Here is a 72,089-nt window from a genome sequence, read left to right as displayed (position 1 = left end):
GACCTCAGAGCTGCACGCCTGCCTCGGTCTGCGCTGCAAAAGCTGGTTATTCGGCCTTTCGATAGGCGGTCACATAAATGTGAGTGGACTGCGTAGATATCTTAACGACATGATACTTTTTTAATAATTACTTTGTTTGCGAAATATATGTGGCTCTATCATCTGTCATAAATTCGTGAGTGCTGTATCCGGCGACGCACATCACTACGTCAACATCGGGCTGGAGACACGCTGAACGCTGCAGTGGTTCGTTACCTGACGTAATCGCGTGTTGTCTGGATCGAAATAAATCTGCTCATTCAGCGAGCAGAGGCAAATGTCGTACCAAATTCTTCCAGTGGTTGAAGGGATCACGACCGCCTTCAGCTATAGAGAACACTGTGCTGTCCTCTTTTTGGATGTGAAGCGAGCATTTGACGGCGTTTGGCACTGTGGCCTACGGTACAAACTTTTCGCCTTTGGATTTAGTGGCCACTACTTGCAGCTGATGGAAAGTTATCTCCAAGTGAGGACGTTTGTAGTCCAAGCAGACGAGGCCGCCTCTACCATCCGACGCATAGAGGCAGGTGTCCCACAAGGATCCGTCCTTGAGTGGGTCCTCATTCTACACCTCGGACCTACCCAGAATGCTTCAAGTTACTCGAGCAGTTTATGCGGACGACACCATTCTACTTACAATATATCTATGGCCACTGGTTGTACACCGACGCTTGCATAGTGTTCAGACCTAGAGGATTGGTCTGCCAAGTGGAGGATAGGTTTCAGTGTTTCTTTACTCTTTGCCAGTAATACGGCAACTGTAGCTCTCTGGCGAGCCTATACAATGGACCGATGACACAAAGTATCTTAACGTCACCCTTGACCCTACACTCACTTGGCAAAGGCACTTGCGCGATGTTAAACGGAAGATGCAGCAACGATTTGGCGCACTACCCATTCCGGTCTCTGAGAGTGGGCTGCCAAGGAGTTAGTGACTGAGTAAAGAGCTGAATAACCAACTAAGACTTGCGGCGTCAATGGTTCAAATGGCTCCAAGCACTATGGGACTTAATCTCTAAGGTCATCAGTCCCCTAGAACTTAGAACTACTTAAACCTAACTAACCTAGGGACATCACACACATCCATGCCCGAGGCAGGATTCGAACCTGCGGCTGGAGCAGCAACGTGGTACCAGACTGAGCGCCTAGAATCGCTCGGCCACGGCGGCCACCGCGCCATTCGAGAATGGAACGGCAAAAGGCAGGTGTCCCACAAGGATCCGTCCTTGAGTGGGTCCTCATTCTACACCTCGGACCTACACAGAATGCTTCAAGTTACTCGAGCAGATCAGAGAGTGGTACGAGAAGTGCAATCCGCCTCCGAGGTGGGTTGCAGATTGTGTATATAGATGTAGATGTATGTTTATTTTCAGATTGAAAATAAAATTTCTGTTTTGTATAGTTACTGAATGCCGGAGATATGACAGTGTGCTATGGAAATTTGAAAACCGGCCGGCCAGGGTGATCGAGCGGTTCTAGGCGCTACAGTCTGGAACCGCGCGACCGCTACGGTCGCAGGTTCGAATCCTACCTCGGGCATGGATGTGTGTGATGATCTTTGTTAGGTTTAAGTAGGGGACTGATGACCTCAGAAGTTAAGTCCCATAGTGCTCAGAGCCATTTTTATTTAGAAAACCGAAGTACCACACGGTATTTCATTGTCGTTCCGTCTCTTGCTTAAATTTCCTTACAAATAGTTAAACTCTTACAATGTTACTCTAAATACGAGACCTTAAGAAAACTATTAATGTCGTTTTGCGCACTGTAGTTTGCAACATTTAGCGTGATCAGTGAAACTGCCTCGCCGACCTCCCTCTTAAACCCTCAGCACCAGCGTATTCCAATCCGAGTGCGTTGCTCGTCCATTTTTACCCTTCCTTTGCTTCTAACAGGATCCGGACGACACCCGGATGCTACGAAGCATTGTCAGATTTCTTCTACGACCACACTACACACGCTCCTTGCGCTCAAAACAATTATGTTTCATTCACTCTCTAGTTTCGCATCATTAACACTGTCGGATTAGGATGATCTATTTCTCCACCAGAAAACTGATTGAACTACGGTTGTCTGTGACCTAGTTCCTACACAATATGCTGGACACGTAACTGAGTACTTTCAACGGACCATACCAGAAAGAAAACTCGGTCGGAATTAGGTAAAAAAAGAAGTAATTGCACGACAAAGTAAAAACGTCCAGAAAAATCTTTTCTATCACTCGTCTATCTACAAAACTATGTAGGCTTCATGTGATTACGTAGGCTTTCCCGGCGGGATAAGTCTTGAAGTCTTGAAAGTCTCTTTGGGTTTGCTGCCGGATCCTAAAATCAACTTGACTCGATATTTCGGCGATCCAACTGGCCGCCATCCGGAGGTGTACGAAGAGGAACATAGATCTGTGGCCTTTCTTCCTTATGTTGGAGGCTTATCGTTTAAGATTGGACGAACTTTAAGGAATTTTAACATTAAGAGTGTGTTCCGTCCACCTTCTAAGATTAGGGCTCTGTGAAGGATGATTTGGGGCTAAGGAAACCCGGGGTGTACAAAATTCCGCGTCGATGTGGGAAAGCTTACGTTGGCCGTTCTATTCGCACAGTGCATGACAGGTGTGTGGAACATCGCCGTCATACGAGGCTACAACAGCCGGAAAAATCGGCGGTAGCAGAACACTGCCTAAATGAGGGACATAAAATGAAATTTGAGGAAACTGTTGTGGTTCCCAACATTTCCGGCTTTTGGAACAGTGTCTATAAAGAGGCGATTGAAATTAGGTTGGCTGATAATTTAATCAACAGAGACAATGGGTTTCCTCTTAGCAAAACGTGGAATCCTGTATTATCTCGCATCAAAACTGAACGTTCTTCGGTGCGGCCTTGATTGCGATATATCGTTGCCAGCAGTGTTTCACTAAGGGCGGCGCCACCTCCCTTTCTTGGAAGGCAGAAACAGTGATGGGCGGCGCATGCACCGTGTACTGAAGGGTGGCCTATATAGGACGTCGATTTGCAACCTGGCGTCAGTTCTCAGCGGGACTCATCAGCAGAAGCAGCATTTTCCTGAAGATGGCGACCAGTTGGACCGCCGAAATATCGAGTCAAGTTGATTTTAGGATCCGGCAGCAAACCCGAAGAGACTTTCAATATGTAGGCTTCGCTTCAAGGGGGTGGGGGACAGGAGACAAAGTCTTCAACAGTTATTATAGTTTGAAGTCCCACTCCTCTTATCTCAGTCTGTGTATTATGGCTAATTTCAGGAACTACTATAAGGATTTTGACACGGTTTTCACGAATAGATCGAATAATTCACTGATAAAGGTTTGTGCACACTGATGAGCAACTGCTTAATATCTCATTTGTCCGTCTTTGGAACAAAATACACCACTGATTCTGCTTATCAGGAATCCGATAGATTGATGATAGGTTTGTGGAGGTCATATGGCATTACGTATCTACGCAGAGGTCATGTAATTCGCGTAAATAAGGGGCCGCTGATTTGGGTAAGCGGTGATGGCGCTCGATGGCGACTCAGACGGATTCCATTAGGCGAATTTCGCCGCCGAGGCGTCAACGTGAGCTCAGTATCATGCTCCTCAAACCACTGGAGAACGGTTCTGGCTCCATGACACGAGCAATTATACCGCTGAAAGATGATTGCCGTCGGGGAAGACATCAGGCATGAAGGAGGGTAGGTGGTTAGCAACTGTGGGTGGTGGTGAGTGGGTGGTTTTGGGGGTGGAGACCAGACGGCGAGATCATCGGTCTCATCGGATCAGGGAAGGAAGGCAGCCGTGCCCTTTGAAAGGAACCATCCTGGAATTTGCCTGGAGCGATTTAGGGAAATCAGGGAAAACTTAAATCAGGATGGCCGGAGGCGGGATTGAACCGTCGTCCTCCAGAATGCGAGTGCAGTGTGCTAACCACTCCTTCGGTGGTTAGCATCTGTCAGCATGTCTTCGACTACTACCACAAGTCCCATGGAAGTGCAGGAGAATTTCACCCATAGCACACTACTGTTCCCAACAGCCTGCGTTCTTGGGGCGCTACAAGTTTCGAACCACTGTTCGCCACGAAGACGGCGTCTGTGTGTAGCAAAACGATCATTCATCCGAAGAGCCGACGCGTTTCCATTGATCGACAGTCGAATCACGATGGTCCCGTGTCCACTGCAATCGTAACTGACGATGCAGTTGGATCAACATGCGAACACTTAGGGGTAGTCTGCTGCGGAGCTCCAAGATGAAGAATGTACAATGAACGGTGTGCTCAGAAACACTTGAGCGTGCTTCAGTACTGTGCTCATTCGGCAGATCACCATCTATCCTACTTCACGGAATAGACAAGCCTCCGAACCCCACTTTCTGTGAAGAGTCGTGGACGTCCAACCATCTAGAGCCTAGTGGTAGTTTCACTGTCCTATCTCTTCCAGTAGATGCTGACGTCAGTAGCACGTGAACATTCGACCGGATTCGTCGCTTTCAAAACTCGTTCACCTTTGCATAATAATAATCTGCCGTTTGTCAAAGTCGCTTACGTAAATGGTTTTCCCCATGTAGCCCATATCTTGACTAGGGTGATCCCCCATACGTATCTGCTCCGCTTACATACTTCTGTTACCGCGTCACGTGCTTACGTCACCAGGCGGCAACCAACATCGCAATGGCCAGTGGTCAAAGTGTTTTGGCTGAGCAGTGTATGTAATTTGCAGTTCGACCGGCTGTAGCCAGGCAGGTTGCTTGTATGAAGAAAAAGAAACTTTATTGTGAAATAACAAGCAAAACAAAGGGACGTAGTCGTGTGATCCGGCGTAATCAGCAACTGAGAGAGTTTGAAATGGGGCTCCGTTGTGTATCTCTACATGGCTCGGCGGTTGCATAGTGCAATATCGAGATCTGTGGCCCGGTGGGGTTCGGTTGTTTGGGGGCAGAGCCCAAGCTGCGAGGTCATCGGTCTCATCGGATTAGGGAAGGACGGAGAAGGAAGTCGGCCGTGCGGGATTGAACCGTCGTCATCCCGAGTGCGAGTCCAGTGTGCTAACCACTGCGCCTCCTCGCTCGGTAATGGTCCGGTGTTGGAATGCATTAGAACATGGGATCGGCTGACCACGTCTGACCATGCGTGGAAGTTTCAAATAAGCGCACGATCCACTGCAGAGTGTAAAATCTTTCCTGAAAGTAAAGGCAATCTGACAATTAAAAAACAGTCTTGATCACTAATTTCTTTTAATCGGAGTAACCGGCTTCAATCTTTAAGGATCATCTTAAGACTCCAGAACGGCAAACGGCAGGTGAACTTCCATGGAGCAAGCTGCGCCGACCGATGACGCAGTCCAGTAAATAAATTAAATTTCTTTTACGCAATTGGTTACTGATTATTTCAGTACACATAACTAATGTGACAGTCGGTAAATAACGGCCAACGCGAAGTCTATTTCTCCCCCTCTCTCTTAGCCTAGGCCATAGCATCATTACACATTATTTCCCCTGGCGACGGAGTACAGTTTGCTCTACAGCCAGTGTATACAACAAACAGGCGGAGTTGAATTACTGTTTACAAACCAACTGTGGGATGGCCCCCAGTGGTCTAGAGTGTTTGCTGTAAACACTGTCCCGCAATAAATAAACAAACACGAGTCTAATAGATTCTGAGAGCAAGTTACTGGAAACATTCCATTGCTTTGAAAATGTAGCTTAAAAGAGTAATCACGTTTTGTTCATCTTCGTCTGGTGCAAGTAAGAAGGTACTGAGCAAAACGCGTTCACAACTAATTTAAGAAAGCCGACTACAAGCAGTCGTAATAGAACTACAAAGTTCCGTAGTTATTGCAGTAGAGAACATAAATATTGCCATTTTCATAGCAGGAGGAGTTAGAGTAATTAAGACTATTTGCACTCCATTTACTGGCAAGGCAGCTAATGAGACATGCAAAAACGTCATCAGATGATTCGCGGTGAGTGGACTGTCAGTGAATTTTGTCAAGATTCTGGACATGCAGTTCAGTATTACTCATAGATCACGCCGACTTGCAAAAAACGGGTTTCTGAAACAGTGAAATTCAAGAAGTAATTATGAATTTTGACTGGAACTAATGAAGTGCGTTAGTACATCTGTTATCGCTATAGGTGATTAAAAACGAGTAGACTGTGTGTTTGGCATATTTTCATTCACTACTGAATTATAGACTCTTTTGTTGGGAAAACTCCAGATATCAACGTTTTGAAAATACAGAAGCGTATTGTAAGAATTAGATTTAGTGTTATTTCTAGAACATCCTGCAAATGTACATTTCTTACAATACGCGTTTTCTTCATTTTTAGTCACCTACAGTAGTAATCGACATATATATTCATAATATCTTTCGTCATTACCAGTATCTGGAAATGTAACTTTCTTGGCGAATTTCATTAATGAAATCTTCTCAGGGTTTCAGTAGAGTGGCAGAGTCGTGTAGCAACGTTTGAACGAGACTGGAGTCTGGTACCCTTCTTCATGAGAAGTATGAATTTCATTTGTGGGAAACACGTTGAAACATTGCTAAAAGACGACGCTGTAAATTGGCTGAAATCATAAGAATATTTAATAAATTGCGAGTATTTATCTTTTCGCCAAGAGTTGCAAAAGCCATAAATATAAAACTAGGGAAAAAATAACCCATGAAAATACTTCATGTTGTTAACATTAGTACAGAAAAGAGTCAGATACGTGGTTGCACATATTCAGCGAACTATATAAGAGGATTTTTTGTCTTTTTTGGTCATAAGTCGTCTGACCACAGTCGCCCTCTTGTACTAACTATACGATGTTGACTTCATTACCAATACATGAACTGAGTATTTTAATGTCTTGAGATATTTCGTAGGTAATCAATGATTACGTTCGTAAATGATGACTAAATGCCCTGCTTCTGTCGGATCTATATTATTCCTAGCCAATACACGATTTAATTACGAATGTACATGCAATATTATGCAGTTTCGCATCTGGCTGAAGTATGCATAGTATGACATAAAGGTATCGCTGAAAGATTGCGCGTGCTTTTGTAATTTGTAAAATAAAGTCTTGAAATTCATTCTATGCAAGCTCAAGTATTAAAAACCAATAAATCTTTTTTTATACGTATGGTAACACCTATAACGTAATTAATAATTAATAACGTGTTAATACTTAAATAAAACTATCGAGTAAAATCAGTATTCATACAAGACAATGCTGAGAAGTTAATATACCTTAATGTTTTTAAGGTAACCAAAGAAGAGAGAAATGAAAGTGAGGCAAAGAAAAACGTGGAGTGGTAATTGAAGTTCAGGGAGAGGAAACAAAACTTCGATGTTTGCCGATCACACTACAACTCTGAGACAGCAAACGAATTGGAAGAGCGGCTGAACGGAATGGACAGCGTCTTGAATTGAAGATATAAAATGAAAGTCAACAAAAAATGGTTCAAATGGCTCTGAGCAATATGGGACTTAACTTCTGAGGTCATCAGTCCCCTAGAACTTAGAACTACTTAAACCTAACTAACCTAAGGACGTCACACACATCCATGCTCCGAGGCAGGATTCGAACCTGCCACGGTAGCGGTCGCGCGGTTCCAGACTGTAACACCTAGAACCGCTCGGCCACACCGACCGGATGAGAGTCAACAAAAGTAAAACAATGATAATGGAATGTTGTCGAATTAAATCAGATGGTGCTATGGGAATTACATGAGGACAAGAGGCGCTAAAATTAGAAGACGAATTTTGCTACTTTGGCAGCAGAATAACTGATGATGGCTGAAGTTGAGAGGATATAAAATCTAGACTGGTACTGACGAGAAAAGCGTTTCTGAAGAAGATACATTTATCATCGAATAGAGACATATGTGTGAGGGAATCTTATCTAATGGTATTTGGCTGGAATGTACTCATGTATGGAAGTGAAACATGGCCGATAATCAGTTACAACAAAAAGAAGATCGAAACTTTTGAAATGTGCTGCTACAGAAGAACGCTGAAAGTTAGATGTGTCTGATGAGGAGCTAACGAAGAGAATTGAGTAGAAAAGAAGTTTCTGGCGTAAGTTGACTAAAAAAAGGAGACTGGTTGAGGAGACAGATTCAGAGGCTTCAAGGAATCATCAGTTTAGTATTGGAGGGAAGTGCATATGTTTGTGTGTGTGTGTGTGTGTGTGTGTGTGTGTGTGTGTGTATGGTGAGAAAATACAGTAAGCAGATTCAGGAAGATGTAGGTTGCAATAGATACGCAGGGATGAAGAACCCTGCACGGGACAGCTACAACGCTACAACAACGATAAATATCTGACATGATTAGCTAGCAATATTATTATTTATTAAATCATGATTCACGTCTACAGATGCTTATCTGTATTAAAATTTTGTGGAAGTGTCGAACCTTTCATGTATTCCTGTTATAACATACGAAATGAAACATAATTGATGTATGCTTCCTTAAAGCGCAATTGAACGTCTGTTACCTCTGACATGTACGGATAACACAGTTAAGTTTCTTCACTACTCAGGAAAGATTCAATATCCAGCTTATTTATGATTACAATTCTATTCTAAACATTTGAGCAAATCTTGCTATAACGAATATTCCTTTATTTACAATTTTCATGACTGCTTTCTTTTGTTGTATAAATTTTGCTTACGCAAACCAAGATCAAACTAACAGCCAAGACGGAGATACCATATTAGCCTTTTCTTATTATTTTGCAGTTATATTTAATTCTTATTTTTCTTTAGTTACTTTTCTGTTATGAAAAGTATTATTAAATATTTCTTTATATACCTCGCGTCAACTAATTATTAACTCTCGTTATTTTTTTACCTCAGATAATACACAAATGATCATTGTCATCTAGATAGGCGTATAGCATGTGAACTGTATCTTTGGACTGTTACTCTATAATGCTGCTAACAGACAATTAGTAATATCTCTGTACTCTCTTTACGTCTCTTTTGAATTACTATTTCGTTTTTCTTTCTTTCTTTGGGGCTCAAGATTATTTAAGGTAAAATTGTATTTACTTCTAATGAGGGGTTGGGATATGAATTTAATTTTTTCGGTAATGAAATATTTATTTGGCCCTGTTTTTTCTTTACAGCAGTTTATCGTCGACTGTGAAAGGAAAAGGCAAATCCTCAGATCAACAGGGACAGAAAATAACAAAAAGATCTACACAGTAAACCTGGGCGTGACCACCACTTTAGACCTTGAAGTTAAAAAATTCCAGTCAACATTATACTTCTTCGGGTACAGGCAAACCCATCCCACTAAGTGTATGATAATTCTGCACACAGTATGCGTTAATGCTTCCTTCGGGGTACAATTCCTTAACAGTTCGGGGAACGATCTTTGAGAACTTTAGGTCAACAAGCACGCAGTAAGACCAAACCGAAGTTCCGTTTTAAAATCTCTACCTCCAGTTAAACAAAATATCCTGTGATTGGGTCACTGTCAAATATACAAATAAGGAACTTGTCAGTTACCTTACAGAGTGTCAAAGAAACCTATCACCAACATAAATAAGGCAAATGTGAAATTACTTTACAATTAGAGGGTGCCGAACAGGACCACTGGTCACAAGGTAAGGAAGAAGTTGGATCCGATCACAATAAATCTTCGTAAAAAACTACAAAAAATAATTGCTTGGCGAAAGTACAGCTCTATCAGCCCAGCGTTACAATAATCTTACAAACCATCTCTCACTATTAGCAGCGCTATTGTCCATTTAAAACCAGTTCAGTCAAATGAGAATCGGAACCTGCTCTGCCGCGTTTTGTCGATAGACAACTCGAGATATTACAGAATTTCCTGGGAGTAACCCTATAATTGACTAACCGAACTTGCAAGCTAGCTGCCAACTACGCCGGGACTCCCAGACATATACTGTATGGCCATACCTACACTGAACCCGCGAGTACCCATAGCTCTACTGGAACTGCTTATAAGACGCAAACAAATATAGTGCGCTACCATCACTTTTGGCTTTATATTATTAAGGGTCACCGCCAGTTCATCTTCCAATGGCCAGCTGCCGCATGGAGCAACGTCTTTGCCGCTCGAGATGTTGTCGGCCTGGAGACAATTGATACACGATTTTGCAGCGGCGCTTGTTTAATTTTATGTGCAGCACAGACAACATACACTGAAGCACCAAAGAAACTGGTGCAGGCATGCGTATTCAAATACAGAGATATGTACACTAGTGGCCATTAAAATTGCTACACCAAGAAGAAATGCAGATGATAAACGAGTATTCATTCGACAAATATATTATATTAGAACTGACATGTGATTACATTTTCACACAATTTGGGTGCATAGATCCCGAGAAATCAGAACCCAGAACAACCACCTGTGGCCGTAATAACGATCTTGATACGCCTGGGCATTGACTCAAACAGAGCTTGGATGGCGTGTACAGGTACAGCTGCCCATGCAGGTTCAACACAATACTACAGTTCATCAAGAGTAGTGACTGGCGTTTTGTGACGAGCCAGTTCAAAATGGTTCAAATGGCTCTGAGCACTATGGCACTTAACTTCTGATGTCATCAGTCCCCTAGAACTTAGAACTACTTAAACCTAACTAACCTAAGGACAACACAAACATCCATGGCCGAGGCATTATTCGAACGTGCGACCATAGCGGTCACGCGGTTCCTGACTGTAGCGCCCAGAACCGTTCGGCCTCTCGGGCCGGCACGAGCCAGTTGCTCGTCCACCATTACCAGACGTTTTCAATTGGTGAGAGATCTGGAGAATGTCCTGGCCTGGGCAGCAGTCGAACATTTCCTACATCCAGAAAGGCCCGTACAGGACCTGCAACATGCGGTCGTGCATTATCCTGCTGAAATGTAGGGTTTCGCTGGGATCGAATGAAGAGTAGAGCCACGGATCGTAACACATCTGAAATGTAACGTCCACTGTTCAAAGTGCCGTCAATGCGAAGAAGAGGTGACCGAGACGTGTAACCAATGGCACCCCATACCATCACGCCAGGTGGTGCGCCAGTATGGGGAAGACGCTTCCAATGTGCGTTCACCGCTATGTCGCCAAACACGGATGCGACCATCATGATGCTGTAAACAGAAGCTGCATTCATCCGAAAAAATGATGTTTTGCCATTCGTGCACGCAGGTTTGTCCTTGAGTACACCATCGCAGGTGCTCCTGTCTGTGATGCAGCGTCAAGGGTAACCGCGGCCATGGTCTGCGGGCTGATACTCCATGCTGCTGCAAACGTCGTCGAAATGTTCGTGCAGATGGTTGTTGTCTTGCAAACGTCCCCATCTGTTGACTCAGGGATCGAGACGTGGCTGTACGATCCGTAAAAGCCATCTGGATAAGATGCCTGTCATCTCGACTGCTAGTGATACGAGGCCGTTGGAATCCAGCACGGCGTTCCGTATTACCCTCCTGAACCCAGCGATTCCATATTCTGCTAACAGTCATTGGATCTCGACCAACGCGAGCAGCAATGTCGCGATACGATAAACCGCAATCGCGATAGGCTACAATCCGACCTTTATCAAAGTCGGAAACGTGATGGTACGCATTTCTCCTCCTTACACGAGGCATCACAACAACATTTGACCAGGCAACGCCGGTCAACTGATGTTTGTATATGAAAAATCGGTTGGATACTTTCCTCATGTTAGCACGTTGTAGGTGTCGCCACCGGCGCCAACCTTGTGTGAATGCTCTGAAAAGCTAATCATTTGCATATCTCAGCATCTTCTTGCTGTCGGTTAAATTTCGCGTCTGTAGCACCTCATCTTCGTGGCATAGCCATTTTAATGGCCAGTAGTGTATTTTATTTTTTATTTCTTTACACGTCAAGTTTCATAGGACCAAATTGAGGAGCAAATCTCCAAGGTCATGGAACGCGTCAGTACATGAAATTACAACATAAAAGTAATAACAGTTAAAAATAAATGTTATTGAATCTGATAAACGTCAGTCCATAAGTTTAAGTAAACGCTATCAGCAATACAACAAGAATCAACTTAATTTTTCAAGGAACTCCACGACAGAATAGAAGGAGTGATACATAAGGAAACTCTTCAGTTTCTATTTGAAAGCGCGTGGATTACTGCCAAGATACTTTAATTCGAGCGGCAGTTTATTGAAAATGGATGCAGCAGTATACTGCACACCTTTATGCACAAGAGTTAAGGAATTCCGATCCAAATACAGGTTTGATTTCTGCAGAGTATTAACCGAGTGAAACGTGCTTATTCTTGGGAATAAACTAATACTGGTAACAAGAAACGACATTAAGGAATATACATATTGAGAGGCCAATGTCAAAATACCCAGACCCGTGAACAGAGGTCGACTAGAGGTTCATGAAATCACACCATTTATTGCCCGAACCGCCCGTTTCTGAGCCAAAAACATCCTTTTGGAGTGGGAAGAGTTACCCCAAAATATAATACCAAACAACATAAGCGAATGAAAATAAGCAAAGTAGATTAACTTTCGGGTCGAACGATCACTCACTTCTGATACCATTCGAAAAGTAAAAACGGCAGTATTAAGTCTTTGAACAAGATCCTGAATGTGGGCTTTCCACGACAGCCTACTATCTATCAGAACACCTAGAAATTTGAACTGTTCAGTTTCAGTAATCATATGCCCGCTCTGTGAAACTAAAACGTCAGGTTTTGTTGAATTGTGTGTTAGAAACTGTAAAAACTGAGTCTTAATGTGATTTAGCGTTAGTTTATTTTCTACAAGCCATGAACTTAGGTCATATACTGCACTATTTGAAACCGGACCAATGTTGCACACAACATCCTTTACTACCAACCTAGTGTCATCAGCAAACAGAAATATTTTTGAGTTACCTGTAATACTAGAGGGCACATCATTTATATAAATAAGGGAGTGGCCCCAACACTGATCCCTGGGGCACCCCCGCTTGACAGTACCCCACTCAGACCCCACATTACAGCCGTTATCAGCATTGTGAATAATGACATTTTGCTGCCTGTTGCTAAAGTAGGAGGTGAACCAATTGTGAGCTACTCCCCATATTCCGTAATGGTTCAACTTCTGGAGCAATATTTTGTGCTCAACACAATCAAATGCCTTAGTTAAATCAAAAAATGTGCCAAGCGTTCGAAACCTTTTGTTTAACCCATCCAGTACCTCACAGAGAAATGAGAATATAGCATTTTCAGTTGCTAAACGACTTCTAAAGCCGAACTGTACATTTGATAGCAAATCGTGTGATATAAAATGATCAATTATCCTTACATACACAGCCTTTTCAATAACTTCTGTAAACACTGATGGCATAGAAATAGGTCTAAAATTATCTACATTATCCCTTTCTCCCTTTTTATAAAGCGGCATTACTACTGAGTACTTTAATCGCTCAGGAAAATGACCATTCCTAAAGGAAAAATTACAAATATGGCTAAATACAGGACTAACATGTGCAGCACAGTACTTTAATATTCTGCTAGACACTCCATCATAGCCATGAGAGTCCTAAGTCTTCAGCTATTTAATTATTGACTGAATCTCTTTCTCTTGTCTGTATCACAGAGAAGTATTTCAGACATCAATCTCGGAAAGGCATTTGCCAAAAAAGTTATATGATTTCCTGTAGAAACTAAATTTTTATTTAATTCACCAGCAATGCTCAGAAAATGATTGTTAAATACTGTACATATATCTGATTTATCAGTAACAGAAATATTTTTACTGTGAACTGACTTTATATCATCTACCATGTGTTGCTGACCAGACACTTCCTTCACAACTGGCCATATAGTTTTAATTTTATCCTGTAAATTAGTTATTCTATTTGCATACTACATACTCTTTGCCTTCCTAGTAATATTTTTAAGCACCTTACAATACTGTTTGTAATGGGCTACTGTAGCTTGATTGTGACTACTTCAAACATTTTGATATAATTCCCGCTTTGTTCTACGTGATATCCTTATCCTACTAGTCAGCCACGCAGGCTGTCCATTACTGCTAGTACCCCGTTTAGAATGTTCTAATGGAAAGCAACTCTCAAAGCGCATAAGATAGGGAAATCATTGTATTTATCATCTATGTTATCGGCGCTATAAACATCCTGCCACTCATGTTCCTTGACTAGGTTTAAAACTGTCTATTGCTGTTGGATTAACTTTCCGACATAGTTTGTAATTAAATATGACATTGGTTTGAGTACAAAAGCCTTTTAGTGTTAAAATCTGTGCACCATGGTCTGAAAGGCCATTTACACGTTTACTTACAGAATGCCCATTTAGTAATGAAGAATGAATAAAAATATTGTCTATGGCTGTGCTACTGTACCCCTGCACCCTAGTTGGAAAAAACAAAGTCTGCATGAGATCATATGAATTAAGGCGATCTACCAACATCCTTTTTCTTGCACCATCATATACAAAATTTATATTGAAGTCACCACACATAACTAGTTTCTGGTACTTCCTACAAAGTGAATTAAGAACCCTCTCTAGCTGTAGCAGAAATGCTCTGAAGTCAGAGTTAGGGGACCTATAAACAACAATAATTAGAAGTATAGTTTCACTAAATTCAACTACCACTGCACAACATTCAAATATCTGTTCAGTGCAGTGTCGTGATACGTCTATGGACTCAAATGAAATACTGTTTTTTACATACATAGCCACTTCCCAATCCTGCAAGGAACTCCTATGAGAAACAGCCAGCTAATCTTTAGCCTGGTAAAGGAAGCCTCTGAATTGTCAAAATATTTAAGTGGTACTCTGATATACCAATAATTTCAGTGTCATCAACAAAGGCAGTTCACTAACTTTATCTCTAATACCTCTTATATTTTGATGAAATATGCTCATTCCTTCTCTACTTGGAAACATTACATCCTCGGAAGGTGAGCCCTTAGTTCCTTTGAGCAGGTATACCTATCAGCTGACTTCAATCTAAAAAAGGTGCAGCTCTAACACCAACTACTACAGGAATATTTCCATGAGTGACCCCACCACCATCACCCACTACACTGTCACGTATAAGCTTAGCTAGCCTCCCCTTCCCATACCTACTGAGGTGCAGGCCATGCCTAGTGAAACTTGTTCTACTGATAGACCCAACTTGCACGACTGAGATGTGACCCATGCCCTCTCCCCAGCCCAATGTTGACGCGCCTAACGGCTGCATTAAGGTGAGGCCGATGATGACGCTGGAACAGTTGCACAGAATGCACATTAGTGCCACCAGTTTGAGTAGCCATCTTAACCAGGTCAGCACCCACATCATATTCCTCTTCCCTATCAAGACTGGTTCCTGCTCCACTCACTATCTCTACCTGAACCTCCTTCGTAAAATTCTTACATAATTCCCCTCTGCTGTCAGTCACCTGAGCCAATCCTGCCCTAGGCTTCACAATGCTCGTGACTTGGTACTCATTCCCCAGCAGTTCCTGCAACTGCTGGCCCACACCTCTACCATGGGAACTATCTAGCAGCAGAACCTTCTTCTTTCTGTCAGACTTTGCGACTAACCTAGGGCTCCTAATTGCTGAGGACTGCTTCATGTTCCCTACATCTACAGTTACACGAGGTTGCTCTCCACTCAACTCTGACATTTGGTCATATCTATTGCATGTACGCAAAGTAAAACAGTCTGAATACCTCCTCTTCCCTAGCTGCCTTCTTGCCAACTGCCACCCTTCACCCTCCTTAACCTATCTAGTTCCTCCTTTGCGCATTGTAACTGCACCGAATGGAACAGATCTTAAGCTCCTGGTCCTCTGTCAACTTATTTCTACTATAGATTCTACATTCCAAGGAGAGGATCCCACTAAAATGACTACTGGCTTCCCCACTGCAATTCCCCCCCCCCCCCCCCCAATGAAAATAGTTTGAACAAATCTTACAACGTAACCCACTACTCACAAACCTACGACAGAGCCCACACTTCTCACTCAAGGTGAAATTTTACAGTTACTGAAAAAAACTACACATCTACGTTATCAAAGTTCAGTTAACACCAGCAGAACTATTTAAGAACTAACAATAATGGTCTCGAAATTCTGTGCCTACTAAGAAAGCAACTATTCGTATTAATACTACTACACCACAGCTAATACCAATACCAACAAAACTTCACAAAATTATTAGCTAAAACCAAGAAATTCAAACGGGCACTGGAACACTAAGCGAAGTTAAAACACTGAATGAAAATTTTACTGAAATATTTTACTAGAAATAATAAGAAACGTCAGTTGAAAACCAAAGCACGAAATTTACTAAACAACTTCAACGCACAGAAAACTCTAAAAAACCACAGCGAGCGAACGATTACAAAAGTTTATTAAGTCGTTATTTCGCCACAAACGGCACGCAACACCGCTGAAAACTATTAAATTTAATAACTGTATTACAGGGCACATATAAGTTTGTCAGTACTTAGCTTTTATAACCGCTACAGCTGCAGTGCACCCTGCAAAATGTAAACAGACAGAATACGGCGCTGCGATCGGCAACGCCTACGTAAGACAACAAGTGTCTGGCGCAGTTGTTAGACCCGGTACTGCTGCTACTGTGGCAGGTTATCAAGATTTATATGAGTCTGAACGTGGTGTTATAGTCGGTGCACGAGAGATGGGACACAGCATCTCAGAAGTAGCGATGAAGTGGGGATTTTCCCGCACGAGCATTTCACGAGTTTACACTGAATATCAGGAATCCGGGAAAACATCGAATCGCCGACATCGCAGCCGCTGGAAGAACGAGACTAACGCCGACTGAAGAGAATCGTTCAAAGTGACAAAAGAGCAACCCTTTCGCAAACTGCTGCAAATTTCAGTTCTGGGTCGTGAGCAAGTGTCAGCGTGAGAACCATTCATCGAAACATCATCGATATGGGGTTTCGGAATCGAAGGCCCAGTTGTATACTCTTGATTAGTGCACGACACAAAGCTTTAGGCCTGGCCTGGGTCCGTCAGTACCGACATTGGACTGTTGATGACTGGAAACTTGTTGCCTCGTCGGACGAGTCTAAATTAAAATTGTATTGAGCGGATGGACGTGTACGGATGTGGAGACAACGTCATAATTCTATGGACCCTGCATATCAGCAGGGGCCTGTTTAAGCTGGTGAAGTCTCTACAATGCTGTGGGGCAGTTGGAGTCATCTGGGACTCCTGACACGTTGTAAGTAGGCTGTTTATGTTTTCTCTATGTAAGTAGGCTGTTTAGGTTTTTTTATTGGTAACGCCACCTCTGTACGAAAATCACTGGCTGTGCTGTGTGCAGTCTGTGGCTGCTTTGCATTGTTGTAATACTCGCCATTGTAGTGTTAGGCAGCTGGCTGTGAACAGCGCGTAGCGTTGCGCAGTTGGAGGTGAGCCGCCAGCAGTGGTGGATGTGGGGAGAGAGATGGCGGAGTTTTGAAATTTGTCATGAACTGCTATATTTGTATATGATGATATCAAGGTAAATACATTGCTTGTTCTGTATTAATATCTTTCATTTGCTAACTATCCCTATCAGTAGTTAGTGCCTTCCATAGTTTGAATCTTTTATTTAGCTGGCAGTAGTGGCGCTCGCTGTATTGCAGTAGCTTGAGCAGCGAAGATTTTTGTGAGGTAAGTGATTTGTGAAAGGTATAGTTTAATGTTAGTCAGGGCCATTCTTTTGTAGGGAATTTTGAAAGTCAGATTGCGTTGCGCTAACAAAATATTGTGTGTCAGTTTAAGCACAGTCATGTATAATTGTTCAAAGGGGACGTTTCATATGTCGACCCTTAGCCGAGGATACCTCATTGGAATCTTCTGATTTTTTTTTCTTGTAGTTTGTGTATTTAGTGTAGCTTTTGTTTATTGCTAGCGCGTAATTGTAGAGAAAATCTCCTTTGTAGTTGCAGTCTTTCATTGTTGTACTGTAAAACAGTTGTGGCATGCATGTAGATTTGCACCAAGTATTTCGCAGCTGCGCTGGTAATTAATTAGATATTATTTTCAGTGCTATGTTAATATGTTCTCTTATTTTTTATCTTCAAATTGTGTTTTTCTGTGTTGTCGTGTGAAATACTGTGACAATAATGGCGTGTGAAAAACGTAATACTAGGCTCCAAAGTAAACTGAGAAATGACAGTGAAGACGAAAGCAGTGTGTTAACGCCACCATGTAATGAATTAACAAATATTCAAAGTAGTAATTTGGTAACTGTGCATAGGGAAATGGAGCGGGCGTCAAATAATGGTGTAGACATTGAAACATGTAGAGAACAGGGAAGCATTATCGATCGATCGGTCGGCAACAGCTCGCCTCAGGAATCCGAAATGACAGGAAACAATCTCGCAAATACTGTAGATTCAGGTTTTGGATCCTCACCGTTTTCTCAAATAAGGCAAGACACATTTTCTGCTTGTCAAAATGTGAATGTTTCCGGTGCAAATTCATTGCCGAAAAGCACTGAGGAACATGTTCCAGACACCAGTGCATTGTTATTACAATTAATACAGCAAATGGGACAAACACAGCAAAAGCTTCAAAAGTTAGACACAATGGAACAAAATCTTCGAAAGTTAGATACAGTGGAACAAAATCTGAAGAAGTTAGACACAATGGAACAAAATCTTCAAAAGTTAGACACCACACTTGAACAAACACGTGAAGATTTAACTACTGAGTTACATAACATTGAATCGAAATGTCAAAAAGTCTGTAATGACGTAAAAACACAAATTTGTGAGCATTTTCAACCTATTTTTTCGCGGCATGAAAATGCATTACAGAATCACGAAGCAGCCATAAAAGAGCTGCAAACCATTGTTCATGAAAATCATGAGACCTTGTGGGCTAAAATTGACTCAGTTGCATCTACCGATTCGGTTACGCAACTTGCAAAAACTCAGGAAAACTTAAAGGACACAGTAGATTCGATTTCAGCACAAATGGACACTCTGAAACTTGGTTCAGAAAAACACACTGAGGAAATGTGTTCACTATCGGAGAAAGTAGCCGAACTTTCGGATCAGGTCACTAACTTATCTACAAAGGTAGATGATGATCTGAATGACACAAGACCCGTAGTCTTCACTGACACAGAAGAGTATGAACAAATAAGAAAATTCAAACAAAATCAGAATCAAATTAATACACAACACCAAAGAGAAATCCGGGAAGTACAAGATCAGCTGACACAGGTAATACAAGAATTACGTATTTCAGAGGACACTCGCGCTCCAACACGGGAAGAGGGACTTAGAAACACGGAAATGCCGCAAAATAATAACACAGGGCATTTCGGAAATTATGAAAGAAATTGGCAATGTGCACCGAATTTTGAGATGGAACGGCCGACACGACTTAACAATGACCGATATGCGACTCGCCGACATGACGATTTTGACTATAAGCTGTTCATTACTACACGTAAATTCAAAACATTTAAGAATTCTGGCAACGACATTCATCCACAAGCATGGCTCCATCAATTTTCTCATTGTTTTCCTCCCAACTGGTCATTGGAGCACAGATTAGAATTTATGTGGGGCTACTTAGAGAATGAACCAGCTGTAAGAATGCGATCGGTCATTCACAATTGCCACAGTGAAGGAGAATTTTACCATGCCTTCCTCTCAGCATATTGGTCTCAAGCTACACAAGACCGTGTAAAACATGGCATCATAATGATGAAACATTTCGAACAATCTGAATTCTCCAGTCTTGTGAAATATTTTGAAGACATGTTGCACAAGAATCAGTACCTGTCAAACCCATACAGCCCCTCAGAACTCATCCGCATTTGCTTAATCAAATTACCTGAACATTTACGACATATTATTTTGGCAGGACGTTGCAAAGACGACATTGAAGCTTTTCAGGGACTGTTACAAGAACTGGAAAGTGACACTGACAATCGCGGAACGCAGGAGCACAACAATTACAGATCACATCAGTCGCAATTCCGCGATGAAAGAAATAATAACTTGACACGATAAGTCTATTCTTACAACGCAAATCGTGACCAAAACAGACACCACCCATATGACAACCATTGGCAGAGTAATAGTTACAGAGAAAGATCGCGCTTCCGTAGTAATGAATATGACAGAGATAACCATAGAAACAGACAATATGGTAATCAGAACTATTATTATCAAGGGAGACAGAATAATTTCAGACGCAACAGTTCAGCGCGCAGTTACGATTCAGGGAGAAATTCTCCACCACATGACCGACACGAAAGAAACTGTGTAAACTACCGACAAAACGACAGACCTGAATTCCATCAGAACTGGCGAGCTTTAAACAGAGCTGGGCCCTCTCGGCAAGGCGAATTTGTGGAAGTTAGGCCTTCTAATCCCAGTAACGACGCGCGGCAACAAAGAGACAGACAATGACTCGCACCGCAGGCATACACGTGCGCCGGCTGGCTCCGAGAAAAATAACATTATACTGGTACTGCTAATGAGATTTTAATGCAACATTTTGGTTTACTTGAAAATACATTCGGAATTAAAGTACTTTCTGTGAGATACCAGATGACACAGTGGTTAGTTTATGTGACAGCTACACGATTTTTATCACGACGCTACTAATGAGTGACAATTTACAATGTTGCTTTTGCGGTGTATCTGTTTTATATCTGCACAGTTTTCTGAATTCTTCTGGAAAGAAAAACATGTTTTAGTAGTAACTTTTGTGGTATAGCAACAATGAGAAAGCCTTTTTCGTGGCACAACAATACGTTACTGTACAGTACTTTCTTCATCACGCCAATAAGCATAATAACTGCGATATCTATACGCAAAGCATTTCACTTTTGTTTATCATGAGGTAAGTACATTGACTTCTGCAGAACTTAGCTTTCGGAGGACGATAACTACGACACTTCCACAGAATTATCTTACAGCAAGACGCACATTTAGCGCTACAGGACACGCATTTGAGTGATTAATTTTGTACTTAAAACATTTATTTTTAAAGATATTTGAAGTACAATGATACAAAGGTTTTCAGTGATACATTTCATTTCATTGCTGTAATCTGTAACACCTGAGGGTATAATTACATTAATCCTCAGGGGGGTACATGCTTACTTTGTGTACCATGTGTTTGGCAAGCACAAGGAGCCCTAGCTAATATGGTATTTGCTTATACAACTTTACAAGTTGGTACCATATTTCTCTAACACAGAATTACACAGCTATCTGATCATTTAACAGAGAAAGAAACTTTTTTTACTACATCAGTGACAAGTGTTTACATAATTACACAGTTGGATAACTTCACACTTACGAAACTGTATTTTGTCTGTACTTTGTGAACTGTTCATATTTTTTCAGAACCATTGTGATACTATGAGAGCTTTGAATGATGTATTTGGTAAAGGGATTATGATTTTTAAAGTACGTTTGAGGCAGATGACACTTTTGACATGAGCAGAGAATTTTTTTAATTATTGGAGGAAGCTACGACGATTTTGAGATTTGACTGAGGTGTTATGATGTTATTTTTACGACGACGATGTGTATTATGCTGCTGAGATATGTTTATGATCAATAAGATGATGCTACCGTATATGAGGAATAAGAAGTATGTTGGAAACCAAGAATCGTACTTTAAGAGTTATGAAATGTGCGTAAATTCGTGACTGTATCACAATGCTGACGAATATTTTATTTGGACCCTTATATTTATAGGATTTTCTTTCTACAGATTTGCAACGCTAATTCTTGACCTGTGAAATATTTTTATGTGAGACTGTCACTGTAGCGGAAACTGTTGTCGTAAATATTTCCGTACGAAAGTTAAGTGACCACCTGCACGTAATGCGTTGTGGCGCCCAGCTGGGCCAGCCGCCCAGAGAAAAAGCCATTAGGTGGAGAAAAAAAAAAAAGAGGCCATTAACCTCGATTCTGACATTCCTTTGTAGAAAACATCGCAAATACGACACGCTAATAATAACTTGGAAACATTCTTACATCTGCAAACCTGATAATGACAAGTGTCTTTCTCTGAGAGTTGAGTGCTACTGACTTACGAAATGCCAGATGACTATTGAATGATATTTTTATGCTTTGCTTTTCATAGTTGCTTATTTCATTTGATGTCTGGTTTCCAGCTGTGTTGCAGCATTGCTTTTATAAAATGAAATGCATTTGCTAATGTGAACACTTTCTGTCAACAGATCTATTAAATAATTATTTTGTAATCCACATTCTTTAAAAAAAAGGAGCACTTGGAAAGGAAAGAACAATAAGAAGGCACTAGTAACAGTAACTGGACACATAATTTTCTTTTCAAGTTCATGGTAATATTTTTTTTATAATAAATTGTTGTGGTGCACCACTTTAATTACATAGACATTAAGATGTGAATATACATTTCCCTTATCTGCATTGTTGTCTTTAGTGTAATGTTTTTTTTTGCTTGAGCTATGTCATGTTTAGATATAAGTTATTTCTGCTACTATTTGCCAGGCATAGTGCTACTAAATTTCACTTTGTATTACTCTGTTAAGCTAGTTTTACTATTGATTTATTTTTATTGTTGCTGCACATTGGCTCATATTAGTTGTAATTTTGCATTTTATCTGTTAATTTAGATTTGCTGCTGCTTGCTTTGCAAATTGGCATTTTTTTGTCATTGCTGTTTGTGATAATTTGTTATGTGATGCTGCATTGCCTCGTCCCTTAGTTTAGCATCTGAGCTCAGTAGATTTAAGTTAGCTTAAGAGGGGGTAGCCTCTAAGAGAATGAGTTGCGATGAATTGGAAGAAATACATTGAGAAAACAGGTTTAGGTAGGATTTTCTTGGAAATAAATGTTGAGGTAAGAAATGTGTGAACATATAAATACAGAAAGCATGCTTAGATAGAATTTTTTTGGTGGAAACAAAGGATGAAATAAGAGGAAAGATATATGAAGTTTTGGGTTGGACTGCAGTACCAAATGTTACACTGAAAACGAACCCTGTCCTTTCCTATTGGTGTTATCCCACTATGTGTTTGTGTACCCTTGAGTATTTGTTTTCTTCCTGTCTCTGTGTAGTTTCATAGAATTTTTTCTTCTTTTAATATTAAGCTACATTCACTATGATGAGGAATACTGTTATCCTCGAATATAATTGGCATTAATAATATGTTATTTACTTTGTAAAGATGTTAGATATTATTAATTCTGTTCTGTTTAATGCTCATGTGTGAAGTTGATGTTTCGCAAGTTATTCTGATCTTCTATGTATGTACTCATGTCGTAATTCCTGTAACACTGACGTATATGTCTATTTCTATTCTTTTGTAAAGCCTGTTTTACTACAAATGTTATCTGTATTGTTATGTTCTTTAATGATGTATTTTGTACCTTTGTTATTGTATTCTTATGTTATAAAATTGTAATTGTCACCAGTTCATGATATTATTAACTTGTTAGTTACATTTCACTGCACACGTTTCTGTTGGTCATAGTATATGGACAATATGTGAGAAGTTGGGACTGTTAGTGTTTGCACGTGTGTTACTAATTCAGCAAGGGACTGGATAACAGCATTGCTGGTTCTAAGGACAATTCCAAAAACTTTGTGAGTGCACAAGTGGTGGTTTATGGACTTGTTATATTCTCCGCAAGACTCTTCGATGGTGAATGTGCACCTGCACAATCGCAACAGATGGCTGCTGGCCATCTCTACAAGGACTACAGTGGGTCTGCACCTCTGGTGGCCCACCAATACCATCATCTCTACAAGGACTACAGTGAGTCTGCACCTCTGGTGGCTCACCAATACCGTAATCTCTACCAGGACTACAGTGGGTCTGCTCTGTGATGACCTACCTACCAGTATTCGTCAGAACTTCGAATGACTCTGCTGTGGGTTTGCTCTGTTGTGGCCCATTACCTGTCAGCATGTCTAGAGTCAGCACTGTCTTTCTGTTGGAAGGACAACACTACTTCTTTAAGACGGGATGGAAATCCACTACTTCCGTGTGCATTGTCTTTTACTGCTCAGACTTTGAGAAAAGAAACAGCAGTTTCACTGTGATGAGTGATCAGGACTGTCTTTATAGACTGTGAGAAAATTTGATCTTTTGACCAACATAATATCAATAAGTGTGTGCATTTGATTTCTTTGTTATTGTAATTATGAAAAATTTTATCAAATCATTATTGGCCACTGCCCAAAAAAAATTTGTAAAATTTTTTGTGGGGAGCATGGGGGCTATGTAAGTAGGCTGTTTATGTTTTCTCTAAGTAAGTAGGCTGTTTAGGTTTTTTTATTGGTAACGCCACCTCTGTACGAAAATCACTGGCTGTGCTGTGTGCAGTCTGTGGCTGCTTTGCATTGTTGTAATACTCGCCATTGTAGTGTTAGGCAGCTGGCTGTGAACAGCGCGTAGCGTTGCGCAGTTGGAGGTGAGCCGCCAGCAGTGGTGGATGTGGGGAGAGAGATGGCGGAGTTTTGAAATTTGTCATGAACTGCTATGTTTGTATATGATGATATCAAGGTAAATACATTGTTTGTTCTGTATTAATATCTTTCATTTGCTAACTATCCCTATCAGTAGTTAGTGCCTTCCATAGTTTGAATCTTTTATTTAGCTGGCAGTAGTGGCGCTCGCTGTATTGCAGTAGCTTGAGCAGCGAAGATTTTTGTGAGGTAAGTGATTTGTGAAAGGTATAGTTTAATGTTAGTCAGGGCCATTCTTTTGTAGGGAATTTTGAAAGTCAGATTGCGTTGCGCTAACAAAATATTGTGTGTCAGTTTAAGCACAGTCATGTATAATTATTCAAAGGGGACGTTTCAACGTCTAGATACGACTCTGACAGGTGACGCATACGTAAGCATATTGTCTGATAACCTACATCCATTCATGTCCATTGTTAATACGACGGACTCGGGCAATTCTAGCAGGGTAAGGCGACACCCCACACGTCCAGAATTGCTACAGAGTGGTTCCAGGAACACTCTTTCGAGCTTAAAAACTTCCAATGGCCAACACACTCCCCAGACATGAACATTGTTGAACGTATTTAGGATGTCTTGAAACGTGCTGGTCAGAAAAGGTGCCCACCCTTTCGTACTTTTACGGATTTATGGACAGCCCTGCAGGATTCATGGTGTCGGTTCCCTCCAGCAGTATTTCAGACATTAGTCGAGTCCAGGACACGTCGTGTTGCGGCACTTCCGCGCGCTCGCGGGGGCCCTACACGATATTAGGCATTTTTATGACAGTACACACGCAGGTGCTGGCTGTCAAATTAATGGCTTAACATTACAGTGACGTCAATTGCCATCAGATCTTTTGACCCGTCACAACCTCCTGTCAGGGCGATACCTGTTCGACTTGCCTCAATGCTATTGACACAAAGCCAGCATGAATTCAGAAAATATCTTTCCTTTGAAGCTTAACTGACTCTTTATTCACATGACGAAGGTCGTGCTATAGACATGGGACCTGAAAATCATTGTATATTTCTAGATTTCCAGAATGCTTTTATAGCCGTTTCTAACAAACTTCTAATCAGATTTCATGCTTGAGTGTCGTCTCAGTTTTGCGACTGAATTAGTGATTTCCTTTAGAAAGACAAAGTTCGGAATAGTTTTCGGAAGTTATCAAGCGAAGAAAAAGAAGTGATATCTGTCGTTCCCCATGGAAATGTTAAGGATCATGTGATGTTTGTAATCTATGGAAAACATTTAGACTGTTTTGAAACGAGGCACTGGTTTGCCGTGTAGAAAGTCATCAGTAAATCGAAACAAATTGCAAGATGATTTAGAGAAGATAGCTGCATGCAGCAAAAAGTGGAAGTCCTCCACATGTGTACTGTAAGAAGTCTTTTAAATTTTGGTCAAACGATATATCACTCAAATTTCAAGTTTGTCGACTCAACCAGATACTTAGGTATTACAATTAGAAACAACTTAAATTACAACGATTTGGAAGCGACCTCAGGTTTCCTTTGTTACCGTGAGGCTAATGAACTATTTGCTGAAGTCAGAATTCTACTATAAATTCCCCCAAAGCGATTCATATGCGCTTAGTGACATCTGGCTATGCAATCTCGGCCTCTGTTGAAGAATCGGATTGAGGGAGGTCGCTTGCCTCATAGAAAGAAATAATGCATGTAAATTATTAACACGAAGTTAACCCGTTCAAGAATTGTGACTTGGTTTTGGGAAAGGGTTGGTGTTTCGATATACGTATAGTCTGAAATATCTGGTAAGTTAATCAGATTCAATCACAGAAGTAATGCAAGCATGTGCTGCTGTGCTCAACAGGTGAATGACCACCCATTTATGTTCTATGTACTGCAAGGCTAGTTGTGCCACGACCGGAGCAGCGTATATTACCTATTCTACTCTTCTGCTCCACGACAGGGACCACAGCCGGCTGTTCTCGTCGCGTTGTTATGCCGTCAGGAGTGTTGTGTCTGCAACCACAGCGGCACGCATACGCGACACAATCCCCTGAAATTATCGGGAGTTCCGGATAAGGTACACAGCTACTGCACAATTACTCTGTATCGCTCGGCAAAGAGTGCTGCTTCCTTATAAGACGGACGCTGAAACGCAAACCAAAAAGTATAGCCCGTGTAGGTTGCCTTCTTGCACGATCACATGAAAGTTGTGCGAAAAGTGATCCAAGGACTGCATTTCATTGGCATAACACTGACAATATGAAACAAATCTGCTGAAGAGACTACTTACGCTCCGCTTGTCTGTCCTCTTTCGCAGGGTTAGTACCCAGTATGAGATGCTTATCGGATGAGATTAACGGAGGACACTGACAAAGTTCAAAGAACGGCACCTCGTTTTGTATCATCGCAAAACAGGCCAGAGAGTGTAACGCGAGTTGTCGAGCAAGATGGAATGGCAGTCACTAAAATAAAGGCGTTTTAGTTTGTGAAAAGATCTTTTCACGGAAGTCCAATGACCAACTTTCTTCTCCAGGTGGAAAAAATATATTGTTGTCTCTCATCTACATTGGGAGGACCGACTATCGTCATAAAATAACAAGAATTAGAGCTCGTATGGAAAGGTTTATGTGTTCATTCTTCCCACGAGCTGTTCGAAACTAAAACCGTAGAGACGTACTATCAATGTGGTCCTGTAAAACATTGTCGAAGCACTTAAGGGAAGACGGAAGGCAAGTGGGCTTCAAAAATTAGATTTTTAGATTTTAGCATGTTTGAAATGCCTGGTCTTTCCTGTGTGAAACAGTTTTTGTTTTATATAAATACGACAATTTTTTCGTGAGATATGATGGTTTTCGTGACGCTCTGTGCAATCTGCCATTTAAATGCCACGCCCTCCTTTTTGCGCCATGCAGAGATAATGCATAGCATTCTTTCACTCCTAGTGTATTATTTCATGCTTCTATTGTTTTATCGCTTCAATGTTTCCTACCCTGTATCTACTATCGATACTTGTTTTTCCGATCGTGTTTGTTATTGTTTTCGTGCGTCAATGGTTGTATGTCATTGGGAACCAGTTACCGAAAACTGTATTTGTTCAGCTTACAACCCTCAAATTTGTTGTTTGTGATGCTATTTTATGCTTCAATGATGGTGTAATTAGTGAACTGGATGTTTTGGAATTATTGGGCATAAAATCTAGTGGAAATACTGCAAAATCGATGGTGCAAATAGAAAAAGAGAGAATCCGCAAAGCAGATATTGCTAATTTAAAATGCACAAAACAAGCCAGACAGAAAAGAACAGGGACCAAGAAAAGAAAAGAAGATCAGTATGAATCATATGATGCTCAGTATGGTGCGAGAAAATATTAGTGGTAAGTGATTCTCATCAATTACTATACTAGAATTGCAATATTAAACTTTAAATGGATTTTTCTCAAAACTACATTTTTTTTTTTTTACTTTCAGGTAATATTATTTGACAAACTAATAGGGTTAGCAACATGAAATTTGGTCAATTGGTACTGCAGATGGTAATAACTTATTACAAGTAAATTGAGAACCACCAAACGATGAGAAACTGTTTTATAATAACTTACAAAAAAGTTATATTTTACTAGTGAAAGAATAAAATATTTTTCTTCAAAACCATAAGAGGTTTTATGTTCATTTTACTTCCAAACTGAACCATGTATGATACATATATGCGGTAAAAATTTCATTGCTTTATCACATAGTTCTTTTTAAAAGTGTACCTATTCAAAGGGTAAAGTAGCATTGGCAGAATATGGATAAAAATTGCATTCCGTCTTCCCTTAAGTTATTTCCTGAGTATGTCTTGTAGAAGTAGCCACAGATGTAGATTAGCTTTCACGTTACCTGTAAGGAAGAAACGTCACTCGTAGCTCGAGAATGAATAAAGCTATGCTCAAGTGAAAGCCATCACACATTTTCTCTTGTCCTTCCTGTCCGTCTGATATGTCAGATGATCCCCTTTCCGTCTGAATACTGCTATTAATACAGTGGCTTTAAAAACAGTCGTCGTATTAGTAACTGAGCATACCATACTACTCGAACTTGACTAAATTTCTGTTTATCCACCTGTTTTTGTTTCAGAATGCTTGTTCCACATCTACTGACCACACAGTGTAATGCTAACGTTACACAATCTTTGCTCGGGGGAGGTATCAGCGACGCTGAAACTGTTAACCCGTAACACCTTCTGGAGCTCTCTTCTTTCCTTATAGCAGTTAGCTGCCAGCGGCGCCACATCCTCCGCACGGCTGGAATTTCCTGGACTGGCTGCGGCGCCGTTCCTCACCCAGAAGCGGCGACCGTATTTCCCGTAAGCTCAACTCGTCGCGTATTTTCCAGCCCCCCCCCCCCAATCCCTGCCGCCCCCTAAAGGCGAGATAGCTCCTCCTCCACTGCGACGCGGTCCTGATGGGGTCGCCAGACCTGTGGGAAAAGTGGGAAATACGCCCCATTATGGCAGGCGTCTTCTCATCGTCAAATCCGTATTCACTTTTAATAACTTCGTGACAACACTTTTTATTTTTCATCAACCTTACACGTTTCGACCTTCCGTCATTTTCAAAGTCAGTGCTATGTGAATTATATAAAAACAGATACATTCTCTAGCGCTTGTATGGCCTTGTATTGTGTTCGAGAACGTTGACGTGATACAATCTATCGAATGTTTTTATACGAATGAGATAGCACATCCTGTGAAAATGATGTAAAGTGGAAACGTGTAAGGTTGATGAAAAATAAAATGTGGTCAAGACATAAATAAAGTTATTAAAAGTGCATCCAGATGAGTAGTTTCTTGTTTTTATGAATAAAGAACCAGGTTATTACGTGTGCGCAATTGCATTGTAGAAAGAGAATATTGGCTACCCTCTCGTTACTTTCCATGGCACAAGACTCTACAGTGCCAACGACGACACATAAATTGTACACAAGCAAATTGCAGCAAACCCGTATACTCACCATGATAAAAAAGTCCTAAAATAATCTCTGCCCGAAACAGGCCATGAAGGTCTAACGATACCGACCGGTCACCCTGTCATCCTCAGCCCACAGGCGTCAATGCGTGCGGATATGGAGGGGTGTGTTGTCAGCTCTCCCGGCCGTATGCCAGTTTACGAGACCAGAGCCGCTACTTCTTAATCAAGTAGCTTCTCAGTTTGCCTCGCAAGGGCTGTGTGCACCCCACTTGCCAACAGCGCTCGGCAGACCGGATGGACACCCATCCAAGTGCTAGCCCAGCCTGACGGCGCTTAACTTTGGTGATCTGACGGGAACCGGTGTTACCACTGCTGCAAGACCATTAGCCCGCCATGGTCAAATGCGGAAGAAATTGCCGTGGTGTCTGACTGCTGTGCATTTGCATTGGGAAGACGACGGCGGAAAGGTGTTTCTGCGTACGCATATATGAATGTGTGTAAATTTTGTTAGGAATTTTTCTTGTTTTCGATGTCTGGAGTCGCATCGCAATTACATTGGTCAGTCCATCCGCACTGTTTCCGTCCACTGTGCAGAACGTCAATAACACATTAGAAACCGAGAATTGGAAAATCTGCTGTTGTTGAGCACAGCTTCACATTCAGATATAAAATACTGTTTGCAGAAACAAAAGGTTTGACCCAAGCTTCCACATACTGGGACTCTGTAATTAAGGTCTTAGAAATAAGAATGTGTGATAAAACCTCCAGACGTGACGGCGGGTATAACCTGAGCGGTGCATGAAAGCGAGCTCCCGATACAGAGAAGAGCCAGAAATATTCGTCGCTGTGTTTACACTACGGCAGCAGTGGCGGCGCCACCAGCGCAGACGTTGACACCAACTGTGACATCATGACGTAACTAACGACAAATCAGAAGCCGTCTTGGGCCACCACAATAGTTGTTTTCACAGTCGGTTGCTCCCGAAGAAGACTGTGGAGGAAATAATCGTAAGCTCGAGGTTTTACCTTGAACTGACACGGCTAGAAGCCTGAGAATGTTTTATACAACAGTGCCGTCGCGAAAGAGTTCGTTCTCACAATGAACGTTGTTGCTAAAATATTGAAATTAACTTTCTCATTACGGTTCTCTCCTTCCTCTCCTGTGCTCCCCTTCAGTGTCTCTGCACTCCCTCTTGCCTTGTCTTCCCTCTTCATCTCCTGCCCCACCAGTCTCCTGCCTCTTGGTGTACCCGCTGATGCCCCTGTTCTTTTCATCCCGCCCCACCCCTGCTGCCCCTTGCTCTCCCCTCCTTTTCCATCCCCTCAGGCCTCCTCCCTCAGCAGGTCCCACCTGGCAGTTTTATTCTTCATTGTGTGTGCTCCATGTGGATTTAAGGTGTGTTGTTCTGGAGTTTTTAATACTGTGGCCAACTTTTAACCTGTGCATGAGACTACAGCGTCTTTGTTGTGTTCTACAAATCACCAGCTGTATTTTTTAACTTTATATCTACTTTTTTAATTGTCCCCCCATGAACATCTCCATTTCAGTGTATTTTTACCTCCATTATCACCTCTTACTCTGTTTTATGTCCCCCTTTTTTATAGCCTTATATGTAACATTTTCTTCTTGAATTAGCTGTCATGTCAGTCGGCTGAAGAGCGGCGGATTGTGCCGCTGACAGCCCTCCCATATCCATGTGGGGAAGGGGAATGAAATCACAATAAAGAAAAAAACAATATATTACGGTTTCCTCTAGAATTTTTCTCAAATAATACAAAGATAAAATGCAACAACATAGTCCAAGACATTTCAGTACTATCGATTTTATTTAATTTTTTTGTGTTTGTTATTGGGAGAGGGGGGGGGGGGGGAGGGAGGCGGTATCATCAGTCATCAGTCTGCAGCCTAACATGCGTCCCTCTCCTGTGCCAAACTCTTCATCTCGGAGGAGCAGTTGCATCCACCGTTCACAATTAAACCCCCTGACAGACAGTATGAGGCACCCAGAAGGGGAAGAGGATACAAAGGGAATCTTGACAGTATCGGAGGGATATTTCGGTGTTATTCCAGTTTAATTCAGTGATTACAAAGTCGAGTGAAATAGATACGGTATGAATCCATTGATGAGTACGACATTTCACCCACTCTGGCATGGATTCCATTGTAGCCTTTCCTGATGCAGGCTGGCTCACGACTTTAACTCTTCCACGATATCCCAGGTACTGGCATTGGGACATAGTTTATGTCCGATGTGGTACCCAATATCTTCTGTTCAGGATATATGGGGAGAGTGGGGTACCTTTCTGGCTATGGCAGAAACTCTGAATCATGAGGACAGGTCATGGAGGCAGGTGGCATGAGTGAATGAGCCCTGGCTTGCTGGAAAATGCCACCGAAGTACTCACACATGAGAGATAACACATGGGGCACAGGATGTCCTTCATGTACAGTTACTGCTGTCAGAGCTCCTACTATTACTACAAGCCGCAACCTGAAGTTATATCACACGGTGCCTCACAGCCGGACGCCAGGGGTGACATGGCTCTGCCCGTCCAAATATAACAAGAATAAGACCTGTTCCCAGGTTTCCGCCACTCAGAAGCGATTCGTCGCTATCACAGTGTGACGCCATTCATCAACAATCACTGATTTTTAGTCATGGCACCACTCCCAAAACAGAAGTTGATGTGACAGTAATGCCGACCTACGGCTGGGGCGGTAATTGCCCAGTCTGCATGTGGCAAGTCTCTGTCCAAATGCCGGCCGGGGTGGCTGAGTGGTTCTAGGCGCTACAGTCTGGAACTGCTCGATCGGTATGGTCGCAGGTTCGAATCCTGCCTCGGGCATGGATGTTTGTGATGCCCTTAGGTTGGTTAGGTTTAAGTAGTTCTAAGTTCTAGGGGACTGATGACCTTAGAAGTTAAGTCCCATAGTGCTGAGAGCGATTTTAAGCATTTTTGAAACTTTAAGATAACATACAAACGTCCCTCGCCCCATCACAGCCCCAACGTGACACGCAAACGTGTCAAATAGGCAACAGGGCAATCCCGTGCCTAATCGGAGCATGTGGTGCCAAGTTTCCGTCCTTACAAATTGTGTGATTTCGACCTACACAACATTAGTAATTTTGGTTCCTACTTGCATCAGCTATCCAGGATTAAAATTTTATTACGTACAGGGTTTGTCACTAAACGTGTTTGCCTCTGTAAGTTACGAAGTAATAGGCGACGGAAATATTTATTGCAGTAGGTCACGATAAGAAACGTTACACTGTCTGCGCAGCTATGAACATAGTTTATTGTGTTATTGTCCAAAAAGATACAGCAAAGAGATACAATTTTTAAATGGAACAATAGCTGTTTCTATCATGCACTGGAATCAGTAACACCAGCTGTGTATACATCAATTTAAATTACATTCCTATCACCTTTAGTTTGGGAGCTACAGCCCTTCAAAGTTTCAGGGGCAGATACCAGAAACGCTGCGTCTTCTAAGTGTGGTGCGGCCGGGTTGTAACGTCGCCGGTGTCACGGAGCGAGAAGCTTCCTTGATGCGCTGTTAGACTGCCGACTGTCCCCGCACAAGGCCGTATACCCGACAGTTCGAGCCACACAAACAAACGGGCCTCAATTTACCACAGTTACTGACATCGTATGAAGGTGGCATGCACGAACAACGAGTGCGTTATCATATCGCCGATGCTCGGCGAGTGCCAACAAGATGCCACTGAAGTACGCAGTGAGATACCCTAGGCGAAGAGCTCCGGCACCCATTACATTGTCTGACAACGACTTCGGGAAACAGGCAGCTTGGTAATGCGGCGCAGTAACAGTCGAAGAACCGCAAGAAGTGAGGAGACGGAGGTGTTTGTTTAGCTGCAGTACACCTCGATCCTCATGTGGTCGTACGGTAGCGATCTCGCTTCCCACGTCCGGGTTCCCGGGTTCGATTCCCGGCGGGGTCAGGGATTTTCTCTGCCTCGTGATGACTGGGTGTTGTGTGATGTCCTTGGGTTAGTTAGGTTTAAGTAGTTCTAAGTTCTAGGGGACTGATGACCATAGATGTTAAGTCCCATAGTGCTCAGAGCCATTTGAACGATCCTCATGTCAGATTACGAACCGTTGCTGCAGTCGCTGGTGTCAGTCTCACATCTGTGTGGCGTATAGTACACGGCCACAGGTTTCACCCGTACCGCCTGTCACTGACCCAGGAGCTGCATGGGAACGATTTCCGTGCAAGAGTTACATTCTGCGAATGGGCTATGCGCAATCTGACGCTGGAGTCCTTACAAGGTATTATGTTCTCTGATGAGTCCATGTTCACAAATTATGGTGCAGTGAATCGCCATAACGTGCAATACTGGGCCGCAGACAATCCTCGGTGGGTACGACCTGTCGACCGTCAACGTAGGTGGTCTATTAATGAATGGCGTGGAATCCTTGGGGATGAAATCATCAGTCCACACTACTTCCTAGGTACACTGACAAGTGAGTTATATCGCGCCTTTATAGTCCACAGTTCGGTTGGTCTTCTTGAACACGTGTGTCTGCACATGAGAGTCCATATGTGGATGCAACACGATGGTCACCCAGCCCATTCTGCGTGTGCTGTTGTGGAAGAACTAAATGGTTCAAATGGCTCTGACCACTATGCGACTTAACTTCTGAGGTCATCAGTCGCCTAGAACTTAGAACTAATTAAACCTAACTAACCTAAGGACATCACACACATTCATGCCCGAGGCAGGATTCGAACCTGCGACCGTAGCGGTCGCTCGGCTCCAGACTGTAGCGCCCAGAACCGCACGGCCACTCCGGCCGACGTGGAAGAATAACAGGTTTACAGGAAGGTGGTTGTGGCACCATGGTCCTCATTCATGGCCCGCAAGGTCGCCCGATTTAACACCATTAGGTTTCTTTTTGTGGGGATATCTAAAGGATAGTGTTTATATCACTACGTCCACATCCCCAGATTATCTAAAACGGCGCATCGAGGACGTATGTTGCTCCGTGGCACTGGCGATGTTACAAATGGTTCAAATGGCTCTGAGCACTATGGGACTCAACTGCTAAGGTCATTAGTCCCCTAGAACTTAGAACTAGTTAAACCTAACTAACCTAAGGACATCACACACATCCATGCCCGAGGCAGGATTCGAACCTGCGACCGTAGCGGTCTCGCGGTTCCAGACTGCAGCGCCAGAACCGCGCGGCCACTTCGGCCGGCTGGCGATGTTACATCTCATCCGCAGATCCTTTAGAAGATGCATTGCATTGTGCATTCAGGAATATGGGCACACATTTGAACATCTCATTTAAATCAACTTCCCACCGCCAGAACATCCATCACCCACTACACAGCCATGTATTGTGTACAGCGTGTTGTATCTGCCCCTGAAACTTTGAAGGGTAGTAGCTCCCAAGCCGAAAGTGATAGGAATGTAATTTAAACTGATGTATACACACAAAAAAAAAAAGGTTCAAATGGCTCCGAGCACTATGGGACTTAACTTCTGAGGTCATCAGTCCCCTAGACTTAGAACTACTTGAACCTAACTAACCTAAGGACATTACACACATCCATACCCGAGGCAGGATCCGAACCTGCGACCGTAGCGGTCGCGCGTTTCCAGACTGTATCGCCTAGAACCGCTCGGCCACCCCGGCTGGCTGATGTATCCGTGATAGAAACAACTACTGTTCCATTTAAAAAACTGTGTCTTTTTGCTGTAATTCTTTGGATAATAACACAATAAACTATGTTCATAGCTCCGCAGACAGTGTAACGTTTCTTATGGTGATCTACCGCAATAAATGTTTCCATCGCTTATTACTTTGTAGCTTACAGAGAAAACACATTTAGTGAAACATCATATATATATATATATATAAAATTCTGCAGTTACTGTACATCTAAAGTCCAGCCGGCACCAGGCACCAGTCCCTCACACTAGAAAACCTGAGGATACTACACCTTCATGAGAAGGGGAAGAAGTTGAATCTTCTAGAGGGGTGGAAGTCTCACTGTTGACAAAGACAGATTGCTAAACGACCAGCTGATTAGCAGTAACTGAATATATGATACATCGTTACCGGTGTTCCGAATGTTGTTGCAATGATTATTTTATGTCGACAGCATCACTCACAATTTGTTGGTTTTACCGTGGGATGTTGAGGATACCATATTTGGACGCCTTTTTATAGTTCTAGATAACCTTACTTCTTTTCATTTTACGTTTCTTTATTTTAACGACTAAGAATATTATTGTCTCTTGTTTGCAATGGAGACCTCCCCCGATCCTGGTATCTTGAGGTTTTATCGATGAAAATGAAATAATCGTATGGCATTTATTGGCCCGGATACCCCCTTTGGGATTCGGCCGCCGTATTGCAAGTCTTTTTGGTTGCGTGCCAATGATGATGAAAATGATGGACACACCACACCCATTCCCCTGCCGGGAATCGAACGCGGGTACCCTTGCGCAGGCGGCGGTAACGCTACCACTACGCTAAGGAGACGGACAGTCTGTCAATTCAAAATGCATACACTTGAATGTACTCCAAAATTTAGCTGTATTGCTTTGCGTGACGGAGTTTTAATGACATATTTTCATTCGTTGTTTTGCAGGTAATCTTTTTACCTATTCTTCGTGCTTTATACGGGCGTATTTTTATTTTATTTTTTGGGGGTTTATGTGTTCGCATTGGTTTGCTTGTATGCATTTTAATTACTAGTTTTATGCAAATCTGTTTTTCGAAAATGTGCCTTAAGTCGGTCATGTCTGCCACCTTGATACTTCTTGCCACACTATACGCCGCACCTGAATTTCTGTTTGTCATAGTAATGTTTGTGTGCGCGCCAGCACATTGTGCTGTGTCCGCATCGTACCACGCTTTTGTAAGCTTGACTCTGCCTTATACTACATGGTGGAGCCGGCTGCTTTGCTCAGGTAACATACGATAACCGTGGAAAATTTTTTCGCCACATATTTCTGCTTTCTCAGAGTGTTCTTCCGGCTGTTTCTCTCCTTTCACTAGGTCCACTTCATGGTTTAGATGTTTCATGACGGTCGGATTATATATCCGATTGCCTTGGTGTCTATTTACATTATATGTGGGTTTATGAGTGATGGGTTACGTATCCAGCTACTTTTACGTAACTTTTTATTACTTTTCGTTCACGTTGTCTGCGTAGCCATGCAAGTTAGGACCATGCCCGTTGATTTGTCTTTTGTTTTTGTAGACAATCTCACGATGCCCCAAAAGGATGAAACGTTTGTTCTGAAATAGTTACAGGGTGCTTCACAAAATTATAATGACGCTCCGCAACCCACCTTATAAATCACTGGGTTGTTAATTATCCCACAAATACCACCAAACTACATGGAATAGGGGGTTCAGTTTGCAGACCTATGAAGCAGAGAAGCGCATGACCTAAATCCGGCGACCTACCTTCCCTCTGCGGTTCTCCTCTCTACCCCTGCAGTGTCTGCCCTGTTACGCCCCCAGAACAGAATGCAGGGTAAGTCTACGAGATCTGGGCCGCTGGGTGAGACAGACCAGCTGCGTATTTCGCAAACGCGCCGCTAGAGAGCACCTCCCATTACACGTGAAGAAGCTCTTTTGTGACCAAACGTGGTGTAAGTGTTGCTGCTACTTTCGTGTTAGTTCCGGAGATAAATCACATTCTCTGTTCTGGTAAGCGATCTTGACAATCGTGTAGGCATGAAACTAACCTACAATGATCGCGAATTTCGCTGCCTACAGACAAAAGTCGGGATGATCCATCCCTCCCAGACAATCGGTAGAGATGGACCAGTGTGTGTTATTTGGGAGAGATGGACCACGTGTTTTAATGTGAGAGGGATGGATCACAATTAAATTTAGTTTCAGAGAATGTACAGTAATCCTACTGAAAATGGCCGCAGTCCCGGACCATGCACATTTGTCGAAAGATACGTCTGTGCCAACAAATGGAAGTGGCGAATCTCACAAACAGGCCAACCAACCACTTGAAACCTCATCAAAGTTCCTACTGATACCAAGCACATCAAAAGGCCAGAGTTATCTGCGTAAGTCAAATTTCTTCACTGACACAACTTCGGACTCCGTTCTTACTTAAAACTTTCTAGATTAACACTTCGAAACTGACTACCCCTAAGCTAACACAGACAAAACTTTCGGAAGACATATTACCTGTCCCATGTATTGACAAAACAATGAATTATAAGTGGAAGGACGCAACTGTATCCTAAGTGCTAAAGTCTACTCCAGATATTGAATATTGAAACTGAAAAGAAAAATTGGGTTTAGAAAGGAAAAGAAACAGAAAAAAGGCACAATAAAGAACACCAAGGGAAAAAGCTAGTGACGAGAAAAACAGACTGAAGACGTGTTTATCGTATGTAGAGAACTACAACTTTAAATACATTGTAGAAGATTACGAAAGTACCTTTGAATGGGATGAAGATAAATGGGTTGAGTCTGCTGAAATCTGTTTCTGAAATAATAAAAAAGGGAACTGGGTTGCGTGTGTTTCCTTTTCACGATAGCCACATGAACGTTATTCAGTATTTAGTAATAAGTGTAATTTTTCAGCGGTGAACAAAATTAACAACTCATTAGAAAAGTTATCGCTTAGTCGAAAATTATAACAATCTGAACAAATTGTTTTGCACTAAAATATTTAATAGTATAATTCGATATTCATTAAAAATATTCCAAATAAAAATTTATAATTTTAACTGACTACTTTCTTCGTGTATAGCCATATTTTAAATGGTTCGTTTCTCGCTGTACACTGACCCGTCTCACCCATACATCTACTAGTGAGATAGACCATTCGTGTATGTTTTCATTTTATCATATCCGTCGTATTTTAATTCGCAGTGCCACAATAACATTTTGTTCTTAGGTTCGTATGACACTCTGTACGGACATATCGCGAGAAGTAAAAGAAAAGGAAAAAATTGAAAAACACACGTATCTTATGGTGAGGAAAATAAGTGGTCAAACTCTCCCGGATTTACCCTATCGCTTAATACGTCTCTACTGCGCTTACACGTGATACACACACTTAATACCTGTTCTTAACCCTTTTAATTTAACAGTAAACATTAATTTCGTACCACTGAAACATTATATCTCAGATCTACGATTTTTCGATTTCCTGCAACTGCTAGGGAAGAAAAAAAACCAGCATTTTTTGTATATTTAATTTAGATCAATTGTGTACAGGGAAAACTTTCGGTAGAAGTCTCAATTTTCGAGTTATTTAAGAAAAACTTAAAAATGTAACTTTTAAATGGCTTTAAGCCGCCAACCTTATAAGCCAAGGCTGGGGCTTATTCGTATATTGTTTATGACACTGTCTGCCACCACTGTACAAAGACCTGCGATTTAACAGAGTATTGGACGGGCATCAGCGCCTTTATTATTATTATTTACATTTTATGGCCTTCATTGGGCCACTCTGGCCATCTTTATACTAAGAATTTTTCAGTTTGTCAGCCCAGTACTTCTTCATTCTCTCGGATCTCATCCCTCTTTCTTAATCGGAAACCACCCTTCCTATTGTCTGTTTGTTGATGCTCGTTTACAGTCTGGTTTGTTTGTCTGTTAGTTTCCTGATTTTGTCAGTTTTGTTTCTTAAGTCTTCCAATATAATTTGTAACTCATCCATATGTTCGTCGATTTCTGCAATCCACTTAACGTTGCACAATTTTTGTATTATTCTCCTGATGATCGTGTTCTCTGGTGTTATGGTTAGCTGTCCGAAAAATGAAATGCGTTTCTTCTTGATTGTACTCATTACCGCTTATATTTCCTTGTAGACTGTTTCATTCCTAGCTTCTCTCCAGTGTCCATCTTTCTGGTACGATTTGTTGATGCACGTTCCGATTATTCTTCTCTCTATTTTGAGTATTTTGTCTCCTTTTGCATTGTTAGTTGTTTTGAAGATGGTTTCACTTGCGTATGTTATTTCTGGTTAAGTGACTGTTTTGTAGTGTTTTAATTTTGTTACTATTGACAGGCTCTTTTTGTTATAGGTGTTCTTGGTGATATATTGCGCTCTAGTCAATTTGTTTATTCTGTTATGCCATGTTGGCTTTTCAATGAGGTTATATGTTATAATTTCTCCCAGATATTTAAATTTATCTACAATTTTCATTTCTTGGTTTCCTACGGCAATTTTGTTTATGAGTGGTAGGTCAGTTAATATGATGACTGTTTTTTCAAAGGATATTCCAAGACCAACTTTCTGTGCTATTTCCTGTAGTAAGATAACTTGTTGTTTGGTTTCCTGAATACTGTTTGACAAGAGAGCAAGGTCATCAGCAGATTCTAGACTATTTAAACTTATGTTATCTTTGGGTCTTCCAATTTGGATATTCTTTGGGTTAATCTTGTACTATTCCGTCATTATGTATTCTAAAGCAGAGTTGAACAGCAGGGGCGCCAAGCAATCTCCTTGTCTTAAACTTGTTTTTATGATGAATGGCTCATAGAGTTGCCCCCCTGAACTTGACTTTTGATGCAGTGTTGGTTGCGGTGAGATCTGTCAATCTGATTAATTTTGTATGGAGCCCTAGATTTCTTAAAATTTTTAACATTGAAGGTCTATGGATATAGTCACATGCTTTTTAAAGTCCACGAAGGTCCTTTATTAAAGGCACGACCGGTTTCGTTATTTAAATTACATCATCAAGTGCAGATCTGTATAAAGAGAAGAAAGCAACCGGAAAAAGTGTTACCTAGTATTACGCAAAGATCATATCACAGTGATAAAAAAATCAAGAAGACTGAATACTTACATTATGGTGGTCAAGCCACATTTACACTCCGATGTCAAACTTTCCTTTAGAATTTGGGAAATTTCGTAAAAAGAGATAGCCATAGACGGGGCAATGAAACTGGAACCTATGAAGAAGTGGGACGAGAGAAAAGATTATAAAAAGTACAGGAAAGACCGGGTTGTAGGGGGAGGGGGAGGGAAAGGGGGGGAGGAACTGTAGCTCAGTCTAAGCCGCATGGAGACGGAACGCTGTGTCTGTCGTACACGAACTGACGGGATATCAAAACATAGGCCCTCAAAACATAGGCCCCTCGGAAAGCGGCGCATGCGCGGAAGCATAAATAACATCCAATAAACTTTAAGATAACGGTTGGGAAACGGGCGCACAAAAATAAACATGTTTATTAATATCTCAAGCGAACGCTTCAGAGACGGAAGGATAAAAAATTTGAACCTGCTGTGATGCATTGAAAAACATAACATTTAGAATTAAAATTGTCTTATAAACTCTTACAATTTTCGAAGAGGAGAATAGCCCTAGTAAAGGTACCACAGAAGAGGAGATAAGGAGAGGGCGAATAAAGCAGGCCAGACATTCAAGTAACCAAATTTGACCAAAATGGTTTTATGACGTAATTCAATTAGTGAATTAGAAGTTTGGTTTAAGAGTTTTCTTAAGACATGAAAGATCTGTAGCTTTTCCAAGGTATTAAGAACATTATCCTTGGTTTCCGTATGAAAACTGTAAGACCAAATGCAATTCTAGAAGGAAGAAAATTTTGAGATCGGACTGTAAAAGTGGCTTGGCCACTATTATGTAAGTGTTCGGTCTTGCGGAGACTTTTCAGTACTCTGATATGGTCTTTGCTTAATATTGTTTACGGGCTCTTTCTTCTTTTTCTTCAGATTTGCACCTGATGACGTAATTTAAATTACGAAACCGGTCATGCCTTTAAGGGGGACGAAAATATTTCTCGAATTCAAGATTTTTTTCTCCATACCGCAATGTAGTAGACAAATGAGATTTGCTGCAATGAATGGAGCATAAATTTGAGTTTTTATTTGTACTTTTTAATTGAAAAATATAATTTTACTGTGTAATTGGGATTTTCCCGAGGCAGCTCTCGCTGCACCTCAGGTTGTGGTTATCTGAAACATGAATTTAATGTATAATCCTGATACTTACGGACGTAATTTTAGTTCATCTTAGGGATTCGCAAAAAAAAATTTTCTGGCGACATTATAGACATTTGAAAGAAAATGGCCATTTTTGACCTCCTCTTTCTCGGCCGAAAAAAATACTAAATATCGACATAAAAAAAAAAATCGGCTACGATGAGCTGAAGTGAATTTACTTCAAGGGAGATCAAAAATCATTCAAATCGAATGAAAATTGTAGCTTGCGCGACGACAACCATGCTGAAAGCATGGTTGTAAAAAAAAGCGTTTAAAGTTTGACAAGTATTTATCATAAAAAAGGGACAAAACTTGAAACTTACGGGATATCATCGATGTCTGGTCTATAATAACTATCTCCACGGCTAGTGGATGGCCGCTTTCTGTTATTTAGACCTGATAGGCCTCCATTTCCGTCCCTAAAGCCCTTTTCGTCGCTGAGTGCATCGCCGCTGGCGTCTCTGTCTTCACTTCATCGCCTTTTTGATTTGAACGGCATTTGCCACGTGCATTAATGCACTATGGCCTATGCTGAATAGACATATTGCCGGATTTAAAAAAAATGTTGACAATTTCTCTTGTGCAGGATGTTATTTTCGGTTCAAATGGTTCAAATGGATCTAAGCACTATGGGACTCAACATCTGAGGTCATCAGTTCCCTAGACTTAGAACTACTTAAACCTAACCAACCTAAGGACTCACACACATCCATGCCCGAGGCAGGATTCGAACCTGCGACCGTAGCAGCAGCGCGGTTCCGCACTGCAGCGCCTAAAACTGCTCGACCACTTCATCGGCTTTATTTTTGGAGCGTATATCCAAATGAGACTACTGAAACTTACGTTAATATTTTCAGTAAAACGGTCCGAACAACACTCCAACAAATCGGGTTTACACAAATCTGTATAATTAGGTCTGGTGGCGTCGATAATGACTTGTGGCAATGGCGTTTTGTGTTTATAATTTTGCCAAAAAATGGTTCAAATGGCTCTGAGCACTATGGGAATTAACATCTGAGGTCATCAGTCCCCTAGAACTTAGAACTACTTAGACCTAACTAACCTAAGCACACACACCCATGCCCCAGGCAGGATTCGAACCTGCGACCGTAGCGGTCGCTCGGTGCCACACTGAAGAGCCTAGAACCGCTCGGCCACTCCGGCCGGCTATAACTTTGCAATTCACTGTCTGCTTTAGCTTCAAACCCTCACAGAATCTTCACTTTCTGGAGTTTACGCATAATATTTTAGAGAATAATTCTTCAATGTATATAAATTCGAATTCCGCAATGAAAAGAATTTCGTGTTTTTTCGACCATCATCCTCTGGTTCCCCTTAATAAAGGATTACATCAGCTGCAGCAGTTTTTATTCGACATGGAACGATTTGCGACTATACGATGTTTTTTCCCCCTAATTTTCCTTCTTTAGACTGATCTAACAGCAGCAGCAATAGCAGCAAACGGTGGGTGATGACGTCAGCCGCTGTTGTCTGCAGGCAGGCGTGCTACGGAGGGTCCAGCGCCGTGGCTAACTAGGCGTGCTGCCTTTGTGGAGAGAGGGCCCTGTAGCTGCGGTATCAGCAAGTGGCGGACGCTCGCGCCGTGGAGGGGGCCGGCTTAATGGACGATCGGAAGCCGAGCAGGGCAGCTGCCGAGGGCGGAAGCGTGACTCCTCTCTCACTTACCTCCTGTGCTCCTCCTGCACCGTACGGGCTGCAAGAACAGGAAACAGCGCGCAGCTACTGCACGCACCAAATTGTTATTTGTATTGGGTTTTATGATTTTATAGACAAGATTAGCATGTACTTTTGGTTTTCAAATGGTGTACTGTAATGACCATTAGAACGAAACTCGTCTTGTGTTTGTTTTGTCGTGGCGTAATATGTCTGCAAAGAGCTGTCGCAGATTTCTTGTTGCGTGCTCTTGAGTACGTTGAAAGTCGCCGTGTTTATTTGTAGGTTCGTTCGCCAATTCCCCAGCGTCTCTCCAACTCCGTGTGGACGTAGACTAGCTGAAACTTTCAATAGTACACTACTGGCCATTAAAATTGCTACACCACGAAGATGACGTGATACAGACGCGAAATTTAACCGACAGGAAGAAGATGCTGTGATATGCAAATGATTAGCTTTTCAGAGCATTCACACGAGGTTGGCGCCGGTGGCGACACTTACAACGTCATGACATGACCAAAGTTTCCAACCGATTTCTCATACACAAACAGCAGTTGACCGGCGTTGCCTGGTGAAACGTTGTTGTGATGCCTCGTGTAAGGAGGAGAAATGTGTACCATCACGTTTCCGACTTTGATAAAGGTCGGGTTGTAGCCTATCGTGATTGCGGTTTATCGTATCGCGACATTGCTGCTCGCGTTGGTCGAGATCCAATGACTGTTAGCAGAATTTGGAATCGGTGGATTCAGGAGGGTCATACGGAACGCCGTGCTGGATCCCAACGGCCTCGTATCACTAGCAGTCGAGATGACAGGCATCTTATCCGCACGGTTGTAACGGATCGTGCAGCCACGTCTCGATCCCTGAGTCAACAGATAGGGACGTTTGCGAGACATCAACCATCTGCACGAACAGTTCGACGACGTTTACAACAGCATGGACTATCAGCTCGGATACCGTGGCTGCGGTTACCCTTGACGCTGCAGGAGCGCCTTCAACGACGAACCTGGGTGCACGGATGGCAAAATGTCATTTTTTTCGGATGAATCCAAGTTCCATTTACAGCATCATGATGGTCGCATCCGTGTTTGGTGACATCGCGGTGAACGCACATTGGAAGCGTGTACTCGTCATCGCCATACTGGCGTATCACCCGGCGTGATGGTATGGGGTGCCATTGGTTACACGTCTCGGTCACCTCTTGTTTGCACTGACGGCACTTTGAACAGTGGACGTTACATTTCAGATGTGTTACGACCCGTGGCTCTACCCTTTATTCGATCCCTGCGATACCCTACATTTCAGCAGGATAATGGACGAGCGCATGTTGCAGGTCCTGTACTGGCCTTTCTTGATACAGAAAATGTTCGACCGCCGCCCTGACCAGCACATTATCCAGATCTCTCACTAATTGAAAACGTATGGTCAATGGTGGCCGAGCATCTGGCTCGTCACAACACGCCAGTCACTACTCTTGATGAACTGTGGTGTCATGTTGAAGCTGCATGGGCAGCTGTACCTGTACACGCCATCCAAGCTCTGTTTGACTCAATGCCCAGGCGTATCAAGGCCGTTACTACGGCCAGAGGTGGTTGTTCTGCGTACTGATTTCTCAGGACCTATGCACCCAAACTGCGTGAAAACGTAATCACATGTCAGTTCTAGTATAACATATTTGTCCAATGAATACCCGTTTAACATCTGCGTTTCTTCTTGGTATAACAAATTTAATGGTCAGTAGTGTAATTAGAATGATTAGAAAGAGTAATAGTTATGTTCGAGTCCCACCTAATTATTTATTAGACATGAGCACTCGCTTATTTCTTCCTTGAACAGCTTTTCCTATGAGTTGTGATACGTAATATGTGGGAACCTGCCCACTCGTCTCTTTCAGGGTAGCTAAAGGATGCTGCCTTCTTGGATAGCTATACAACAATTCAAGCAAATCACATTAATGGTTTTTATTGCAATAAATTAGATTGACAATACTTAGTTTATAATTACAACGCAAGCGATGGTCGACATTGAAATTATCAAAGACCATTGTTGTATACAGTGTCCATGTAAACAACTGATATAAGGCAGAATTCTCAGTATAAGAGTTACCATTACGGCTCTTCTACTGCCGGGTCTGCTAGTACGCTGATAATACTGTGCGCCCGAGGCTGGCAGGAGCACCGCTTATGCTCACTTCTTGTAGAGGCCGCTCCTGTCGTGGTGACGTCCCAGTCGGCGTGCTATTGGCTGGTGTCGTCTCTCAGCCTTCTCTGCTCTCGCGTTCTTCATCTCCGTTCCGGCGCTTTTCGTTACGCCGGAACATAATATTCCCAATTGTAAGTTCCCTTCGTCTTTATCAGGACAAGAACAAAATTGCAGTCATTAACATTGCATTTGAACAGAGATAATAAAAATCAGAGATAATTCAATGATAAGGTTCAATTTTTTTATGCAGGGAGTAACGTCTTTGGTTCCTACACACAGCACAGCATCTAAAGCAGTTATTTTCGTGGTAAAATGTGATGGTACAATACCATTACTGGGAAAATTCCGTTCACACTGTGTGCCAACGACAGGGCGCTGTAAGGAAGGAAAGCACTTGTTTTCATTGTGACTTTGGTAAGGTTGGGGTGAGCGTGAGAGGGAGACGTGGAACACGAAACTGACACAACCCATGCAAAAACGACAGGAGAATCCGTCATATACAGCAAATACCAGTCCTATCTCTAAATATATTAGATTGGAGAATATGCTCGTAGCGTTTTAGTTTTGCATGTTGGTATTCCAGTTGCTATGATTTTATCTGTCGATTGTCGTTACTCGTTTGTAGTTCAGTCCTGCTATTAGAGTTTACGTATTGTTTTACATATAGTCATTTTGTCACTTGGAGACAGTGAGGGGAGCAGTGGACGCTGGAAAATGTAGTTCCAGGTGGAGATATTAGAACATTTGCGACATATTCATCTGTTTGACTTCAGTAGAGGGGTGACAAGAGCGTACACAGGCAGATGTACGAGGTGCGTCAATGAAGTAATGAGACTGATGTGAAAAAAAAATGTTGCTTACCGTTTTAGTCGAGTTTAGTGTTGTCTCATTCAGAGTAGTTCCCTTCTGATTGCATACACTTTGTCCAACGCTTCTGACATTAATGGTAACATTTCTGGAACTCATCTTCTGTAATATCCTCCAAGGTCCTCGTCACACCTTTTTGGACATCTTGTATTGTTTGAAAATGGTATCCCTTGACCGTCGTTTTGACTCTTGGAAGTAGAAAAAAGTCGCACGGAGCGATATCTGGTGAATAAGGTGGCTGTGGTGGTACTGAAATTTGTTTTGATGTTAAAAATTGCTGTACTGACAGAGCAGTATGGGATGGCGCATTACCGTGATGCAGAATCTTTAGTTATTTTTAGATGAACCGTTTCTTGATTGAAGTTCAGTTATTCTGCAATCACTTTCATGGATAATCTTCGATCAGATCGTACGAGTTCATGCACCCTGGCCAAGTTGACATCCATCCGTGAGGCTGATGGTCGTCCACTGCGGTCTTCATCTTCAACATTGGTTCTGCCTTCACTAAACATTTTATGCCAATGAAAAACTTGAGCTATTGACATAACCTCCTCTCCAAAAGCCTTCTGAAGCTTACCGTAAGTTGTCGTCGCGTTTTCACCCAGTTAAACGCAAAAAGAAATGGCATACCGTTGCGCAGTATTATGCGGTTCCATTTCCGTGACGAGAGACACAAACACGTGTTAACTTATTACAGCACAACTCACGACTGAGCAGTTGCATCGAAGTGCTGCTTGGACTAGAAGCAGCTTATAGACCAAGGTCAAAGATATTGTGCCTACGCAGGCCTGCAGGGTTGCCACATCTTGCAAAGATAGTTAGTCTCATTACTTTATTGTCGCACCTCGTACTTGCATTGTGTATGGGGATAATGTCATTGCACAGAACACGGCAAGAAAATGGTTTCCTCGTTTTAAGAAGGATCGTTTTGACATTAGTGACTCTGCAAGTTTAGGAAGACCTTCGAGTTTGGTGGAGATTCTTTATAAGCATTAATCTACAATGTTCCACGTCTGTGTAGTCAAGGACTGAAAAATGTGAGGAACAGTGATCATTGCACCATCGTGCGACATTTACTTACAGTGGGGAATGTACAAAGATCGGCTGTATGGGCACCGCATGCTCTGAGCGAAAATCACAGAAATCAGTGGGTGACCACCTGTGGATCTCTGATTCTCGCCATCAAACGGTTCTTGAACAACACCGACAATTGCTAACCTGTATTGTTACTGGTGACGAGAAATGATATCTTTATGCTAAGAGAAGAAAAGAGAGGAACAACTAAACAAAGCAGCGACTCCCTGTACAAATATTGTATGCAACGACGAAAGATAACGCTATGCATCTGGTCTAACAGCGATGGTGTGTTGTTCTTCGAATTGCTTCTCCGAGCTGTGACCATCACTCCTAACGTTTATTGTCAACAACTGAGACGTCTTTCAGGCGCAGTTCAAGGACAACGACCAAGACTGCGTGGAGTGAGTCCATGATAACGCCTGCAGGCCTCCTGCTAGACAAAAAACACTAAACAGGAGTTGGGTTGGGAATTCATAGCTCACCCACCTTATTCACCTGATCCTTCTCCTTCAGATTTTCACGCTTTCCGCTCTCTATCGAACAACCTTCAACGAACTTTCTTCCCGAATGTAAACGCTCACCGAGCATGGCTCGACGAGTTCTTCATCTAAAAAAAAAACATGATTTCTACCGTCGCGGAATCGAAAAGCTATCCCAGCGTTGGCAGGCTATTGTAAATAGTGATGGGAAGTATATTATTGATGACTAAAATGTCTGTATCTGTTATGTTTATTAAACTTATGGAAAAACGCTACGAACTTACGCACCAACGTAACAGATCCACATTATTTATGAGAAATTCACTTTTGAGTGTTGAACAGAGGATTCATAAAACAACTTTCAGTTTATTTATCAACCGTTCCAGTCTCGAATAACCCGTGGTAAGAATGAGCACTTAAATCTTTACATGTGAGCTCTTATTTCTCTTATTTATTACGAATGTCATATCTCCCTATGTACTGGGTGTTTATAAATTAGTTATACGAGCGCTATTCGGAAAGCAAGGAACGACAGGTCGCGAAATGGAAACCACAGTGAAAATCAGAAATTTTTTACTGTATTCGCAACAGTTAGCTACAACTTCCAGTTACTTGTCTCCACAGTTGCCGATCCTACTTAGACATTTGTCGTACAGTTGTACCAACTTTCCAAAACCCTCGTTATAGAAGGCAGCCGCCAGTGCTTTCCGCCAATTCTCTACGCTGGCCTACAGCTCGATGTCTGTGCCAAAATGTTGTCTTCATAGCCAGCTGTTCATGTGAGCAGAGATGAAACTCAGAGGTAGACAATTATGGGCTGCATTGTGCCTAATCAAACAATTCCAATTGAAAACGATGCAGGAGCGTCTTCATTGCCCCTGCAGAATGCGGCTGAGGATTGTCTTGAAGAAGAAACCGCACGACAGTTAGGTTGCCTGCACAGCTTCAGGCGAAATTTCTCACCAGACCCTCGTACTTGACGGGAGACACTGTGGTGTCACCGCCAGACACCACACTTGCTAGGTGGTAGCCTTTAAATCGGCCGCGGTCCGTTAGTATACGTCGGACCTGCGTGTCGCCACTGTCAGTGATTGCAGACCGAGCGCCGCCACACGGCAGGTCTAGAGAGACGTCCTAGCACTCGCCCCAGTTGTACAGACGACTTTGCTAGCGATGCTACACTGACAAATACGCTCTCAATTGCCGAGACGATAGCATAGCCTTCAGCTACTTCATTTGCTACGACCTAGCAAGGCGCCATTACCAGTTTATATTGAGATTGTTATTAATGTATCAACAAGAGCGATGTTCTCCAATTATGGATGAAAGTTAAGTATTACATCAACTACGTACTTTATTTGCTACTATAAATTCCCTTAACTGTTCCAGACCTCACGCCAGTCTGCGTGAGCTTAACGCGTGCCTTTCGGCATCCTCGCATAGTGACTTGGCTGTCTTGCCAAGTCACAACAGACACCATTGTTCTAGGTATCTTTATGTGTGTGCTCAGAACTAAAGAGGACGACGTAACGCGATCGACAGGAATACTACAGACACTACCCAACACAGCTGAGCAAAACGTCATCGGATTTTCACTGTGGTTTCCATTACGCGACCGATCGTCCCTTACTTTCCGAATAACCCTCGTACAAACGTAACCTTTAACTCTGAAAAGGATAAATAACTTACAGAAGTGTTTGTTACAGAACTCAGTGCAGTACATATTCAGGTTTTATTTCCGCCCAACACAGTTAGTTCGTGACATTCCTGCTAGGTGCCAAGCAGGAATGGATTATTCCGTCATGAAATCGTATAACGGTGCAGAGCCTGCGCAGTGTTGTTTATGGTTTCATTAATCCATATCCGCTACAACAGTTCAGAGACAATTCTGGAGTAAATATCACAAGCCATCACCTCAAAGACAAAACTGTTAGTAATTGTCATAAGCGTTTCACCAAGTGTATCACAAAGGACGCTGTGTCAGGGTATACGTGCAGCCTCTGTTGCAGCAACTGAGCAAGTCGGCTGTCTTACGTTCGCAGTCCGGGTAGTAGCAATGAACATTTGTAAATAAAACTTGTGGATATGCTGCATGCAGTGCTGTATCAAACATTTCTGTAAGTTATTTACCGTGGCCGAACTGTTCTAGGCGCTACAGTCTGGAGCCGCACGAACGCTACCGTCGCAGGTTCGAATCCTGCCTCGGGCATGGATGTGTGTGCTGTCCTTAGGTTAGTTAGGTTTAAGTAGCTCTAAGTTCTAGGGGACTGATGACCACAGCAGTTAAGTCCCATAGTGCTCAGAGCCATTTGAACCATTTTTTAAGTTATTTACCTTTTTCACCATTAAAGTTTACTTATGTATGACTAGTTTATAAACCCACTGTATATCAGCGTCGAAAAATATGGTTATTGGATTACTTTGGAGAGATGTCACAGCAACAAAGAAACGCCTTTTTTCTAGTAACTGACACCCCATCCCGCTTGTTACATCCATGACAGCCTCCTGTTTCGCGTTAATACAAAACACACTGCTTTTCTTCGTACTTTTTCGATGTCCTTCGTCAATTATATCTCGCAAGGATTGCATACTGCGCAACAATACTCCAGAAGAAGACGGAAAAGCGTAATGTAGGCAATCTTTAGTTACACCTTCTAAGTGTTCTGCGAATAAAACGCAGCATTTGATTCTCTTTCCTCACAAAATTTTCTACGTGATGGTTCCAGTTTCACTTCTAACTTAATTTATAGGTATCTCGTTGAAATGACTAACTTTGAAAGATATGTTTAACCGTGAAACCGATAATCATCTTGGAGTTGAAGCTCTTTCTTTCCGTGTTTGTTTTAACAATACGTATGTTTTTGGATAGCGTCCGCCTTTAGCAAAACATAATTTTGTTTTTCAACCCAAACATGTTTCACTGCAGTTGCAGCATCTTCAGTGGGCTATTATTTTTCATCTGTTAAAGATAAAGAATGTTCTTTACTGTTTGTATGCATGTAACTATTGTTCCTAAATCGTTATTACAGATATTTGAAAAAAACACATAAATTATGAATTCATATCTTTTTACCACATGGTGTGGTCTTTCTGCTGTGTTGTGTTTCTACAATGACTGTTTTTTTCCACAAATTGTCATACACAGAACACAAAAGAGCATTAAAAAGTAACATCTGTCATTCCACATTTGCTGAACAGCTCATGGACAAGAAACATAGCCCAACCAACATCAATACTGATTTGAAAATTCTCAAATGCAGCAAAATCTCCTCACAAAAACTAGTAATTGAAGAAAATTATCAGATACAAAATGCCATAGTGGAAGTAAAACAATAAATGAATACACAGCTCTCTGCAATGGAACTCTGTTCTCTGCCCTCAAAGAATTATTAGACAAGGCCAAACTACAGAGCTCTCACCCCCCCACCCAGCCCCCCCCCCCCCTCACACACAAAAATACCCTAAGACCTACTGTCACTCTCTCTCTCTCTCTCTCTCTCTCTCTCTTTCTCTCTTCCTCTCTCTCTCTCTCTCTCTCCCTTTTCACACTGCCCGCCATGTTTTGTTTTTACCGCTGGTAAACAGTGAAACAGTGACAGTGGCAACTCAGTACTCGTATATAGTGTTTGACAGTGATGACGATGAGGAAAATGAAAAGGTAAGTGAAGCATTATGTAAATAGACACACACACACACACACACACATAATTAATTAATTTCAGACATAGAAATAACAATTTTCAAATCGTAATTTTGGCTTAAACAATTTATCTACTTTAAGGTGTAAGTGGTTGCAGATGACAAACGGTGGCACAAAACAGTTACTGTAGAAACACAACACATCAGAAAAACCACTCCATGTGGTAGAAAGGTATGAATTCATAATTTATGAGTTTCTTCAAATATCTGTAATTACGATTTAGAAACTAATAGTTACATGTTAACAGATGAAAAACAAAAGCCCACTGAAGATGCTGCAACTGCAGTGAAACATGTTTGGGTTGAAAAACAAAACTGTGTTTTGCTAATGGCGGACCCTATCCAGAAACATACGTATCGTGAAACCGACATTTAACGGATGTTTTCGTTCTCATGTGGAGGACCACAAACTTTTTACTGTTTAGGGCCAATTGTTAATTCTCTCACCATACAGATAATTTTGCAGGTTGGCTTTGGTCTTCTGATTGCTTTACTAGACGTTAAAACAGAAAATCATCTGCAAACAATGCGCGAGGGCTGCTCTCGCCGTCTCTTAAATAGTATATATTAATTAGGAACAGGAGAGGGCCTAAAACACTTCCTTGGGGAACGCCAGATATAGCTTCTGTTTCACTGGACATCCTTCTATCAGTTGATAGGTAATGTGATCTTTCTGCAAGATATCCATGAATTCAGTCGCACAGCTGAGACGATATGGCATCCACACAGTTTGATCAGAAACAGTTCCTGAGGAACGGTGTCAAAAGTATTATGGCTATGTACAAATAAGAAATCAGTCTGAGATACTTCGTCGATAGGATTTATTACTTCCTGTGCATAAAGAGCCAGTTGTGTTTCACAAGAACGACATTTTCTGCACCGGGCGAGGTGGCGCATTGGTCACACAATGGACTGGCATTAAGGAGGACGACCAAATCTGTGTCCGGCCATCGAGATTCGGGTTTTCCGTGATATCCCTAAAACGATGCAGGCCAGTGCTGAGATAGTTGCTGTGAAAAGGGCACGGCCTATCTCCTTCGCCAACCTTTCCTTCTGTTCTGTCTCTAATGACTTCGCTGTCCTTAGGTTCTTAAATTCTAACCTTCATATCTCTCTTTTCATGTTTGCTGAGTTCGTGCTGCTTATAAACTGAAGAACCAAGGAAACTGGTATACATGCCTAATATTGTGTAGGGGCCTCGTGAACACGCAGAAGTGCCGCACCACGACGTGGCATGGACTCGACTAATGTCTGAAGTAGTGCTGAAAGGAACTGACATCATTAATACTGTGGGGTTGTCCATAAATCCGTAACAGCTTTATTCTGAACAGCACGTTGCAAGACATCCCAGATATGCTCAATGATTTTCATGCCAGAGGAGTCCAGTGGCCATCGGAATCGTTTAAACTCAGAAGAGTGTTCCTGGACCGCTCTGTAGCAATTCTGGACGTGTGGTATGTCGCATTGCCCTGCTGGAATTGCCCAAATCCGTCGCGATGCACAATGTACATGAATGGATGCAGGTGGTCAGACAGAATACTTACGTACATGTGACCTATCAGAGTCGTGTCTAGTCGTATCAGAGATTCCATATCACTCCAGCTGCAAGCGCTCCACACCATTACAGAGCCTCCACCTGCTTGAACATTCGCCTGCTGACATGCAGGGTCGATAGATTCATGAGGTTGTCTCCATATCCGTACACGTCAATCTGCTCGATACAATCTGAAACGAGACTCGTCCGACCAGGCCACACGTTTCCAGTCATCAACAGTATAATGTCGGTGGTGGCGGGTCCAGGCGAGACGTAAAGCTTTGTGTCGTGCAGTCATCAAGAGTATACGAGTTTGCCTTCGACTCCAGAAGCCCATATCGATAGTGTTTCGTTGAATGGTTCGCACGCTATCACTTGTTGATGGCCCAGCATTCACATCTGCAACAATTTTCGGAAGGCCTGATCAATTCTCTTAAGTCATCTTTTCTTGGGGAATGACAGGCCCTCACTGCTGCAGCGAGGGGAGGTATCGATGTCGGTCGGTGGGGCCTGGCACGAAGTCGGCATTCCAAAACATCCGAAAGATGTTCTATAGGATTCAGGTCAGGACTCTATGCACGCCAGTCCATCACAGAGATGTTATTGTCGTATAACCACTCCACCACAGTCCGTGCGTTATCAGGTGCTCGATCGTATTGAAAGATGCAATCGCCATCCCCGAATGCTATTCAACAGTGGGAAGCAAGAAGTTGCGTAAAACATCAATGTAGGCCTGTGCTGCGATAGGCATTCGCCATGCTCACACCCTGCCATCGGATCGCCACACTGTGTACCGTGATTCGTCACTCCACGCAACGTTTTCCCACTGTTCAATTGTCCAATGTTTACGCTCCTTACATCAAGCCAGGCGTCGATTGGCATTTACCGGCGTGATGTGGGCCTATGAGCAGCCGCCCGACCACAATGCGACCCTCTTCGACTGTCGGCGGTCTCTGTGAGTCAACAGACGAGGTCGGCCAGTACGCTTTTTCGGTGTACGTGTCCCTTCACTTTTCCACTTCAGTATCATGTCGGAAACCGTGGACCAAGGGATTTTTAGGAGTGTGGAAATCTCGCGTACAGACGTATGACACAAGTGACACCCAATCACCTGACCACGTTCGAAGTCCGTGAGTTCCACGCAGCGCCCTGTTCTGCTCTCTCACGAGGTCTAATGACTACTGAGGTCGCTGGTATGGAGACCTGGCAGTAGGTGGCAGCACAATGCACCTAATATAAAAAACTTTTATTTTTGGGGGTGTCCGGATACTTTTGGTCACAAAGTGTATTTCAGGAGATACAATGTCCTAAACATTAAGCACTAGGTCAGACGCTGCGTGACACGGGAACGAACGTACAGCCATAAGTAAAAACCTGGGAAACGCAAGCTTTCTCCTCTGGTAAGCAAATAAAAATAAAAACAATAAACGAAGAGAGAGAGAGAGAGAGAGAGAGAGAGAGAGAGAGAGAGAGAGAAACTGGCTCAAATAAGTAACCACAACGTAAAAATAGTGTTAGAAATAATTATAGCCCTTCTGCCACAAGAGAAAATAACAGAGATTCTGCACGCAATATCAATGTAAAAATGCTAAGGTTTTGCTAATGGTCATCAGAATGATTGAAGAAGAAACTAAATTTCCCGTAGAAAATCCACACAATCTAGTCGAAAAGGCAAGCCTTCAGATATATTTCAAGAAAACGCATTACAAGCAAAATCTACGGCAGATAAGCTGGAAGAGCGAATGTGGGACAACTTTACAGGTGCCGTCTTTCGGGTATCTTTGTGTTATCGTGCTGCCTTCAGAACCACATTGAACTGCTATAACAAAAAAGTAATTTCACACAATGCGAAGCTGGAGCGTTACATGACAGTTCTTAACATAATGTTCTAGATCACAAAAGAAAGCTATTGGAGATAGCGCTTTTGTAGAAACTGAAAAAAAGATCTGAGCAATCTTAGAGCATTGAAGGATACCGCAAAAGAAACATGGAATTTGGATGAAGAGAAAACAATGTGACCTGTAGACTCTAACAGATAACACTTTGCACAAAACACGTTTGAGTTTCTGTGGTCGCATTTATAGAAGGAGAGTGACAATCACCCCATGGCGTCCATACGCGGCGGTCTCTAGCTATCAGGGAAATGAAAAAGGTAAAGTGTACTCAGGAGTTTTTCTTTAAAAAAATGTGATTTAAAAGTCGGAAATATGCTGCTTTTTAGAAGGGTCAGAACTGGAACTTTTTTATGGCTGCTCAGAAGTCACCATTCGCCTTCCACAAAATAAAAAAATACTCCATACCCCCAAGCCTAACTCCCGCCCCCCCCCCCCTTGGCCACACCATATAGGATACTCAACATTAATAATTATATCTCGCGAAACTATTACGGCGGTAAAATTAGACAGACTCGAGTTCAAATGCAGGTTCTTTAACAATTGTTCTCCCTTACCACTATTCGCTACTGGGACAGGAAAGGGGGAAAAATAACAATGGTACTGTTGTGTACATAGTTCCGCGTAGTCAGCGCGTACACAATTTTCCCACTAGAGCGCGCCCCGCTAAGCACAACAGCGCAGGCGCAGCGCTCGTCCGTCTCCGCACTACGAGATGGCGCTGCCTTAGAGACGGACCAAATTCTGCTTCCGCCGATCCACGTATTAATATGTAACGCAGCCAATGAGATTGCTGCTAACGTAGAACCTTTTCTTCTCGCGGTTGACACTCGCACAGTGATACCTGAACGCGCAAGGTATTATAATGAGTGTACAGACCTCCGATTAGTCAGTCTGCATTAATCTGCATTAGTCTGCATTTGTCTGTACCAGTCTATAGTCAAATTTCAGTCTGCGCCTAATAAGATTATCATATTCCTGTACATAGCCATGAAGAGAAATGTATAGACACTTTGTCAGGTATCAGAGATATAAGAGAATAAGATTAATGTACCAAGACCAAAGGAACTTCAGAGTGTCAATTGTAAATAGCATCCAGAACCAAGTTAAGTAATTTTTAGGCTTGTTATTATTTTAATAAAAGTGTGTGAAAATTAATTAAGTTCTTTTTAAAGTTGGTCACCGTCAATCTGCTACTCTAAGTGTGCAAGTGGCATTTCTATCGTCTGACCTAACGGCAGAAGATAAACACGCCACGACAAGACCATGAGACATATTGCTGACACTCGTCTACTTCGCTAGAGCGACAAGTCAAATAATATGATGGTGTGCGTACCGAAGGTCTTACAGTACGCACACCACAGGTACTCTCCACCATTCACTGTAAAGTGAGCCACGCAGATAAAGAATTCGACGGTCAGGATCAGCTGGCTGGAATAAACTAGGGGATATTTACAAGAGCATTACAGAAGATATCACCCAGCCCGTAAAACACATTGTAGCGATGAAGAGCTTCACAGATAAGCTCAAAAAAAAGATAGGTAATTAATATTAAGAAGAACGGAAGAAAAAGAAAACAGTGAATTCATGAACAAATTTCTGTGGAGGTAAAACTACAGGGTTTAAAAGTGTTCCTTAGATTACCTAACTAATAAAGAAAGAAGGTATCCCTCAGCACCAGGTGAAGCTGGCTAAACGGCAGAGCGGCGAAGGCACAAATAAGAATACGGCGGCAGAGTGTAAGTTTTTAAAGTGTGTGTTCCGTTCGCGGCCCCGCTACTGTTCGGAATGATAACGCGGGTTTCCGCTCGGAACACGGGCGGCGAGCTTACCTGTAATTAGACCGCGTACAGAGCGGCGTGGATTACCGGCGCGGCCGGCTGGGGTGTCGCGATAGGGCGGAACTCGCCCCTAATTGAGGCGGCCTCCCCGTTAGCCCAGCTGAACGGCCGGGCCAACTTCGATTAGTGCTGCGCGCCGTTTCCACTTTCTGACGTCAGAACGGGCTCTGCACTGAAGCAAAGCAATTAACGCGGCGCGATCAGTTACTGGCAGAATGAGCTGAAACCGAGGGCTAATCAGCGTTGTCACGAACATTCATTGATCCTGCTACTTCGCCTTATTATTTTCACCGTCAGTCTTCTGACTTCGTCATGCTGCCTGCCCTGTGCCAGTTGCCTCACTTAAAAGTAGCATTTGCACCCATCGTCCTTAATTATACACTGAAACGCCAAAGAAACTGGTATAGGCACGCGCATTCAAACACAGAGGTACGTAAACAGCCAGAATACGGCACTGTGATCGACAATGCCTATATAAGGCAAGTCTCGGGCGCAGTTGTTAGATCGGTTACACCTGCTAAAATGGCAGGTTATCAAGATTTGTCAGTTTGTACGTGGTGTTATAGTCGGCGTATTCGTACTAGCGATGGGACACAGCATCTCCGAAGTAGCGATGTAGTGGGGATTTTCCTGGACGACTATTTCGCGAGTGTACCGTGAAAATCAGGAATCCGGTAAAACATCAACTCTACGACATTGTGGCCGGGAAAATATCCTCCAAGAACAGAGATCACTGGGACAGCGGAAAGTTCACGGGACAGGAAGAAGTTCCAGGTCATAGCAATCTGTAAAATGGCTCTGAGCAATATGGGACTCAACTTCTGAGGTCATTAGTCCCCTAGAACTTAGAACTAGATAAACCTAACTAACCTAAGAACATCACACACATCCATGCCCGAGGCAGGATTCGAACCCTCGACCGTAGCAGTCACGCGGTTCTGGACTGAGGTGCCTAGAACCGCAAGACCACCGCGGCCAGCTAGCAATCTGTAAAAAGGGTAGAAAATCGGATGCACATAATTACCGGTCAATTCACAGACATCGATTTGTTGTATAATCATGTAACATATTTGGTGTTCAGTCATAATGACCTTTCCAGACTCGGAGAAGCTCATCTGCAGGAACCAACACGGTTTTATGGGACACTGGTCATGGGAGACACAGCTGGCCCTCTATGGGCATGATATACAACAGGCTCTAGATACCGGCTCCCAGGTTAATGCCATATTACTCGACCTTCGAAAGGCGTTTTACTCAGTTCCGCACTGTCGCCTAATCCAAAAAGAGCGCGCTTACGGTCTATCCGATGACATATGCGTTTGGGTAGAAAATTTTGTAACAGAAAGAGAGCAATATGTCGTCCTGAATGGCGAAACTTTAACAGAAAAAAGCGTAACATCAGGTGTGCCACAGGGCAGCGTAATAAGTCCTCTGCGTTTTAAGATTTACATAAACGATCTGCTTGATGGTGTTGACAACGGCATTAGACTGTTTGACGATGATGCTGTAGTCTACAAGAAAGTAGTATCACACGAAGTTCTGAAAAAATCAGTGAGGATTTGCAGAAAATAAATGCGTGTCGTGATGACTGGCAGTTATCTCTCAATTTTAGTAATTGTAACCTACTGCGTATAACAAAGTGAAAATCTACATTAATGTACGAGTACATAATAAACGCCCAGTCTTTGGACTCGGTAAAAAAATGGTTCAAATGGCTCTGAGCACTATGCGACTTAACTTCTGAGGTCATCAGTCGCCTAGAACTTAGAACTAATTAAACCTAACTGACCTAAGGACATCACACACATCCATGCCCGAGGCAGGATTCGAACCTGCACCCGTAGCGGTCGCTCGGTTCCAGACTGTAGCGCCTAGAACCGCACGGCCACTCTGGCCGGCTTTGGACTCGGTAACATCCGTCAAGTATCTGGGTGTGACTCTTCGAAAAGATTTCAAATGGAACGATCAGATAACACAAGTAACGGGTAGGGCGAACTCTGGATTGCGGTTTATTGATAGAATCCTGAAGCGATGCAATCCTTCAACAAAGGAAACTGCTTACGATACTTTAGTTCAGTCTCAGAGTATTGTTCATCTGTATGGGACCCTTACCAGTTGGGTCTGATTCAGGAGATTCAGATGGTCCAAAGAAGAGCGGCAAATTTCGGGACTGGTTCATTTAGCCATCGCAAGAGCGTTACAAATCTCATAGAAAGAGTGGGCGGAACTTGCAGATACATGACGCGAAAAACGGAAGGGGCTGCTCACTAAATTCCAAAATCCGATCTTCCCTGAGGATGTAGAGCATATATTATTAGTATCAAATCACGCAATGATCACCATTCAAAGATAAGGGAAACTAGAGCTCGTACTGAGGTGTTAAGACAGTCGTTTTTTCCTCGCGCGATCCGCGAGGGGGACAGAGGGGGGGAAATATGACTTTGGCGCGAATAGTGCCCTCTTCCACACACCGCTTGGTGGCTAGTGGAGTATATATGTAGATACGTAGATGTAGAACAGGCCCTATGACGACTGAAGAGAATGGTTCAATGTGACTGAAGCGCAATCCTTCCGCAAATTGCTGAAGGTTTCAGTGCTGGGTCATCAGCAAGTTTCAGCGTGCGAACTACTCAAAGAAACATCATCGATATGGGTTTTCGGAGCCGAAGGCTCACTCGTGTACCCTTGATGACTGCACCACACATAGCTACATCCCTCGGCTGGGGCCATCAACACCGACATAGGCCTGTTGATGGCTGGAGACATTTTGCCTGGTCGGACGAGTCTCGTTTCTAGTTGTAACGGTGTGGGAAGTGTGCATTTGGAGTGATATGGGACCTCTGATACGTCCAGATACGACTCTGACAAGTGACACTTACATTAGTAGCCTGTCCGATCAGCTGCATCCATTCGTGTTCACTGAGCTTTCCGACGGACTTGGGCAATTCCAGTAGGACAACGCGGCATACCACACGTCCAAAATTGCTACAGAGTGACTACAGAAACTCTCTTCCGAGTTTAAACACCCCCGCTGGCCACCAAACTCCCCAGACGTGAACATTATTGAGCATATCTGGGATGCCTTGCAACGTGTTATTAAGAAGAGATCTCCATCTCCTCGTACTCTTATGGAGTTATAGACAGCCGTGCAGGATTCATAGTGTCGGCACTACTTCAGGCATTAGCCTAGTCCACGCCACGTCGTGTTGGACACTTCTGCGTGGTCGCATGGGCCCTGCACGATATTAAGCAGGTGAGCCATTTTCTATGGCTCTTCGGCATATGTTGAATATGTTTCAATATGTATCTTCCCCCACTTTTTTAACTTTCTACACCTCCTTCAAGTACCATGGTAATTATTCCCTGAATTATTAACATATGTCCTATCATCCATTCTCTTTTTCTGTCAACATTTTGCCTATATTACTCTCTCCGACAAGTCCATGATAACCTCCTCATTTGTCATCCGTCACGTAGTTTTTCAACGTAGGCTACCTTACACTATCATAAGTAAGTACAGACTACAGTACCTTTGTTAGTTATCTCGGCCAGTTACGATCGTAATCACGTTACCTGTACGTTAGGTGTGTTTCATAATTATCGGGCGTTATCTCATTTCGACCACTTTGTTTACGTATGCGGTCAGTGTTTTAGTACATTCCCCTAGAAACTGGAAGTGGAGAACCGTCTAGAAACTGAAGGAGGATATATAAAGTGTCCTATAACCTACGGATCATTTGTGTTCTTAATAGATATCCTTCTCTGTACTACTTACAAAGAAACAATATTTGTAGCAAAAATAAAAATTGGAATGATTAATTCAGGTTTCATTCGACAACTATTGATTTTTACTACCAAACAGTGACATGTTGTAGTAAAACAAAAAATTATAGATTGATCATATAGTGCTATTAAGTGGAATCTACTTGAAAAAAAGAGAAAAAGGTCGAACCCCACCAATCTATCTTACATAGGGTGAACATGAACAAACACGGAAAACTGCAAGGACGGATTCCTAGTTGAAAATAGAGAAAAAAAAGTGTTATGAACATCTGACTGGAAATAGACGGAGTGCAAGCAACGACAACAAATCGTCCCAGAACACAGTACCGAGCTGCATCGCATCGATGTCACAACAGATGTTCAAAGTTACGATACTCGAACATCAACGACGCTCTCTTGCTCTCCTTTAGAAAGTACGAAATTATATGAGTAGATTTAAGTTGCAGGTTTTCAGGTCTAACTCACATACTTTCATATGAAAAAGCCTATATTATAGTAAATGACGTAGAAGAACTAATAAAAATGAGTATTTCTCGTATCATGTTCACCAATTTTCAAAATAATTATTTTTACATACCAAAGGTGACTGTAAGAAAATAAATTTAACATTTTTTTGTGTAAAAGGTGAATGCGAGAAAATAAATAAAATGAACTATGGTGAACTTAAGGCATCTATTCCTTTCCCAATTTTTTTCTAAATTTTTCTTCTTGAATAGCAATAAGATTTTTATAAACTGCCAATTACAATTTTTTTTTGAGAGAAGTCTTGTTTACAGTTTTACCATATTACAAGGAACTTTAATTTTCATGAAATATTTTTTACATTCTTTACAAATCTTCAACATCTGTATTTTCGAAATTTGTCTTTGTAAAATTCATTGATATTCTTTTTCTCTAGACAGACACCACACTGCTTTAGCTGTCTGGTATTGCCCATTTAAAGATAATTAAAATTTAATAGGAAAAAATAAAATTTAACAAAAAATTTTCACAGAGTGAATTCAATATCACGAAATTCATAATTCTTTTTATAAGTTTCTTTATTCCTTCATATTTCAGTTTCGTCTTTTCGTTTTCAATCAATTGAAAATCAATTTGAAGAGGCACAATTACCAGCAGAAAAAGTAATGTATAATAAATTGAATGAAAGGTGAAATAAGGGATGAAGATTATAAATGCGCAAAAACACATGTGAAAAAATACATAAAAAATAGATAGCTTTAAAATTTAAATAACTTGGGTGGTTGAAGAAGTATATAGATTTCAATACAGTAACGAGAACTGATGCCAAAATTGATTTTGAAGAAGGATTTCTATAAACATGAATAATTCGGTCTTCGGCAAGACAATGTAAAATATAAGAAACACAATTGATTCAAAATTAGTGTCAGATGGAGAAAAATCTGATAAATGAATAGCATAGCCAAACTTTAAAGCAAGAACAATATGTAATGAAAATCTTGCTGCTATTCATATGAATAAAATAAAAATTACATTTAAGGAACCTATCTATGTTGGTATATTTGATTGATCAAAAAACTGATGTATGATTTTCTCTGCAGAGTAATGAAACCGAAATATGAAAAAAATATTATGTTGTGTTATCAAGATACAGACAGTTATATCTACAGCATACAAACTGATGATTTTTATTAAGATATGAAATCGATGATTGATAAATTTGATACTAATGTTTATCTTGAAAATAATATCTATGGTATTCCACAAGTTAACAAGGAAGTTGTAGGAAAAAGGAAAGATGAATGAAATGGAAAAAAAATGAAAGAATTTTGTAGTCTGAAAGCGAAAGTGTATGCTTGTAAAGTTGGTGACAAAATAGAGGCAAAATCTAAAGGAGTTAAAATGTATTGTGAAAAATAGAATTAGGTTAGAAGATTATACAGATTGTTTGTTTAACAATAGAGAACAGTACACAAGAATTAATGTGATTGGAAATGAAGAACATGTAATATACACAGTTGAAATAAACAAGAAAGCCTTGAGCCCTGATGATGACAGAAGATATGTTTTGGAAAATAAAATATATGTATATTACAATTTGTTTCTATACAAATGGACACTCTAATCATGAAGCTCTACAATGCAAGTGTCTCGAAAGAAGTTAAAAAAATAACTGAGTTATAGATAAAAGTTTTATATAATGTTACTGGATGTGAATATTTGTATACTAGATATTGAGAAAAAATTTATATGGAGCTTAATAATGAGTTTAAGATTATTTCACTAGATAGATATTCTAAATTAATTACTGACTGGGATTTTCAGTTAATTTCAAATGAACAGATGAAACTGAAACATAGATGAATGAAAACACTTAACAATAGAAATAATAAATTTCGTGATATTGAATTCACTATGCGAAATTTTTTTTGAAAATTGTTTCCTGTTAAATTTTATAATGGAAAATACTAGACAGTGTGATGACTGTGTAGAGAAAAAGAATATTACTGAATTTTATAAAGATAAATATCAAAAAGGTCGTGCACTCAGCCTCGTAACGCCAGCTGATGAGCTAATCCACCAATTAGAAGCGGTTCGAGAGTCAGGAAAGGCGACAGCGACATTCAGAGTGCTGTGCTGACACCATGTCCCTTCCATACCGCATCAAATGATGCCATTGGCGTAGGATGACATGGCTCTCGGTCGAGGCTAATGGCCCATCTAGAGCCACGACAAGCATCTTTATTTTCACTCATTAGAAAAACAGTCTAGATCGCACAGGTGAAGTTAATCAGCGACCAGGTTCAGTTCAAAGGTGGAAGATCTTCAGACTGTACTCCAGTGTTGACGACTGGAGACGGATACGTGGAGCAGGAGCTGCAGAAGTCTCCATATGTCTATCATCTTTCTCCATACCATACACTTACAGCGATGAAAAAAATATATCCCACCATTAAGAAATAATTTATCTAGAATAACGTAGTTTGGGCAGTGCATTTGTCTGGGTAATGTATTTAAGTGATTAACATTTCAATATCACAGATTAACATAAGTGCGAGGTAAGTCAATCGAAATGTGAAATGATGATTACATTAATAACCACTGTAACAGTGAGAATATTGAACGTGAGGATGCAAACGTGAATGCATTTTGTCGTACAGGTTCCCAATGTCAGTTTGTGGTATGGAGTTCCATGACTGTTGCATATGGTCGATCAATACAGATATGGTTAATGCTGGATGTGGATGACGCTGGAGTTGTCGTCAGATGATGTCCCATGTATGTTCGATTAGAGAAAAATCTGATGATCGAGCAGGCCAAGGCAACATGTAGACACTGTAGAGCATATTGGGTTAAGCAGCGGTACGTGGGTGAGTGTTATCCTCCTGGAAAACTCTCCATGGAACGCTGTTGACTAATGGCGCCACAACAGGTCGAGTCACCAGACTGACGTACAATATAACAATCAGGGTGTGTGCGAGATAACGAGTGTGGTTCTGGTATCATATGAAATCGCACCCGAGACCATAACTCCAGATGTAGGTGCTGTGTGCTTAGGCCGCAGACAGGTTGGTGGCGCGCGAACCATCACACAGCCGTCGCTAGCAGGAAGGAATTTCATCAGGAAACACAACAGATCTCCACACTGCCCTCCAAAGAGCTCTTGATAGCTGGTTCTGAAGTTGCAGAAGGAGGTGGTTTGGGGTTAGTGGAATGCACGCTACAGGGCGCCTGGCTCGAAGCCGTCCTTACAGTAATACAGTTCGTAGTGTCAACTGCAACTCTAATTACTGCTGCAGAAGCACTACGATGCACTAGAGCCAACCTCGAACACGGCGGTCTTTCCTCTCGGTACTGTCAAGTGGCCGTCCCGAGCCCGTACTGTATGCTATCGTATCTTCCAGTGTCCACCATTGCCAGCAGTCATGTACAGTGGCTACAACCCAGCCAAGTCTTTCTGCAATATTGCGAAAGAAACACCCAGCTCCACGTAGCCCTATAAAAGGACCTCGTTCAAAATCAACCAGCTGTTGGTAAATGCTACTTCGTCGTCATATCATTCTTGACGAAAATCAACTCACTACGTCCAGTCTCAAACGTAACTAACGGTCATGACTGGTACTGCATTTCATTAAAGCACACCTCATCGGCATTCTCATGTTGGCGCTACTGGCGCTTCTCTTATGCGAACGAAGCGAAATTTGTATAGACATCATCTTTCAGATATAAGAACATGCCTTCCAACTTAGGTTTATCTCACACAGCTTCGTTTTAGTGTTGCGATTTTCTTCTCCGTCAGTGTGTTACTCTGCAGATTTCGACCAGTTTGCTGTAGCTTACATTCTCACACATTCTTAATACACTGAAACGCCAAAGAAACTGGTCTAGACATTCGTATTCCAGTTCAGAGATATGTAAACAGGCTGAATACGGCGCTGCTATCGGCAACGCCTATATAAGACACCAAGCGTCCGGCGCAGTTGTTAGATCGGTTACTGCTGCTACACTGACAGGTTATCAAGATTTAAGTGAGTTTGAACGTGGTGTCACAGTCGCCGCACGAGCGATGGCACACAGCATCTCCGAGATAGCGATTAAGTGGAAAATTTTCCGTACTATCTTTTCACGAGTGCACCGTGAACATCAGGAATCAGGTAAATCATCAAATCTCCGACATCGCTGCTGCCGGAAAAGGATCCTACAAGAACGGGGCCAAAGACGACTGAAGAGAATCGTTCAACGTGGCAATAGTGCACCCCTTCCGCAAATACCTCCAGGTTTCAATGCTGGGCCATCAACAAGTGTCAGCGTGCGAACTATTGAACGAAACATCAACGATATGGACTTTCGGAGCCGAAGGTCCACTCATGTACCCTTGAAGACTGCACGACACGAAACTTTACGTCTCGCCTGGGCACGTCAACACCGACGCTGGACTTTTGATGACTGGAAACATGTTGGCTGGACGGACGAGTCTCGTTTCAAATTGTATCGAGAGGGTGGACCTATACGGGTATGGAGACAACCTCACGAATCTATGGACCCTGCATGTCAGCAGGGGACTGTTCAAGCTGGTGGAGGCTCTGTAACGGTGTGGAGCGTGTGCAGTTGGAGTGACATGGGACCCCGATGCATCTACACTGCTGACCACCGTAAATGCAACACCCTGAAGGAAGCATCCGAATCAAGTGAAATTTACACCATGAGTTTGCAGCGATGAGATATGCAACTGATTAAAATTTCAGCGCAGACGCACATCACGCGCGCCTGTGGCGCCACCTCATAGCGCCATTTAAGGCTTGGCGATTTCGACGAGTGTACGTTCGGCACGTATGTTTACCTTGTGGTTTTTTCACAAGACGATCAGTTATGCCTCGTAGACAACAGCGAGTTCGACATAGGAAGGATAGTGGCTTACCGAGATTGTGGATTATCATACAGAGAAATCGCTAGTCGTGTTGGAAGAAACCAAACAACTATAATGCGGATATGTGACCGTTGGATGCAGGAGGGTACGACGGACCGACGTGGTCGATCGCATTCACCTCGGTGCACCACTGCACGTGCTGATAGGCAAATTGTGCGCATGGCAGTGACGGATCGCTTAGTGACATCCCGAACCATAGCACAGTACATTGCGTCTGTAACGCATCATCCAGTGTCGGCGCGTACCATTCGACGCCGTTTACAGCAGAGTGGTCTGTCCGCAAGACGTCCATTGCTTCGTCTACCATTGACGCAGAACCACAGACGTCTCCGTCGCCAATGGTGTGATGACAGACGGATGTGGACGGCAGAATGGAATGACGTTGTCTTTACTGACGAGGCACGCTTCTGTCTGCAGCACCACGATGGTCGGATTCGAGTATGGAGACACCGTGGAGAGAGGATGCTGGACAGCTGCATTATGCACCGCCACACTGGTCTTGCATCGGGTATTATGGTAGGGGGCGGTATTGGATATTACTCTCGCACGCCTCTAGTACGCATTGCCGGTACTTTAAATAGACGGCGCTACATATCCGAGGTGCTGGAGCCAGTTGTCCTTCCTTACCTTCAGGCTCGGCCACAGCCATATTTCAACAGGATAATGCGCGACCACACGTGGCACGCATTGTCCAAAGGTTCTTCGTCAATAACCAGATTGAATTGCTTCCCTGGCCGGCTCGCTCTCCGGATCTTTCGCCGATAGAAAACATGTGGTCCATGGTTGCTCAACGAGTGACCCAGATTACATCCCCAGCTGCCACACCAGATGATCTTTGGCAACGTGTGGAAGCTGCTTGGGCTGCTGTACCCCAGGAACACATCCAACGTCTCTTTGACTCAATGCCGAGACGTGTGGCAGCGGTGATCTCCAACAATGGCGGCTACTCTGGCTACTGATTCTGGCAGGAACCACATGTCACAGACGTCTGTAAACGTAATCATTTGATACTTGGTCAACATGTTATCTACAAAATAAATTTTGTTGTGCTACCTCTTGTCTTTCTTGGTGTTGCATTTACGGTGGCCAGCAGTGTAGATACGACTCGGGCAGGTGACACGTACGTAAGCATCCTGTCTGACCACCTGCATTCCATTCACGTGCATTATGCATTCCGACGGACTTGTCCATTTGCAGAATGATTATGCGACACCCCGCACTTGCAGAATTGTTGCAGAGTGGCTCCAGGAACACTCTTCTGAGTTTAAGCACTTCCGCTGGCGACTAACATCCCCAGACTTGAATTTATCTAGGAGGCCCTGCAACGAGCTGTTCAAAAGAGATGTCCACCCCCTCGTACTCTTACGGATTTATGTACAGCTCTGCAGTATTCATGGGGCCAATTCCCTTCAGACATTAATCGAGTCCGTGCCACGTCGTGTTCCGGCATTTCTACGTGCTCGCGGGGACACTACACCGTATTAGCCAGGTGTGCCACTTTCTTTCGCCTTCTAGTTTCAAAAAGTGTGTTTAGTATTCTTAAATCTAGCTGCAGCTATCATTGGTAACGTCAGAACTGCCTCCTTTGCACCAAGATTTTTGGGAACGATCAACTGATCGTCATCTGAGTGTTTTCTATCAAACAGATGAGCCAAGGCATTACACTTTCCCAATGCGAGACCCTCTGGAACTGCGGCTAAGTGATGCGGTAGGAAAGTATATAAAGTGAAGCAGAGACGAATGGAAAACCATTCTAGCAGCGATACGGATCACAAACGGAGAAATCCAATGAGATAACTCACTTAAGCAAAGAGAAGATTGTTACGGTGCGGATCCTGCTATCTAGCACGTAGGAAGTAGCGTTGCTGGTCGGCTGTTATCGTGCTGCTGTCGCTACCACTATGGTAACTGGTTGAAGGGCGGTGAAATAATGACTAGGCAACAAGGTATTGGACATCTACGTCTCATCACGGAACGTGAAAGCAAGATAGGCAGCGGTTTGTGGCAGATGTGACAACAGAATACATGCTGGTGTCGGGACAATCCCGGAGCGCCTCGTTCAGCACTCATGTCTGAACAGGGGGCTCCGGAGCACTCATACATATTCCCACGTTGACTCAGCGACCTGTGGTAGTTGCCCCAGGTGCCGTGATAGCTGAGGACATCATTGCAGAATATCTGGACGCCTTCATACATGTTCTCTTTCCCGAAGGCAATAGCATCTTCCAACAGCATAACAATGTCCCATTGCCCGCCCGGTTAGCCGTGCGCTCTTACGCACTGCTTTCCTGGCGGGAAGGTCCTGGTCCCTGGCACGAATCAGCCCGGTGGATTAGTGTCGAGGTCCGGTGTGCCGGCCAGTCTGTGGATGGTTTTTAAGGCGGTTTTCCATCTGCCTCGGCGAATGCGGCTGATTCCCCTTATTCCGCCTCAGTTACACTATGTCGGCGATTGCTGCGCAAACACTGTCTCCATGTACGCGTGCACCATAATTACTCTACAACGCAAACACTGTGGTTACAGTTGTCTGGTGTGGAGGTTCCACTGAGGGCGAATCACACAATAACACTGGGTTCGGTGTGGAGCGGCGGAAGGGTGGGTGGACTGCTGTAGCCTGTTGTGGGGTTGTGAACCACTGAAGCCTACGGCGGGGACGAAGCCTCTCCGTCGTTTCTAAGTCCCCAGTTCCATACAATACAATACAATGTCCCAATACCAGTATCGTCCTACACTGGTTTGAGGAGCATGGCAGTGATTTTGCGCTGGTAACCTCGGCGTTGAACACCCCTAATCAGCAAACACGCACAAGCACCACAGTGAAATTTGTTTGGTGACTTGGTCACAAAAATCACCTAATATCAATCAGTGGATCACATCTGGGAAGCTACGAAGTGCCAGCTCCAAGTCAAGCATCCACTGATGTATGATTTACGCTATTTGCGTGACCTGTGTGCAGATGTTTGGTGCCAGATATATCCGGAAAACTTCCAAGGATTTGGCTGATCCATGGCGTGAGTGTTCGCTGCTGCAATTTGTTCCAAAAGTGGGCCAAAATGCTATTAGAAAAATGATTATTATGTCTTGGGTTAGCAAAATGTATTCTTTTGTACATTATTCTGGCAAAAAAGATGACAAATTAGCTCACAGACTGACTGTGAAGAACTAATTGCCCTGCTTTCTTCGGTATTATGTGGATAGTGTCCGAGGGTATTTCTCAAATCAATTGACTCCAAGCAGTATGGGACTTAACATCTGAGGTCATCAGTCCCCTAGACTTAGAACTACTTAAACCTAACTAACCTAAGGACATCACACACATCCATGCCCGAGGCAGTATTCGAACCTGCGACCGTAGCAGCAGCACGGTTCCGTACTGAAGCGCCTCAATTCCTGAATATACTACGCACAATCATGTACTGTCGTTAACAGTTTTAGAAAACAGAAAGGAATATTATCTGCTTGGACCATAACTGCAAAACCGGCCTGCAAGTATGTACGAATTTTTTTTCTTAAATTATAACGCCAAGACACGTAGAATATTGTTGTAAAAGTAGACCACTGGTGAATAAAGCCAACGATAAAACTACTACTACGTGTGCTATTTCTACTGCTTCTACATCAGTGATCGCAAGTCTTTCAAAGCAGGATAAAGTCTCACAAATAGTAGTTGTCTCCTTTTACTGAAATTTGATACACACTATATAAATGTAATAGTAATAACGGGCATCCGATTCCCTCAACACAAGTTTCAGAAACAAATTATCTATGATTTAAAAGTTACAACACAGTGGTTAAAGAGGCGTAAAATTGTACAAACTATAGACAAGTATTTCCATTTGTAACACTGGTGTTATGAAGTGTACCACTAAAGACTTTCTCAACTGTAGCAATAAATAAAGATGATGAACAATACTGATTTTAATTTTTACGCTTTTGATGGCTTAATAGATATTAATTACTGAAATATTAGGCTAATTTCGTACTTACGCTACCGAGCGGGGTAGCCGCGCGATTTGAGGTTCATTGCTATTGTTCGCGCGGCTCTCGCCGTCGGAGGTTCGAGTCCTCCCTCGGGCACGGGTGTGTTCTTAGCATAAGTTAGTTGAAGTTAGGTTAAGAAGTGTGTAAGCCTAGGGACCGATGACCACAGCAGTTTGGTCCCATAGGAACTTACTACCACTATTTCCACTATACTTACGCTGAACAGCTTTAGCGTTAGATAAACAGTCTGGTCGTGGCGTTGTCTTCAGTCTCGGAATGAGATTTTGAATTGAAGTTCTCTGAATGGGACGACGTTAGATTCCAGTTCAGAAAACAAAATGATTTTACTTATATTAACTGTCGCGACATGGGTGCAAGCCATGTAGATAAGACGATAATCTCTTATAAAAGCATCGTACGCTGCAGCTCACTGGAATTTTAATAAGCATAACCTAAGTTTACCTGAACTGGGGCGTCATGTCATTATTTTTCTTATAACTGGGCAGCATCAGGCAAATGCGTAAGCTTCCAAGCGTCATTGTTCGAAGGCAGCAACCGATCAAACCAACTCAGCCCTCACGAAAAAATGTTACGTATGACACGGGACATGATGTGATGAAGTATCTCAGAAAGGTTCCAGCTTCCGACAGATAACCAGTAAACGAAAGAACACGAATAGTGTTCGGTAGTTTACCCCCGAACAGCCTGCGACCCCTCCTACCTTCTCGCTGAAAAACATTCAGAACACAATACAAATTATAAGTATGATAAGGAAATGGGACGGTAGCTCTCTTCAAATAACTAACAGGAATAATTACAGTGAAATAAATAATTATTAAGCCTGCAAATTACAGATAAAAGGAACTTAAATGTTGTCAGCTCAAGCTTACAACACGAAAGACAAAACGGTAGGCAGATGACAGTTGAAGAAGCGCCTATCATTTTTTCTCAGCGATATTACGTTGCCATCTTCCCAGTACCAGAGGTTTCACTGAGTCTGAATGTTCATTACAGTTATAAAAGTGCTAGCTGGTTTGTTGACAAGTAACATATTTATCACCTGCATGTACGAATAAACTGTATTTTGTCTATAACGGATCATTTCGTTCATCATTTAAGTAAGAAGAAAAGAAAAAAGGAAACGTTTTATGGTTTACTGCTATCACAATAAAATACTTTTTTCGACTTACATGGAACCATACATAACGCCTAAAGACTTAATTATTTTTTCCTCCTGGCCAACTTCGCAATTCTTGCAGAACTTGTTTGAAAAGGTATTCCCACATTTAGGTTCAACAACTTTAGTTTTTGTAGGCCTACTATCGTTTTTCTCAGATTATTTTGTGAAGGAATATCCTCTTGGAAAGCCTACCGGTGATATCAACAGTGTATGACGTTGCTCTGCTTCTTTCTCTCATTTATAGAGTTGGGATAGAGGAGATACTTTGTGGGCGTACTGACACTCTCCTCGTACAATTTCTTTTGTGGGACTTCAAGGATACAGGAGGGCATCATTTCCATTATTTTGTCTTCAGTTTCCTGAGACTTATTCTCTGTGCGCTCATGTCAACTTCCTCAATTCTAGCTACCGACTGTGGACTGAATTTAGTCACCACTCGCCTTGAAGTCCGAAACCTGAAATGTCATTGGTAATTTATGGACGCAGCCCTAACAGCTGATCAGTCCTTGAGTAAGTAATACTGCTACCAGAGTATGAACGAAGCCATGTGTCAGCTACTTAGTTGTGAAGTGCTGCAAGCAGCTTAGAAAAGTCGCCAAGTGGCTAGTCATTCAACATCTGTTCGAAATAGCAAATTTGATCCCACGTGGAGCTGCAGCTTTTAAATCACCGGAAAATTGTCTTCTCTTAAACACTATCATTGCTGGGACATACACGCCGAAAACACTGAAGCAATAAACACGCCTGGTATTTGTCTTCCTTTCTGCGCTAATTATAGCTTCCACTTGGTACTTATCTCTTTGTGGAATGGTTTCTTGAGGCCTCTATGTGGAGGCTAGATTAGTGCCCTCCGTATTGAAAATCTGAATAGCTTAGAAAACAGATTTGTTCACTAAATTGCAAAGAAATTGAACCATATTTATGGCAATTTGTTGAAGCCAAATGCTCTATCTCGCTAAATAACATCTTTTTGGCGCAGAGATAATTCAGGCTGGGGAGTCACCTTGCTTATCTGCCATCCAATTTTTAAACGTATGTGTAATTTCTCCAAAATCAAAGGCTGGCCTTAGCAAAACAGTTCGAGAACATCCAGACATGTAGGATATAAGTAGCAGAATGTGGTCTTCAAGTTCGTCAGCGGGCTTCACACAGA

Source organism: Schistocerca serialis, chromosome 10 (genome assembly GCF_023864345.2).
Source record: "Schistocerca serialis cubense isolate TAMUIC-IGC-003099 chromosome 10, iqSchSeri2.2, whole genome shotgun sequence".
Lineage (NCBI taxonomy): Eukaryota > Metazoa > Arthropoda > Insecta > Orthoptera > Acrididae > Schistocerca > Schistocerca serialis.
Note: the sequence above shows the minus strand (reverse complement) of the source record.